Source organism: Schistocerca americana, chromosome X (assembly GCF_021461395.2).
Source record: "Schistocerca americana isolate TAMUIC-IGC-003095 chromosome X, iqSchAmer2.1, whole genome shotgun sequence".
NCBI classification, from domain to species: domain Eukaryota; kingdom Metazoa; phylum Arthropoda; class Insecta; order Orthoptera; family Acrididae; genus Schistocerca; species Schistocerca americana.
The window spans coordinates 251,969,974-252,042,062 of record NC_060130.1 but is presented as its reverse complement, the minus strand read 5'-3'; the positions used below and the strand labels follow the sequence as shown (position 1 = coordinate 252,042,062).

Sequence of the window (72,089 nt, the reverse complement as noted above, 5' to 3'; positions counted from 1 at the left end):
AAATAGGTATTATTAGTTTGATTGAAAAAGAACTCGTAAGCCAGCAGTGTTATGAAAAATTATGTCGTTGGTAAACGAAAGTAAGATCGCAGAAATCAGCCAGCAAGTTTGTGAATATTTTCAGGTTTTTCGGACAGATGACACAATATTAAAGTACTTTTCCGTCTTTACTCCCACGTCTCACGTGTAAGGAGAGAGGGAAGGAGGGAGGGAGGGAGGGAGAGAGAGTAGCTTCGAAAAACCTAGAGGCCTATTTCTGCGCGACAAGGCTCCCGCCCACCGCACGCATCCTGGGCAGTTTTTAGCTTCAAACGACTTGGTGATAAAACACGACCCCACTCCGCCTCACCCTGACACGATATTTTTGTTTTCTTTTTCCCAAATTAGAAATGTTTCCTAAGTGAAATATTTCAACAACATTCAAGACATCTGACGGCGGGACTGGGAGAGGAAACAATTTAAGATTTCCACCGTGACAATGACACTCGTTGTGACCGCCTTAATCTATGTGGTGTAGGATACTCGTGTGCTGCAATATAGAACTTGACCACTTCTGCGTTACGGACGAAGATATTAAGACAGGAGGTTCAAGAAACGTAACCACCGTGAAAGTAGCTTTACGCTTTATCCATCTGGAAATTTTCCGATAAATTCTTGGATGTTGTGAGTGGTTAAATTACTAGCTCTGCAAAAAAATTCTGCCATTCTGGTGTCCAATGATGAGAAGACGAACTAATCCAAAGGAACATCCTTCTACATTCTTATGAGTTCCCCTACTCGAGACAACTCCCTACTGCATTTAGAGTGAGTTTCTGGGGGAGTGGGGATGTAGACGGATTGTGGGTGTCGCTGTCGCACTGTGACTATTTTACAATCCTTTTCACAACCTGCTCTCATTTTGTCCATTCTCTGCTAGGATGGAACCTACTGTCTTCGTTACCCTCTATCTCATCAATCGTTAGTAGTCACCTGAAGATGGCAGCAAGTAATAACACCAAAAATTCGACCAGTACCCACGACTCAACCCGACAAACCACCAAAGAGGAATTTCGACTACAGGGTTGTTTTCGACATAGGTGGATGTGCACTTGGCGACAGTCAGAATCGTCACAGATATGGCGTTTCTTCAAACCGAAGAACGGGTTTCTAGGCACTGAAAAAGTCCATGGATTCTCATTCACCACGTTATAGGGGAGTGCTCCAACGTGAGAATGGTGGGTGGTCTGCTCGCTCTGCACTATGCTGACTTTCCTTCCCAGTAAACTGGCAATGGATTTGTAACACTTCCTGCCGTTTTGTATTCTGTTGTTTAGTCTCATTGATTGACTTCCTTTGTCTTTGGCGAACCAACGCTTACGGAGAAGGGTGTTAGTTGAGACGAGCTACGTTTTTATAATCATGTGCCTCATTTTGAACGCAATTCCCTTCTTTGTGTTCGGATCCCTGTCATTCAGATTAAAAATATTTATTGCGTGGCCTGAAATAAAGCAGTTTATAACAACTACGGGATACACAATTCAACACCCTACCAAGCCCAAAGTCCACTCACTGCTTTGTTTATCACAGAATTTGCTACGTCTTCTTGGTCTACTTGGCGTTGCTGAATTCGTTCGTCTTTATTTGTTACCACGTTTGCTTTTACAGAAATTATATTTCTCTCCCACACTTAGCCAACATCGATCTGGCTGTTCCTGACCTGATATGCAACACTGTAATAAACCGTTTAGCTCACACTGACCAACCTAAATAACCATTTACACAAATTTTCGCCTCAAAGCGCATCTGCCGTCAATGATCGAATCGTAAACGAATCAAATATATGGTTCCCCAACAACATATATCACCGTTTTCTGCACTGATCTACCCGGTGTACGTGTTCTCCGTTTCATTGACAAAGCGAGACCTCATTACATATGGCTCCTGTAATCACTTGTTCCTTCACGTGAAAAATAATTGACTGTTCCAGTCGAGTAAAGGAAGTCGAACGCATGCTGCAGTAACGGGTAGTGCGAAAAACCTAACGTACAATTTAGCGTTTGAGAAGAGAAATATTGAAGAGTTGAGATTACCACCACCACCACATGGGCTAGAAAACTCGTTCGTGAACTACTGAAACATGGGCCAAGAAGCAATGTGCTACGGCGACATTGAACAAACCACAAAGAGGAGGAGTGCTCCAGCACGATAATGCTGGGCCATTTCCTCACTCTGTGACAATAACCTTTTTTCCCAGTAAACCGTGATGAAGACATTGCGTTTCGGTTACTATAGCCTCTGGAGGAAGAGGATGAGGAGAGTAGTGTCTAACGTCCTATCGCCAACGAGGTCATTAGAAACGGAGAACAAGCTTGGATTAGGAAAGGATGGAGAAGTAAAGCGGCCTTGCCCTTTCGAAGAAACCATCCTAGGATTTTTCTTAAACGATTTAGGGAAATCATGGGAAACCTAAATCAGCATGGCGGCAGGCGGATATGAACTCTAATGCGAGTCCGGTCTGCTAACCACTGCTCTGCCCCGCTCGGTGTTGTCTCTCAACATTACTATTAGATCACAATGGTCTCTCAACGGATTTTCTCCCTTGAAACATTTTTTCTATGAATTTACACACCCTGACAGGAGGAAAGACCCAGACATCGCCAACCAACAACGATCAGCCAGAATATTACGACCTAATAGCCGGCATGACCACTTTCGGCAAATAGCAGCGATGCGTCGTGGTATGGAAGAAATGAGGCCTTCGTAGGTCGCTGGAGGGAGTTGGCACCATATCAGCACACGCAAGTGACCTAACTCTAGTAAATTCCGGGGACGGGGGCGACAAGCTCTGACGCCACGTTCAATCACATCCCGGATGTGTTCGATGTAACATGGAGCATTGTCATGATGGAAAAATACCGGTGCTGTCGGGAAACATGATCGTAATGAAGGGGTGTATGTGGTCTGTACCTGTGTAAGATACTGCTTGGCCGTCAAGTGCCTTGCACGAGCTCCACTGGACCTATGGATGCCCACGTGAATGATCCCAGAGTTTAATGAAGCCGCCGCCTGCCTGTCTCCGTCCCGCAGATGCCAAGGAGCTGCTTCCCCTTGAAGCCGAGAATTCGCGCCCTCTTATCGGCATGAGGAGGGTATTAGGGTTCTTTACACCATACAACGCTCTCCTACTGGGCGAACTTACAGTGTCGATGGTCACGTGTCCATTTTAGTCATAGTTGCCGATGTCATGCTGTTAACGTTAGTCCATGAATGTGTCGTCAGCTGCGGAGGACCATCGTCAGCAGTGTTCGGTGTACTGTGTATTCAGACGCAGTTGTACTCTTCCCAGCATTAAAGTCTGATGTTAGTTCTACCACAGTTCGTCGCCTGTCCTGTTTTATTAGTCTGTCCAGCTTGAGACATCCGACATCTGTAACGAGGGGTGGCAGCCCAACGCCAAGACGTCTGGGCGTCGTTTCACGTTGGTTTCGCCATGTCTTGAAGACACTCGCCACAGCACTCCTCAAATACCCGACAAGTCTTTCAGTTTCCAAAATGCTCGTGCCTAGCCTCCAGGTCATACCATTGTGCCCTCGGTCAAATTGACATATATCGCACACTTTTCCCATTCAACACACAGACAGCACGCTCAGTAATACGTCATGCACCATGCAAGTGTCTGACTGGCAGTCATTCCTCGCCAGGTGACGCTGCTATTGCCTGGAGGGATTTATATCGAATATGGGCTGGTGGTCAGAATGTTCTGGCCGACCAGCGTATTCTGCTTGTGTGCGGCAGGTAGCCTGTGAACTGTCTAATATTAAGGACTTTAAATTATTTTAGCGCCCTACCATACCTCCCCTCCCCCTTCCCCCCCCCCCCCCCCTTCCACACCGGCCAGTTCTGAAAAGTTTCCCTATGTTCATGGCTCTCAATTGACTCTAAACAGAGTATCGATAGTCAATAGCACACAATATTTTCAATCGTCCTACGTGGTGTCCACAAACGGATATTTTCCGATTAATCGAAAGAAAGATCCTTTGTGACTGTCGCTCATGTTTCCTCAAGTTTAACTCTCTTAATGATGCGCGGCTGGTCCCGGCGGAGGTTCGAGTCCTCCCTCGGGTATGGGTGTGTGTGTGTATTTATCCTTAGGATAATTTAAGTTAAGTAGTGTGTAAGCTTAGGGACTGATGACCTTATCAGTTAAGTCCCATAAGATTTCACACACATTTGAACATTTGGATTTGACTGTGGATATCGTATCACAGACGAAGTCCCTTTGACTGTTCAGAGATGTCACTAAATCCGCCCAGAGATGTAAACAACCATGCATGAGCAGCGCCTATTAGACGGAGGGGGTCCGACAGCCGATCATTTCCAGTCAATCCACCAGGAAGGAGGTACACGGTTCCTGTTATCTGTAGTTCAACAATGCCTAGACGATCAGTACCGCGGTTCGATCGCTTCCGCATTGTTTCTTTGTGCCAGGAAGGGCTCTCAACAAGCCAAGTATACAGGCATCTCTGAGTGAACGAAAGCGAAGTTGTTCAGACATGTACGAGATACAAAGAGACAGGAACTGTCGATGACATGCCTCGCTCTGGCCGCCCAATGGCTACTACTGCAATAGTATGGCTCGGAGGAACCCTGACAACAACGCCACCCTGTGGAATAATTCTTTTCATGCAGCCACAGCACGTCGTGTTACAGCTCAAACTGTGCACAATAGGCTACATGATGCGCAACTCTACTCCCGACGTCCATAGCGAGGTCCATCTTTGCAATCACGACACTATGCAGCGCAGTAGAGTTGGGCACGATTAATGGACCGCTCAGGATTGGCATCACGTTCTCTTCACCGATGAGGTCGCATGTGCCTTCAACCAGACACTCGTCAGAGTCGTGTTTGGAGGCAACCCGGTCAGGATGAACACCTTAGACTCACTGTCCAACGGGTGCAGCAAGGTGGAGGTTCCCTGCTGTTTTGGGGTGGCATTATGTGGGCGGACGTACGCCTCTGGTGGTCATGGAAGGCGTCGTAACGGCTATACGATACGTGAATGCCATCCTCCGACATATAGTGCAACCATATCGGCAGCGTATTGGTGAGGCATTCGTCTTTATGGGCGACAATTCGCGCCCCCATCGTGCACATCTTGTGAATGACATCCTTCAGGATAACGACATCGCTCGACTAGAGAGGTCAGCATGTTCTCCAGACATGAACCCTATCGGACATGCCTGGGATAGATTGAAAAGGGCTGTTTATTGACGGGGTAACCCACCAACCACTCGGAGGATCTACGCCGAATCGCCATTGAGGAGTGGGACAATCTGGACCAACAGTTCCTTGATGAACTTGTGGATAGTATGCCACGAAGAATACAGGCATGCATCAATGCAAGAGGACGTGCTACTGGGTATTAGAGGTATCGGTGTGTACAGCAATGTGGACCACCACCCCTGAAGGTCTCGCTGTATGATGGTGCAACATGCAATGTGTGGTTTTCATGAGCAATAAAAAGAGCGGAAATGATGTTTGCGTTGATGTCTGTTCAGATTCCGGAACCCTCGGAACCGAGGTGATGCAAAACTTTTTTTGGTGTATGTAGAATGTGTTCGATAAACAAATAACAATTAATCTATTTGTGGATATGAGAGTCGTTGCTTTCAGTATTTTTTATGTAATAAGTAATTAAAACATTGAAACGTCTCTGTGAAGTCGTTTCATAAGGCGCGTATCGAATTCGGCACAATCTATTCATTTTACTACCTGACTTTAGCTCAATTCATGATATCTTCCAGAAAGACTGAGCATTCAAATAAGGCCTATTGAATATTATATGTGTGTTTTAATGTGGGGTTTCGGTTTTGTTTTGTGGGAAACGCTGAGTTGGTCATCGTCTGCTGGGAACAGACGATGTAGCTTCTCGTTCGAAGGAGAGGACAGGATGACCAACTTAGGTTTCCAATACCTGAACAGAGAGGTTTACCCAGCTTAGTCGAAGGCTGTTTTTGTGTGTGAGGTTGGTGACGGAGGGCTACCCCTCTGGTAGCTTCCGCTGCAAGGGGAGCTAGGTAATCTCGTGAGAGAAAGCGGCACTGTTAGGTGAACGCTTGGCGACTACGGATCGTAGCTCTTAAGGGGGGGGGGGGGGGGGGGGTTTCAGGTGATAGGAATCAGGTTGAGTTAGGACTTCGTTATGTTTAACTGGTGAAATAATTAAGAACTTCAGCTTAACTGAAGCGTGTAAAGCGAGTTTCTTAAATGATTTTTAATCATATTTTGTGGAAATTGCTTTTGTGTTTGTGTGTCGATTTTGTGCCACGTGTTTGGTAATCAATGACCCTTCTGGTCCACCACGGCACCGCAATAGGTTTTTTTTAACAGTTTGCTTGTTTAATGAGCTACAATTTCTGCAAGAATATCTGTTCTTTCGTGCGCTTTCTACAAAGCAGCACAACAGTTTGAGTCAGAATGCACCACGTGCTCTAGTTCGGCCGTTTGCAAGCAGCAGACGCAGTTAGTATCGTAAAGAATTATCGCACAGCCTTGTGTATTGGTTAAACCTCTGTCCAGAATAGAGAATGCATAGAAAAGTAATGCAAATCTCACTTATATATTTTTATGGTATTAATGCAAAGGAGATGATTGTATAATTGTCTCCCACCCCCGTCTTGTGTTTCTTCTTGCTGTAGTTAAATTGTGCTCTGTTTCATTCTCACGTAATTCTTACTTAAATATTTCGAGTCAGGCACCAGTTATGTGTAGTTAGGATTGCAACCAAATATTTAGTTACAATAAATAATTTACGTGAAAGATAAATTCTTTGGTGTCGACTTACCCCCTTACTCTGATTTCTATTCCTGAATTAATCAAGTTGCTTCATGGACGACATGGAGTGCTATTTATCTGGCTGCTTAAAGAAATTTGCTTACTTGTAATTAAGTTATTAAAGTAATTAAACTAATAATTTTCCAGATCCGTTTTTTCTTAATGGTTAGGAAGGGCTTGGGCTGGTGGCGAACCTGAATTTCTGAATTTTTATCATTATTTGTGTGAGAGAAGCAGCTAGAAATGCGAGATAACGTATATGGCTCGATGAGCAACGTCATAAACATAGTAATATGTTACAACATATTAATATACTCCGAGATGGCGACTGATAGGTCGGTAACTACGACGCGCTCCGCCTTGAGGAGGAGAGTAGGCGGGTTTGCTCGGTACGCAGCGTGGCCGGAGCCCGGGTTAATTAACTGGCTGCTTGTGTTTCCAGTAAGAGGGCGGACAGCGCATACGTGAGCTAGCAGCTAGTAGCTACCAGCCGGGCGGGGTTTCGCCGCGAAGCACCTGTCGCGCGCCACCCACACCCAGCCGGAACAAACGAGCGGCGCTTCCACCTGTGGCTGCCTCCGACCTCAGCAAATCGTGTAAGTCGTTCAAAGCACAAGAGGCCACCGAGTCTCACATATCGCCGAGCACTTCAACTTTTTCTAGTGGGTTCCTCCTCTGGTTTACTGGTGATCGTTGAGCATACAAGGTCATGCGTTCACCAGCAGACATCTCGCTAACGCTAGGAAGAAAATGTCACTCCTCTTTCTGCCGCAAGTTGGAGGGTAACGCACAGTTAAACCACGTGTAAAGATGAGCATGTCATTCTGATTTTTGTAAGTTATCGATGTGCACGTCATCAGAGGGAGAGGGGGAGAGAGAGAGAGAGAGAGAGAGAGAGAGAGAGAGAGAGAGAGAGAGAGAGAGGTTACGTTGCTCTGAAGCAATCTTTGGTCTTGTTGTGGCACAGTCTTTACCTCTGCATAGTCTGATACATTCTTAGTTGAAGTGTGGTAGGTGATGGATGTATTCAGTAGCGCTGTGTTAATTTGTGATTGTATCTGCTAGATGAAGAAAGATTTGTTATGAAGGACAGCATGGATGAATATGATGTATATTTTAAAAGCGGAAAAGAATATAAATTTTGAATAATTTTTTTTTCTTTACGAGAAGTAACACCGCGAGATAGTTTATCGCAATGATTATTGTCAGTTTGGTCACTTCCTCAGAGCTGAGAGAAAGACACCCCTACGTTTCTGAGTCATGCATTAACAGATCAACTGATTAAGCTGTTTGGTTTTTATAGAAGTTCTATTTTTAACATAGTCCCTTTTTAAATCATTGTTAACTTTGTTAAGCATAGTATTGTCCAGACCAATGTTATGTGTGAAGATTATACGAAGTTTTGCTCTGTCTTTTGGAATACATACGTCAGTCTAAAACCATTGTCTTGGAATATCATTTAATAGGAATCGTTACTCTCCTCGTCATACTGTTTAAAGAAGGTTTATCATTAAGAATTACCACAGTGCAACACTTCGAATATTGCTCGGAAATTTTATTTAAAAATAAAACTCCAGCTTAGGAGCTGCATGATTGCTGTTTACTGTTGTGGTTTTGAAAATCTGAAGCTCTGTCGTCAAGAGGTAAGTTAAGTGGAAATTTTGATTAGGGCCAGATGATTGTTTTACTTCCGTTGCGCATTTAATATAAAGGCAAGTTGTATTCAGACCAGTTACAGTTCAATTCAGATCAGGTTCTGTTTAGTCAAACGTTGGCATAAGAGTTTAAGTTGGCTAACAGTTTGTGGTTGCACAGTTTTGGGAATATGTACACTTTTTGTAGAGTGCGAGGTAAACTTGGGCTAAATTTCATACAGAAACACTTACTGAGGAACTTGTACACTTTTAACACGTAATTAATTCTTGCATTTTCATTCTAGAGCGGAGTGGACGGACAGATTTCTGCAGATGGTGATTCTGAAATCATGGAGAAATTTGGAAATTGAGAAGAAATAAAAACCTTGGCGATGATGCTGTAATTCTGTCAGGGACGACAAATAATTTGGAAGATTAGTTAAACTGAATGGGTCGTCAAAAAAAATAAAACAAAGGTAATGGAATGTGGTCGGATTAAATCAGGTAATAAGGAGGGAAATAGATTATGAAATCAGACACTAAAAGTAGGAGATGAGTTCTGCTATTTGGGCATCAAAATCATTGATGATGATGAAGATAAAGATGATGTGAGAAGTTGAGAAAGTAAAAGTATAAAAGGCAGACTGGCAATAGCTAGAAAAGAATTTATGAAAAAGAGGTATTCGTATACATCGAATATAAGCTTTAGCATTATGAAGCCTTTTTCTGATGGTATTTTTCTGGAGTGTAGCCTTGTACACAAGTGAAATGTGAACAATAAGCAGCTCAGACACAAAGAGACTATCATCTTTGGAAATGACAGACGCAGGTTGTCTGTAACCTGTTTGTTTTAGTAACGGAAGGAACACCAGATTTTTTAATACAATAAGAAGCTTCAACTGGATGGTGATAGCAGTATTCACGCAGAGACGAACAAGCTTACTCAGGAGAGAATAGCTTCGGGAACTGTATCAAACCAGTCTTTAGACTGAAGAACACAACAGCAAACGCTGATTCTAAAGTATAATTTTAAACCTTGAATCTGCAATGAAAGTACATGACAGTCTACACTAATGTGAGTAACAGGGGAAAATCTTCGCACGCTGTGGTTTTCCAACATCCAGTCCTCGAGAGGCACTTTCTTGATTAATTTAACACCTATGACACACACGAGATCTTCAGGCCTTTGCAGTACACTAGAACACATTACAGCTACTAACGTAATCCCTCTGAATGATTAAGTGCATTTCAGGTTATCCAGTCCACATACTCAGCAGAGAAACCAGTCCAAGACAAGCTGCTACACCCACAACGTCTACAGGAGGATGGTAGCTTCCGTTGAGTATTATAGCATGAGGGAATTCGGGCAACGAAGTGCCAGTTGTAGGAGCCAAGTTAACCTGCACGATATTAACTATGCCCCTGTTAATCCAAAATGCCATGTATTGTTGAGTGAAAGCGTGCTTTGGAGTATAGAATGCTGAAACCAGCTACAGTCGTAGTACTCAACGACTCGGCCACAGTGCAATTGTTTCCACCCACTGAGGAGCAAAGAACATGTCTCGGAACTGGGTGCTGTACCTAGGCGCACATATCCATGCATTTTTGTATAGACAACAGGGCAATGATTAGTTCAGTAGGTTATCTGCCACAATTTTAGTAAAATGTACATGGTGCAATAAGCGCCAGTTGACTCTAAATGAAGAAAAAAATGTTCAAATTTGTGAGAGTTCTTAAGGGCTGCTGAGGCCATCGGTCCCTAGACTTGCACACTACATAAACTAACTTAGCCTAACGTATCCTAACCACAACACACGCACGCCCATGCCCGAGGGAGGATTCGAACCTCCGCCGGGAGGGGCCGCACAGTCAGTGACATGGTGCCTCTAACCGCACGGCCACTCCGCGCGGCGAATAAAGAAAAGTGTGAGGTCATCCATACGAGTTGTAAAAGGAATCCGTCAAATTTCGGTAACGCCATTAATCACACATATCTAAAGGATGTCAATTCAGGTAAATACCTATGGATTACAACTACGAAAAACTTAAACTGGTACGATCAAACAGATAATGTTGCGGGGAAGGCAAACCAAAGACGGCGTTTTATTGGCAGAATACTTAGAAGCTGTAACAGGCTTTCTGAATAGATTGCGTACACCATTCTTGTGCTGCCTCCTCCGCTAGAAGACTGTTGAACAGTATGGGATCCTTACCAGACGGTATTGACGGAAACCATCGAAAAGTCCAAAGAATAGCAGTTCATCTTGTATTATCGCGAAGTGGAGATTGTGTCACGTATATGATAGGTGAGATGGTGTGTTAGTTATTAAGACAAAAGCGTTTTTCGTTGCAGTGAGATCTTTGCACGAAATTCCAATCACCTACTTTTTCCTCTGAATACGAAAATATTTTACTGACGCCATCGTACATAGGAAAAAATGATCATAATAATAAAATAAGAGAAATCGGAGCTCCTTTTTGTTCAGGAGTGGAACGGTAGACAAGTAGTCTCAATGTGGTTCGATTAACTCACTGCCAGGCAATTAAGTGTAAACTGCAGACTATTCATGTAGATGTACACTTCCTTACAACTAAAGTCTCGCTACTTGAGCCACTGTACAAAGAAAACGATTTACCGTATAGCTAGCCAACTGCATAGGAAGCGTGTTCAGACAGTGCACTGCAGGATATCGTTCTTAGTGGTGTTAGTGCCATGGCTTGCCGTTAGGTACGGCGACGTAGAGACGAACGCAAGCATCAGTACATCACAGTTGCAGATAGGCAACATGGGTCTGGACAAGGTGAGTAGGGCTTTACTCGAAAAGGTGTGTTATCAAAACAACTGCTGTAACAGGTCTTCTAAAGATATTCCCTACACCACGCTTGTGCATCCACCGCTGCAGTACTGCTGTGCGGTTTAGGATCCTTACCAGAAGGGATTGACGGAAGACATAAAAAATGTCCAAAGACGGGCAGCGAGTATGGAAGCATTAAAGGAGTGCGGAAAGGTCCTCTTTCTGCACCGTGATTGGAGAACATGATTCGGAAGTTCGAATTAACAGGCGATTTGGGAGCTGCTTCTGGGTAAGGCTGACTATCAATTACACCACAAATTTTTGAAGAAGTTACTGTAGACACATCTGAGAATGCTGGGTGCAATGTACGACCTACAAGCAGTGCTCGAACTGTGTCACGACAGCTGAATATTCCTTGGTCCACCGGTGGGAAAGAGCTGCGAACAACTGCGGAATGGCATCGCTAGTTTGGTTCTAGGCTGTCGAGGAAGCAGGTGGTTGTCACACTGAGCAACGTTTGTAACCTGGAACGTAAACATGGCACGCAGTTAACAAAAGTTCACCCTTTAATGTCGAAATTAAAATGTGCTTCTTTCGGTGGATTAATCACTATTTCTCTTTCACATGCCATTATAAATTTTCCACACAGTTTCGTTGTCCTTCGTTTTTCATGAGGTCCCTCTCAAGTAAGAAAATTTAATTATAACCACCCTCTAGATGTAGAGGCTCTGTAAAATGTCTATTCCTAAGAAGCTATGGACGAAATCTGAAACGGTTGTCACGGTGATTATCTATGCCAGTACTCTTCGCAAGTGATTAGCAGTTCTCCATTACATCTACATACATCTACATCTGCATCTACATACATACATACTCCGCAATCCACCATACGATGCGTGGCGGAGGGTACCTCGTACCACATCTAGCATCTTCTCTCCCTGTTCCACTCCCAAACAGAACGAGGGAAAAATGACTGCCTATATACCCCTGTACGAGCCCTAATCTCTCTTATCTTTGTGGTCTCTCAGCGAAATGTAAGTTGGCGGCAGTAAAATTGTACTGCAGTCAGCCTCAAATGCTGGTTCTCTAAATTTCCTCAGTAGCAATTCACGAAAATAACGCCTCCTTTCCTCCAGAGACTCCCACCCGAGTTCCTGAAGCATTTCCATAACACTTGCGTGATGATTAAACCTACCAGTAACAAATCTAGCAGCCCGCCTCTAAATTGCTTCTATGTCCTCCATCAATCCGACCCGATAGGGATCCCAAACGCTCGAGCAGAACTCAAGAATAGGTCGTATTAGTGTTTTATAAGCGGTCTCCTTTTACAGATGAACCACATCTTCCCAAAATTCTACCAATGAACCGAAGACGACTATCCGCCTTTCCCACAACTGCCATTACATGCTTGTCCCACTTCATATCGCTCTGCAAAGTTACTCCCAAATATTTAATCGACGTGACTGTGTCAAGAGCTACACTACTAATGGAGTATTCAAACATTACGGGATTCTTTTTCCTATTCATCTGCATTAATTTACATTTATCTATATTTAGAGTTAGCTGCCATTCATTACACTAATCACAAATCCTGTCCACCTCATCTTGTATCCTCGTACAGTCACTCAACGACGACACCTTCCCGTACACCACAGCATCATTAGCAAACAGCCGCACATTGCTATCCACCCTATCCAAAAGATCATTTATGTAAATAGAAAACAACAGCGGACCTACCACACCTAATTATATTGCTAGCTTTTTAATTTGAAGTATCAAGAAGGATAGAAAACAATCAAATTTCAAAATGTAGGTGGTATACAGGCTAGTAGGAAAATAAAGAATTAAATCTGTAGGGGATTTGTGGCATACAGTGCTACTGTCTCTGACAATAACAATGGGTAAAACCCGGCTGGGAATCGCGTTCAGCTGCGCTGGAGTGACACATGCGGTTACGTCGCTGCACGCTGTTTTCAGTTCTACAAAACTGGCTCTGAGCACTATGGGCCTTTACATCTGAGGTCATCAGTCCCCTAGAACTTAGAGCTACTTAACCCTAACTAACCTAAGGACAGCACACACATCCGTGCCCGAGGCAGGATTAGAATCTGCGGCCGTAGCGGTCGCGCGGTTCCAGACTGAAGCGCCTAGAACCGCTCGGCCACATCGGCCGGCTTCAGTTCTACGTCAGAGCGTATCAGTTGTAGCAGCTCATGAGTAGTGGCATACCAGACTGTCGGCGACCTATTGCCACAGGTTTTCAGTGGATAAGAGACCTATAAACGTGCGGTCCAGAGCAACTATTGAACACATTCTGTATCCGGGAAGATCATGACAGCATGGGAAGCTGGCTGTATTGCGTTATCTTGTTGAAAGGTAACACAGTGGAGACTTGTAAGATATACTGATGAGGCAAAACATTATGACCGTCTGCTTAATAGTGTGTTGTCTATCTTTGGAACGAAATACATCACTGATTCTGCGTATCAGGGATCTGAAAGTTTGTGGAGGTATGTCGCGTTAGATGTATACGCATAGGTCATGTAAATAACGAGCCGCTGATAGGTGTACGCGGTGATGGCGCCCGACAGCGACCCAGGTGGGTTCCATCGGATTTACATCAGGCGAATTTGGTCGCCGACACGTCAATTGAGTGCATTATAATTATCCCCAAATCACTGCAGCAGGCATCTGGCTCTGAGACACAACAGTAATACCGCTGAAAAATGACATCTCCATCGGGGAAGATATTAAGGACGAGGGATGCAGGTGCTCGCAGCTGTCAGCAGCGCGTCTTCGCTTACTACCACAGGTGCCACGCAAGCGCAGCAGAATGCCTCCCATAGCATAATACTGCTCTCAACAGCCTACGTCCGTGGCTCGGTGCACGTTTCGAGCTTGCGTTCACCTTGATGATGGCGTTCGTAGAAACCACCGTCGACCTAGTGTAGCACAAACGTGATTCACCTGAAGAGCCGACACATTTCCACTGATCGACGGTCGAATCGTCATGGTCCCGCGTCTACTGAAATCGTAATGTACGACGTCGTTTGGTCAACATGGGAACACGAAGGGTTGGTCTGCTGCGGAACTCCATGTTCAACAACATGCGATGAACGGTGTGCAGTGAAACACTTGTGCATGCACCAGTTTTGCGCTCTCTCGGCAGAGATGCCACGGATAACCATCTACCCTATCTTACAGAGCAGACAAGCCTCCGAACCCCACATTCTGTGGAGAACCGTGGAGTCCAACCACTTAGCGCCTAGTGGTAATTTCACAGTCCTTCTACCTCTTTCCCTAGATGCTCAAGACAGCAAGACGTGAACATTCAGCCAGCATCACTGTTTTCGGTAGACTGGTTCACAGGCTGTGCGTAATAAATATCTGCCCTTTGTCAAAATCGCTTATTTCAAAGGATTTCCCAACTTACAGCCCATATCTTCGCTAGGGTAATTTCCTGTCCACGTCTGCTCCGTTTACATACTTTCGTTACTATGTCATGTGCCCGCAATACCACCAAGCGGCCTCCTACGCTGCAGTGGGCAGTGGTCATCATGTTTTGACCTATCAGTGTAGGATACAGCAGACTGCATTAATAAGTCAGAAACGTAACGGCTGCTGTCAAAATTAGCGGCTATGCAAGTAAGAGGTGATCATGTTCTGTATCCAATGGCACCTCATACCATTGCATCAAGGACGAGAACTCCACACACAAATGCGTTCATCGTGATACTGCGTTCAGAAACAGGAGTTGTCTGCAAAGACGTCATGATGCCACTCCCGTGGCCAGTGTAGGCATTGAGCCCACCAATGCTGGTGTGCCTCTTCTGCCGTGTCAAGGGAAACTGCGATCATGGTCGTCGTGGTAAGAGTATCTGTTGCTCCAGGCGTTGCCGCACTGCCCGTGTCTATACTTGCCTTGCTGCAAAATGGCACTGAGCACCATGGGACTCAACTGCTGTGGTCATAAGTCCCCTAGAACTTAGAACTACTTAAACCTAACTAACCTAAGGACATCACACACAGCCATGCCCGAGGCAGGATTCGAACCTGCGACCGTAGCGATCGTGCGGTTCCAGACTGTAGCGCCTTTAACCGCTCGGCCACTCCGGCCGGCGCCTTGCTGCAAACAGACCTATTTCAAAAATGGTTCAAATGGCTCTGAGAACTATGGGACTTAACATCTGAGGTCATCAGTCCCCCTAGAACTTAGAATTACTTCAGCTAACTAACCTAAGGACATCGCATACATCCATGCCCGAGGCAGGATTCGAACCTGCGACCGTAGCGAACGCGCGGTTCCAGACTGTAGCGCCTAGAACCGCTCGGCCAACCTCTGCCGGCCAGACCTGTTTCCTGAGTGAAGGCGCGTGACGTGCTGTAGCATCACGCACCACCGAGCGGCCTCCAAAGGTGATTCCGTGATGATATTACAAACTTTCAGGAATGATGGAGAATGGTATATGCATCAGTACGAGACTCTCGTTCGGAAACGACGGATTCCAAAGCTATAAGCGAAATTATTCTAATACGTCTCACAATGCAATTCAGTTCATGTACTGTTACTGTTGTTACTAAGATTGCAGGGTAGGCAACCCCGACGAGCGCTTACGTGTGGAGGTTGGGGTAATAATTCATCTAATCCAATGAAGAAGGCGTACTGTGTACTAACAGGAGCAGTCCTAGTGTACAATGTCTGTAGTGTAGCAGACTGCAATCCGTGCTTACAAGTTTAAGGACTAACGTCAATCAGCCCTAACCAAATGGAGTTGTACGCAGCGACGAAATTGCAGATATGATTTTCGTGTATGGGCAAGCAAATGGAAGCACCAGAGAAGAGGAAGGTTCAAAATGGTTCAAATGACTGAACACTATGGGACTTAACATCAGAGGTCATTAGTCCCCTAGAACTTAGAACTACTTTAACCTAACTAACCTAAGGACAGCACACACATCCATGCCCGAGGCAGAATTCGAACCTGTCACCGTAGCGGTCGCGCGGTTCCAGACTGAAGCGCCTACAACCGCTCGGCCACACCGGCAGGCGAAGAGGAAGGGTTCTACAGAACTAGGTATCCGCGTAGAGGACATTCGACTAGCACCATACTTCCAAGACTGTTACAACAATGAAGTCAAACTAGGAAATAGGTGTACAGCGCAACGATTGCTGAGACCACAAACTACACCGATTCCCAACTTGGAAGATGCAGTGCTTGTTGGAGCGGATGGGGCGTCTGCAATCAGCACTCTGTCAGCTTCACGCGAAATGAATATTTCGTAGCGAGTATAACGGGAAATGCAGCTACACCCCTATCATCCCTAGAAAGTGAATTCTTTGTCTCCTGATAGCTTCGGACCTCTTGCCGTGTCTATTCATTGGTTTTTGCAAAGTCTTACAGTCGATCCTCATTTTCCTGACTATGTGCTTTTCAGGGATAAAGTCTGTTTTACCACAGACGGAATCCCAAATAGTGATACAGACATGTTTGGGTCGATGAGGAACGTCAGGCTACAGTTACAGCGAGCCATCAACACAGATTAGCAGTCAACGTGTGGGAAGGCAGTCAATGTTTACGTACTAGGGCCGTTTCTTCTTCCTCCCCGCTTAAATGCACTGTTGTATACAGTGTTTATCAGATACATGCTACCTTGGCTCCTGGAACGTTATCAACTTGTTATTCGTCAACGGATGGGGTTCCAACATGATGGAGCCCCACTTCACTTTGGACTCAGGGTTCACGAACACCTGATCACACATTCTCTGGAACATGTGAAGGCAGAGGTGTCCTTGTTTCGTGGCCAGCACGTTCATCTAATCTCACCCCACTTGATTTCTTCTTGTGAGGTCATGTGAAGAATCTTTTGTACGACATGCCTGCCGAGAGTGTAAAGGATCACTTGGCAATAATTCTCGCTGCCCACGACACTGTTCAAACGACGCCAGGGATAATACCAGGGTACCACAGAACTTCGTGCAACGATGCCTTGCCAACATTTACGCTGGGTGACAACTTTCAAAACAAGTGTCGTAAATGCAGCACATTGTGAACCTTGTGTATGTAAATGGGATCCACTACTTCTGTTCTGTAGACTTCGGACTTTCGGTCTCTACGTGTGCTGTTACTAGCGTAATAACAGCAGAAACTCTCCTAGGGTATTAAAAAGTATTCAGCGGGAATTCTGTACATCATGACCAGGGTTCGGAGGCTGGTACTCTTAGCCTAAGCACTGTACGAGGCTAAGGCTGAAGTTGACTGCACTGATCATCCAGAAGATGATAACGACCAACCTACTGCCTATATAAACCAGCCCAAGCATTAGCAGCGTCACCTGGCGAGGAATGACTGTTAGTCACACACACGTACGGTGCATGTAATATCAGTAAGCGTGCTGGCCATGTGTAGAATGGGGAAGTCGCACGATCTATGTCAGTTTGACGGAGGGCAGATTGTGATGTCCCGGAGGCACGAGCATTTCAGAAACTACGAGACATGTGGGATTTTCGAGTAGTACTGTGGCGAGTGTCTTCAATACGTGGCGAAACCAACGTGAAACAACGTCCAGACGTCGTAGGGTTGGGCGGTCACCCCTCATTACACATGCCGGACGTCTTAGGATGGGCAGACTGGTAAAACAAGACGGGGGGCGAACTGTGGCGGAACTAACATCAGACTTTAATGCTAGACAGAGTACAAGTGTGCCTGAACACACAGCGCAGCGAACATACCTAACGACAGTCCTCTGCAGCCGACTACCCATACATGGGCCAGTGTTAACACCACGACGTCGGCAACTACTGAAATTGGCACGTGACCATCGCCGCTGGACATTGATGCAGGGCAGAGCGTTGCAAGGTATGATGAATCCCAATACCTTCTTCATCATGCCAATGAGAGGACGTGAATCCGTCGTCGTCCAAGGGAATAGCTCCTTGACACTTTACCCAGGACAGAGACAAGCTGGCGGTGGCTCCATTGTACTCGGGGGAACATCCACGTGAGCATCCATGGCTCCATTGGAGCTCGTGCAAGGCACCGTGATGGCCAAGGGGTACCGTACACTGGTTGCAGACCACGTACACTCCTTGAGGGCGATCATGTTTCCCGACGGCTGTGTCACTTTCCGACAAGACAATACGTATGTCACAAGGCCGGGAGTGTGATGCAGTGGTTCGAGGAACACGGTGGCGAGTTCCAATTTATGTGCTGGACGTCCAACTCACCATATCTGAACCCGATCGAACACATCTGGGATGTGATTCAACGAGGCATCAGAGCTCATAGCCCCTCCCACGAATTTAGGAGAGTTAGGTGATTTTTGTGTGCAGATGTGGTACCATCACCCTCCAGCGATTTACTAGGACCTTACTGCTTCCATGTCAGTACACGTTGCCGCCATTACCCGCGCCATAGGTGGACGTACCGGCTGTTTGGTAGTAAGTCATAATGTTCTGGCTGATCAGTGCAGATATTCGCTTTTACGAGGGCGTGCTGGAAAGTAATGCTGCCGAATTATTTATATAGAAACTCTCAAAGTTTTTAAGTAAATCAAACTTTACTAACATTCTCCATCTTTATTCCTTATGTCTAAATATCTGCAGACCTTTGCCGCTAGAGGGTTCCGAATTGTAGCGTGTAACATGGCGGTGTTTTACGTAACTATATTGTCGAGTGAGAAACAGGATGCAGTAATCGAGTTTCGAATTAGAAGAGTTCGTGCTCGTATGGAGCACTCTCTCCTTCAGCATGCATACCTCAGACAACACACGAGCGTTCGACATCTGCAACAATCGGAAGCTTTAGGTTCACTGTAGTTGATCGTCCTCTATACAGTCCCGACTTCGCCCCAGCCGATTTGCACCTGTTTCCAAAACTTAAGGAACGCCCATAAGTTCTTCAGTTTGATAGCTATGATGCGGTGCAAGCAGAGATGAAGTTGTGTCTCCGTCAACAAAGTGAAGGTGATGGCATCACAAAGTTTCTTATTGGGAGAAATGTGTTCGTCGTCAGTGTGACTATGTCGAGAAATAAATATGCAGATATGGAGACTAAAGACGTAGAATGTTTATGAAGTTTGCTTTATTTAAAATGTTTAAAGAATTCTAAGACATTACTTTCCAGCAGGCCCTCGTACCTTTTGACTCTATCATTTCCGGACTAGGATCCCGTAACTCAGATTGATACAAATACTGTTCGCCATCATCACTGAAAGTTGTAGCATCATGAAGGAATGACTTTGTATATCTATCCTCTCGCACGCTAGTAGCGTGGGGTGGTTAAGATACTGTATGACGTTAAAAATTGCGAACACTGGTGATGTTTTGAATTTTGGTTCTCCCAGTATCTGTGCGACTGAGCCTTTGAAGAGGACTACCAGTAAGAGCTCTGAGCACTATGGGACTTTACATCGGAGGTCATCAGTCCCCTAGACCTTAGAACTACTTAAACCTAACTAACATAAAGACATCACACACATCCATGCCCGAGGCAGGATTCGAACCTGTGACCGTAGCGGTCGCGCGGTTCCAGACTGAAGCGCCTAGAACCGCTCGGCCACACCAGTAATAGCATGGGTAAGCTGTAGAGGGATTACATAGTAAAAGCGTTGAAACCAGAAATAATTTTGTAGGAGCTGAGAGATTGTGCTGAAAATGTCGAAATACTATGCAAGTCTGCAGGCTTTCGTGGCCGTTGTTACTGAAGTTAAAATCTTCTGGGTTTTAGGCTGCGTCATGTTTCTTCTAAAATGTTCGACGTTTCGAACCCTCTGCTGGGATCTTCCTCAGTATCTTCTGGTGTCCACTACTGCTAGAACACTGTCAGAGAAGAGTGTCGCGTCCACTTATAAAGGGGGAGTTTTCTGGCGTTCGTGCTGGAGAAGTGATAGTACTGGTTAAAATTCATATGGCTACCATTGGTGGGCCATAGTCATACGCTAATATTCCCGCTCTGATGCAGAAGAAGGGGCGTTGGTAGCTCATCTCCTGCGGATACCATTGGCGGTCCATCGTCATTGGATAGAAAGGCACTATTCCACACTATGATGGAGAAGGGTTATTGGTTTATTCCTGAGGAATATCCCAGCAGAGGGTTCGAATCGTGAAACATTTTAGAAGAAACATGACGCGGCCTAATAACCCAGAAGATTTTAACTTCGTGTCGAAATACTGATCGCACACCAATCTCATTCTAAAAATGTAAGTGCTACGTAGTTATAACCGCTCCATACCACATGCTACAATCTCCAGACTTGTGCTGTTCCAATGTTTAATTGAGAAGAATTTGAAATCAGTGGTAAGTTCCTATGGGACCAAACTGCTAAGGTAATCGGTCGCTAGGCTTACATACTACTTCATCTAACTTTAACACATACCCATGCCCGAGGGAGGGCTCGAACCTCCTACAGGAGGAGCCGTGCGAACCGTGTGAAGGCGCCTCAGACCGCACGACAACCCCGCGCGGCGTTTAATTGAGAATTAGACCTAATAAACTATAAACTATGTTAGTTCAGCTACTGTAAAATTGAACTATATCCTAGACACGAAACTTTTTCAGAATGAAACTATCGTATGGTTTTATTGAGTTGGAGGCCTAGTTTGGCGTTGTTTGGCCACCATTTAAGAGTTTGGTGATTGAGAACAATGCGCACACACCCAGCCATCTGTCGATCCGGCTGGGAACAAAACCGAGGGCCCTGCGATCTAGAGGCAGCAACGCTAACCAGTAGACCACGATCTTCTGACTACTTTTACGGTGATTTGTAAACATTATTGACTGAGAGTCAGGGATAAGGCGGTGTGTGATCGAACCCTAGAAATCGGTAAATGAGGTAGATTTCCAAAATATCGGTTGCACATTTTGTATGTTTCCTTTATTATATTTAATGAAGAGACGTGAAGAGTCCTGAGTAGAAACTAGAGAAAAAGGAGTAAGATAACGATTGTGATAGTGTTGATTGTGACGAATTAGCTGTTTATATCCCTTCCAAAGGTGAGACTGTTGTCACAGATGTAGGAACTATACATTCAGTAACGACCTGCCGTCATTACCAACTGACAAGAGCTGATGGGTAAGTACCGGGTGATCAAAAAGTCAGTATAAATTTGAAAACTTAATAAACCAAGGAATAATGTAGATCGAGAGGTAAAAATTGACACACATGCTTGGAATGACATGGGGTTTTGTTAGAACCATCCCATATTGCTAGCCGCGTGAAAGATCTCTTGCGCGCGTCGTTTGGTGATGATCGTGTGCTCAGCCGCCACTTTTCGTCATGCTTGGCCTCCCAGGTCCCCAGACCTCAGTCCGTGCGATTATTGGCTTTGGGGTTACCCCATCATAACTCCAGACATGCTTTACAGTGCTGTTCACAACATTATTCCTCGACTACAGCTATTGTTGAGGAATGATGGTGGACATATTGAGCATTTCCTGTAAAGAACATCATCTTTGCTTTGTCTTACTTTGTTATGCTAGTTACTGCTATTCTGATCAGATGAAGCGCCATCTGTCGGACATTTTTTGAACTTTTGTATTTTTTTGGTTCTAATAAAACCCCATTTCATACCAAGCATGTGTGTCAATTTGTACCTTTCTATCTACATTATTCCGTGATTTATTCAGTTTTCAAATTTATACTGACTTTTTGATCACCCGGTATATCAGCCAAATACCATTAGGATGACCGATGTGGTGATCGCTCAGAGCGTTTCCGGAGATGTGACTGTTAGAGGAGGAGACAGAAGACAATGTTAGTGCATTCATAAAACGTCAACAACCACTTGTGTAACAGAGATTTTTAAATTAAGGTGTCCATCCTATCTGACCTTCCCCCAATATCTTACAAAACGCTGCTCTCTGGCAATACACTGGTGTGCAAAACTGAAGGACGAAAGTAACTTTTCGCCTGATGTGCCGCTCCCGAATAATGTAGCTCGTGGCACTTGGACCATAGACAGAATTAATAGTATAGCACAGGAGGTAACTGAAAGAAATACACAATGAGACGAACTGAAATGACATTTTTATTCGAAGACAATAATTATATTGAAGTCACCACGATTTATGACTGTGCACAGCCCCCCCTCTTCCGCCCCCGCCACCCTACCCCTGGACGTTACAAAATGTGGGAATGGTTTTTAGTATGGTGTGTAATCATCATGGACGGCAGTGCATGCTATGAGAGTTGCTCCTACGCTAGACACAAGTTTGGTGGGGAGCTGTTGTGGTAGGGCGTTCCATTGCTCCACCAGCGCAGTCGCCGACTGCTGAACGGCCGTCGGTGCATGTGTACATCTGAAATACGTCTACCAAACTCATCCTACACGTGTTATACGGGATTTAAGCCGGGGGAACAGGCAGGACAGTCCATTGGCCAAATACCTGTCCCCGTTCCAAGACCACCTCTAGCTGATCATTTCGATGCGGTCGCGCACTGGCATCCACAAAAATGAGGTCAGGACCGAATGTACTCCTGAAAACACGCACATGAGGAAGCAGTACAGCGTCACAATAGCGTTGACCGGTAAGGGTATCGTTTCAAAAATTTTTATGTCAGAAGGCCCATGCAACGTTATGCCTCCCTACACCACTGGGCTATCAAAACTATCGCGTTCGATAATGTTCCTGGATGCATCACGTACCTTGAAATGGAGAGAGGTGGGTACAGTTTGACATAGGTCCCGACGTGGCACATCAGAAGTGTCTTATATCTAATTGTTTGTCTCGACGTACTGTACACCACTGAAGGACATAGTGATAGACATCCCTGGGGTTGTGAAGCAGCTGAACGGGTTGAAAATAAATAAATCGCCAGGTCCTGATGGGATTTCAATTCGGTTTTACATAGAGTACTCTACTGCATTGGCTCCTTACTTAGCTCGCATTTATCGCGAATCTCTTGCCCAACGTAAAGTTCCGAGCGACTAGAAAGAAGCTCAGGTGACGCCTGTATATAAGAAGGGTAGAAGGACGGATCCTCAAAATTACAGACCTATATCCTTAACATTGGATTGTTGCAGGATTCTCGAACATATTCTCAGTTCGAATATAATGAATTTCCTTGAGACAGATAAGTTGCTGTCCATGCATCAGCACGGCTTTAGAAAGGATCGCTCCTGCGAAACGCAACTCGCCCTTTTTTCACATGATAGCTTGCGAACCATGGATGAAGGGTATCAGACAGATGCCATAATCCTTGACTTCCGGAAAGCGTTTGACTCGGTGCCCCACTGCAGACTCCTAACTAAGGTGCGAGTATATGGGATTGGTTCCCAAGTATGTGAGTGGCTCGAAGACTTCTTAAATAATAGAACCCAGTACGTTGTCTTCGATGGTGAGTGTTCATCGGAGGTGAGGGTATCATCTGGAATGCCCCAGGGAAGTGTGGTAGGTCCGCTGTTTTTAGTCTACATAAATGATCTTTTCGATAGGGTGGATAGCAATGTGCGGCTGTTCGCTGATGATGCTGTGGTGTACGGGAAGGTGTCGTCGTTGAGTGACTGTATGAGGATACAAGATGACTTGGACAGGATTTGTGATTGGTGTAAAGAATGGCAGCTAACTCTAAATATAGATAAATGTAAATTAATGCAGATGAATAGGAAAAAGAATCCCGTAATGTTTGAATACTCCATTAGTAGTGTAGCTCTTGACACAGTCACGTCGATTAAATATTTGGGAGTAACTTTGCAGAGCGATATGAAGTGGGACAAGCATGTAATGGCAGTTGTGGGGAATGCGGATGTCGTCTTCGGTTCATTGGTAGAATTTTGGGAAGATGTGGTTCATCTGTAAAGGAGACCGCTTACAAAACACTAATACGACCTATTTTTGAGTACTGTTCGAGCGTTTGGTATCCCTATCAGGTCGGATTGAGGGAGGACATAGAAGCAATTCAGAGGCGGGCTGCTAGATTTGTTACTGGTAGGTTTGACCATCACACGAATGTTACGAAAATGCTTTAGGAACTCGGGTGGGAGTCTCTAGAGGAAAGGAGGTGTTGTTTTCGTGAATCGCTACTGAGGAAATTTAGAGAACCAGTATTTGAGGCTGACTGCAGTACAGTTTTACTGCCGCCAACTTATATTTCGTGGAAACACCACAAAGATAAGATAAGATAAGAGAGATTAGGTCTTTTACAGAGGCATACAGGCAGTCACTTTTCCCTCGTTCTGTTTGGGAGTGGAACAGGGAGAGAAGATGCTAGTTGTGGTACGAGGTACCCTCCGCCACGCACCGTATGGTGGAATGCGGAGTATGTACGTAGATGTATACACTTATCGCTTACAGCTTGTATATACTGCCAAGCAAAAGGAAACTGAAGCACCCAGGAAACACAGTCGGCTGTTATACACGTACATAACATCGGTGGGTATATAAATGATTATAATTGCAATTTTCCTGGCAGAGCGGTTAAGTGATATTAACAGTCCTGGTTGAGTACAAGGTGCTACAATAAAGTAATGAGACTGATTTTCTTTGCAAGACGTGGCAACCCTGCAGGCTTGTGTAGGCACAATATCTCTGACTTTGGTCTATAAGCTGCTTCTAGTGCAAGCGGCACATCTATGCAACTCCTCAGTCGTGAGTTGTGCTGTAATAAGTTAACACATGTTTGTGTCTCTCGTCACGGAAATGGAACCGCATAAAATTGCGCAACGGTACGCCATTTCTTTTTGTGTTAAATTGGGTGAAAACATGACGAAAACTTACAGTAAGCTTCAGAAGGCTTTTGGAGAGGAGGCTATGTCAAGAGCTCAAGTTTACCGTTGGCATAAAAATTTTAGTGAAGGTAGAACGAATGTTGAAGATGAAGACCGCATTGGACGACCATCAACCTCACAGATGGATGTCAGCTTGGTCAGGGTGCGTAAACTCGAACGATCTGATCGAAGATTATCCGTGAAAATAATTGCAGAAGAACTGAACATCAATAGAGAAACGGTTAGTCTAATAATAACTGAAGTACTTGGTATGAGAAAGATTTGTGCAAAAATGGTCCCCAAAAATCTCACACCACAACAGCGAGAAACACGGAAAAATGTAGCAGCCGATCTGTTAGAGCAAACGGAAATCAATCCAGAATTGTTGAGCCTTGTTATGACTGGTGACGAAAGTTGGTTTTTTCAGTACGATCCAGAAACATAACGCCAAAGTTCGCAATGGTGCTCAAAGGGATCACCCAGACCAAAATAAGTTCGCATGTCAAAGTCAAAAGTAAAATTCATGCTTGTGTGCTTCTTTGATTCCAAGGGAATTGTTCATAAAGAGTGGGTGCCTCCTGGACAAACAGTTAACCAATATTACTACAAAGAAATATAGAGAGACTTCGTAAGAGAGTTCTTCGTGTCGTGCCAACACTGCTGATAATTGGATTCTGCATCACGATAATGCGCCATCCCATACTGCTCTGTCAGTACAGCAATCGTGAACCTCAAAACAAATTTCAGTGCTACCATGACCACCTTATTCACCAGATATCGCTCCGAGCGACTTCTTTCTGTTTCTAAGAGTCAAAACGGCGGTCAAGGGACACCATTTTCAAACAACACAACATGTCCAAAAAGCTGCGGCGAGGGTCTTGGAGGATATTACAACAGATGAGCTCCAGAAATGTTACCCTCAATGGCAGAAGGGCTGGAAAAAGTGTGTGCAATCAGAAAGGAACTTCTTTGAAAGAGACAACGCTAAACTTGACTAAAACGGTAGGTAACATTTTTTTTTTCACATCAGCCTCATTACTTTATTGTCGCACCTCGTACATAAGAGGTGTAAACGGAATCACTGTGAAGGATACTGAGAAACCGCGTACTCTTGTGAGGCACAGAAATCAGCCCCTGGCACAATTTGAAAGGGCCCCATTGTGGGTCCCTCTTTCGTCGGTTATCGATTTGTGCAGTATCCAGATTTGTGGGGCATTCAAATGTGACACAGGTTCTATGATGGACTGCAAGGGATCGTGAGGTCAGACTTTCTCGTCTTTTACGTTCCCGTCAGCCACGATTGACCTCCACGAGAGAGGATCACTGAATTGTGTACCAAGCATTTTGTAATCCCTTCGTATCTATTCCTGCCAGCTGCGAACAAGTAATGGACCCCCTTCAACATGCTGTGTCATCCCGCTCATAGATCGTAGATACACTACTGGCCATTAAAATTGCTACACCAAGAAGAAATGCAGATGATAAACGGGTATTCATTGGACAAATATATTTTACTAGAACTGACATGTGATTACATTTTCACGCAATTTGGGTGTATAGATCTTGAGAAATCAGTACCCAGAACAACCACCTCTGGCCGTAATAACGGCCTTGATACGCCTGGGCATTGAGTCAAATAGAGCTTGGACGGCGTGTACAGGTACAGCTCCCCATGCAGCTTCAACACGATACCACAGTTCATCAAGAGCAGTTCAAATGGCTCTGAGCACTATGGGACTCAACTGCTGTGGTCGTAAGTCCCCTAGAACTTAGAACTACTTAAACCTAACTAACCTAAGGACATCACACACATCCATGCCCGAGGCAGGATTCGAACCTGCGACCGTAGCGGTCACGCGGCTCCAGACTGAAGCGCCTAGAACCGCACAGCCACACCGGCCGGCTGTGTGTGTTTATCCTTAGGATAATTTAGGTTAAGTAGTGTGTAAGCTTAGGGACTGATGACCTTAGCAGTGAAGTCCCATAAGATTTCACACACATTTGAACATTTTTTGAACCACTGACCAGACGATTTCAGTTGGTGAGAGATCTGGAGAATGTGCTGGCCAGGGCAGCAGTCAAACATTTTCTGTATCCACAAAGGCCCGTACAGGACCTGCCACATGGGGTCGTGCATTATCCTGCTCAAATGTAGGGTTTCGCAGGGATCGAATGAAGGGTAGAGCCACGGGTCGTAACACATCTGGAATGTAACGTGCACTGTTCGAAGTGCCGTCAAAGTGAACAAGAGGTGACGGAGACGTGTAACCAATGGCACCCCATACCATCACGCCGGGTGATACGCCAGTATGGCGATGACTAATACACGCTTCCAATGTGCGATCGCCGCAATGTCGCGCAACACGGATGCGACCATCATGATGCTGTAAACAGAACCTGGATACATTCGAAAAAATGACGTTTTGTCATTCGTGCACCCAGGTTCGTCGTTGAGTACACCATCGCAGGCCCTCCTGTCTGTGATGCAGAGTCAAGGGTAACCGCAACAATGGTCTCCGAGGTGATAGTCCATGCTGCTGCAAACGTCGTCGAACTGTTCGTGCAGATGGCTGTTGTCTTGCAAACGTCCCCATCTGTTGACTCAGGGATCGAGACTGCTGACATCATCAGTCCCCTTGAAGTTAGAACTACTTAAACCCAGCTAACCTGAGGGGATCACACACATCCATGCCCGAGGCAGGTTTCGAACCTGCGACCGTAGTGGTCGCGCGGTTCCAGACTGTAGCACCTAGAACCGCTCGGCCACTCCGGCCGGCTATTCTGCTAACAGTCATTGGATCTCGACCTGCGCGAGCAGATATGTCGCGATACGATAAACCGCATTCGCGATAGGCCACAATCCGACCTTTATCAAAGTCGCATACATGATGGTACGCATTTCTCCTCGTTACACGAGGCATCACAACAATGTTTTATCAGGCAACGCAGGTCAATGCTGTTTGTGAATGAGAAATCGGTTGGAAACTTTCCTCATGTCAGCACGTTGTAGGTGCCGCCACCGGTGCCAAACTTGTGTGAATGCTCTGAAAAGCTAATAATTTGCATATGACAGGATCTTCTTCCTGTCGGTTAAATTTCGCGTCTGTAGAACGTCATCTTCGTGGTGTAGCAGTTTTAATGGCCAGTAGTGTAACAGGAAGCGGGCTGGGGAATTACCATCCCGTACTTAGGCTGTCATTAACATCACAACATAAACGGCTGGATTTGTGGTAATGCCGTCATCGGGAATCACGGACTGATGCCGTGAACAACAACAGCTGATGAATGGCGTCGCAATGTGTTCAAGAGATGAATCGCAATTCTGCACCCGTTTGTGGATACAGTGATGACATTGGGACAGGTCCCACTCTCCCAATTCTTTGGAGAGGCCCAGCAGTGTTATTCCCAGCGCCACGGTATGATGGTAAGTTTCTATGGGACCAAACTGCTGAGGTCATCAGCCCCTAGGCTAACATACTACTTAATCTAACTTAAACTAACTTTATATATATATATATACGCCCGAGGCAGGACTCGAACCACCGGCGGGGGAAGCCGCGCGAACCGTGGCACGGCGCCGAGACCGCGCAGGTACACTGCGAGGCTGCCACGGTATGGGGTGCCATCGGCTATAACTTCAGCTTATGGCTTGTATAGACTAGAGGAACTACGATAGATCAACGATACATCACGAACCTCTGCATCATCATGTGTTAACCTCTTATGCGACAGTGTAACTGTGTTATTTTTCAATAGTACAATATTTGTCCACACATAGCACGTTGTGTATCAAGGACCATTTACTTCGTTCTTGGGCCAGCTGGTTTCGGGATAGGAGACAACGACTTCCGAACCGAATCAGTACAAGTATGCAGGCCGCAGAGGGTGCAACGTCACGTTGGTAAGTGGACTCATACTGCCCAGGATCCCGCGTCCGGCCATCCTGATTTAGGTTTTCCGTGATTTCCCTAAATCACTCCAGGGAAATGCCGGGATGGTTCCTCTGAAAGGGCACGGCCGACTTCCTTCCCCATCCTTCCCTAATCCGATGAGACCGATGACCACGCTGACTGGTCTCCTTCCCCAAACCAACCATACTGCCCAGGTCTTTATAAATCTGACGCGATTTTGGAATAACTGAAATAACATCAGGTACCCTATTAAACCGTGAAGTTTCATTTTCTTTACTCCTCCCCTTCTGGTTGGTTCACTTATTTCGTCAGGCAGAATAGAACTTAAAAGAACAAAGTGCAACGCGTTTTGTTTTCAGCCATGGACTATAAGAGGACACATTAGTGGCTCATATATGAGGCTCGACTACAGTTACAGAATAGCTGAAATGTATCGTATTCGTGTCAACAACAAACTGTTTAGCATCGGTTGAGCCGTACAAATATGAAACCTAATAAAATATTTAGCACGCCTTCGATAGCCCAAATATATGAACACAAGCACGAAACTCATGCTCCTGAATATTTTAACGCTAAAATGAATTAATGAAAATCGTCTATACAGCCGAACGAGCACTATTTATCTAGTGACAGGTAATAAAATGCGCTTGCACAACATGCGAGAGGTCTCGCGTTCATCATTCCCCACAGCCACTGTCTTCGTTAATACAGTTTGAGAAAACAGCTACAAATTTATTTGACTGCTTACATATATAAGATTTACAGAAGTACAAAACTAAATTGAAGGTTAAATATACAATACACTAGCGAGCCTGGCTATGGTTCGAAATTGCTAATTACGTATAGGAAATGTATGCACGTCCAATCCTTCTTCTCCTTCATCTCTCTGTCCATGAGTACCTGCGGGGATAGTAGCGTTAATGATAGTATCTCACATCGTTTTAATATGCGAAAGGGTAGGATTAAAAATTTAGCCCAAAATACAGCTTTACAGTTTTCTGTTAAACGGACTGCCAGGAAGAAATAAAACACTACGTGGCTGTCATACGATTTTTGTGTAAAATTATACAGAAGGGAAAAGAACATGTACGGTAGAAATGATTTGTCTATTGGTTTTAATGCCTTGCTAAAGCAGTTAAGACCGACTGCAAGAAATATAGCGACACCGCACATTGTAATACCGCAGCATAGCATTTTCTACACTGAAGCGCCAAAGAAACTGGTATAGGCAGGCGTACAAAAATACAGAGATATGTAAACGGGCAGAATATGGCGCTGTGGTCGGCAACGTCTGTACTGTATAAGTAAACAAGTGTCCGGCGCAGTTGTTAGATCGGTTACTGCTGTTACAATGGCAGGTTATCAAGATTCAACTATCTGAACGTGAGGTTACAGTCAGAGCACAAGCAATGGGACACAGCATCTCCGAGTTAGAGATGAAGTGGGGATTTTCCCGAACGACCATTTCACGAGTGTATCGTGAATATCAGGAAACCGATAAAACATCAAATCTCCGACATCGCTGCGACCGGAAAGAGATCCTGCAAGAACAGGACAAACGACGACTGAAGAGAATCAGTCAACGGATGGAAGGTTTTTTTTTTTTTTTTTTTTTTTTTTTTTTTGGTGGGGTTTAAGGGCGCTCAACTACTGAGGTCATTAGCGCCGAGTCACAGTTATTAGAGCACATGGAATCTAGTAAAACTCAAGTGGAGGGGGGACACCAGAAAGGCTTGACAAAGATGCAGATAAAATAAGTAAAATAAGTAAAATTGTTAGATGTCTTCGGACAAGCCAGTCAAAGTTATAAAACGCAGAACACGAGCAGCTGCTCGAGCGTCATCAACTTAAATATCCGGTAAAGTAGATGGCAGGGACAGGACAACACGAGATTGACTAAAGCGGGGACACGACAATAAAACATGGCGCACTGTTAATGCCTGACCACAAGGGCACTGCGGGGCTGGGTCACCGGAGAGCAGGTAGCGGTGGCTAAACCGACAATGCCCAATCCGCAACCTGGTCAGAAGGACCTCCTCTCGCCGAGATGGTCGGGAGGAGGTTGTCCAAGCAGTTGGGAGCAGTTTTACTGCCCGGAGCTTGTTTCCTTGGAGGGATGACCAAGCATCCCACCACAACGACACAGGCCTCTTACAAACATCCCCACGAACGTCAGATGACGGGACAAAATGGGAGGCTGGCCGAGGCAGGAGGACTGCAGCCTTGGCTGCAGCATCCGTAGCCTCATTCCCAGGCACTCCTACATGTCCGGGAACCCACAGAAAGCTGAGAGGAGAACCATTATCAGCGAAAGAATGGAGGAACTGCTGTATCCGTTGAACCAAGGGATGGACCGGGTAGGGAGCTCCAAGGCTCTGAAGAGCACTGAGTGAGTCAGAGCAGAGTACATACGATGAATGGCGGTGGCGGCGGGCATACTGAACGGCCAGATGGAGAGCAAAAAGCTCGGCCGTAAAGCTCGAACATTGGTCGAGGAGCCGGTATTTAAAGGTGGTGGCCCCGACGACAAAGGCACAGCCAACACCATCGTTAGTTTTGGAGCCATCAGTGTAAATAAAGGTGTGACCGGCACGTCGAGCACGAAGTTCGACAACCGTGAGCAATACACTGCAGCCGGAGTACCCTCCTTCGGAAGTGAGCTGAAGTCGAGATAAATATGAACCGGAGCCTGGAGCCCAGGTGGTGTCGGGCTCTCACCCTCTCTGAAGGTGGTAGGGAGGGCTAAATCCAATTGTCGAAGCAGGCGACGGAAGTGGACTCCGGGGGGCAGCAGGGCAGACACATAAAACCCGTACTGACGGTAGAGAGAATCGGCGAAGAAGGACTGGTAAGAGGGGTGGTTGGGCATAGACAACAGCTGGCAGGCATACCGACACAGCAGTACGTCGCACCGGTAGGCCAATGGTAATTCGGCAGCTTCAGCATAAAGACTCTCGACAGGAGTAGTGTAGAAGGCTCCGGTCGCAAGACGTAACCCCCCGATGGTGGATGGAGTTGAGACGGTGTAAGAGGGATGGCCGAGCAGACGAGTAGACGAAGCTCCCATAATCCAGCTTCGATCGGACTATGGACTCGGAAGCAGGGGTCCGGAACATTTCCCCGATGGACGCCTGAGAAGAGGATCGCTTCTCAGGCAGTGGGGGGGAGGACGAGGAGGAAGGGTGGCCTCTGGGGCAGAGGGGGTGGGGGCCACGGGGGAGGAGGATTTGGAAGGGAGGGATTTGGGAGGCGGAGGCAGAGACCCCGGATGGGGGGAGGTGGTGGAGGGGGGACAGGATAGGGGTGAGGATACAGCGGAAGGGGTGGACGCAACTGAGGCAAACGAAGTGGTCAACGGCATGGGATGGAGGCAGTCATACTTCTTCGTGGCCTCAGAATAAGAGAGACGATCCAAAGTTTTGAATTCTTGTGTCTTCTTCCCCTTCTGATATGCGGGGCAGTCTGAGGATCTAGGCAAGTGGATGCCAGGACAATTAACGTACTGAGGTGGTGGGGTGCATGTATGTTCCTCACGAAGAGGACGTCCACAATCGCCACAAAGGGGCTCAGCCTCACACCGTGATGACATGTGCCCAAAGCGCAAACACCGAAAACAGCGCATAGGAGGCGGGACGTAAGGTCGCACATCGCACCGGTAGCACATCACCTTTACCTTCTCCGGGAGAACGTCCCACTCGAAGGCAAGATAAAGGCCCCGGTGTCGATGTGACGGTCTTTGGGGCCGCGCTGGACTCGCCGGACGAAATGCACGCCTCGGCGCTCCAGGTTGGCCCTGAGCTCCTCATCACATTGCAGCAGGAGGTCCCGATGAAAAATAACCCCCTGCGTCCTATTTAGTGCCAGATGCGGGCCAATGGACACTGGGATGTTCCCTAGGCGGTTGCACGCCTGGAGCGCCACCGACTGTGTGGCGGAGGTGGTCTTTATAAGAACGGACCCCGAACGCATCTTACTGAGAGCCTCAATTTCCCCGAAGATGTCCTCAATGTGCTGAACAAAGAACATGGGCTTGGAGGTGGCGAACGTCCCCCCATCGGTTCGAGAACAGACCAAATAGCGGGAGAAGTACTTCGCCCCAAGCCGGCGGGCCTGTCCCTCCTCCCAAGGAGTGGCCAAGGGGGAAAGGGCAGGAGAACCAGAACCAGAGACAGTACCTTTCCTTTTGGAAGACTCGGCCGCAGAGCGACCTGATACGTGTTGACGTTTCATCTGCGAAACGTCCACCCCGGTACTACCCACTCCGACTAGGGGCTCTCCCCACGGGCGCCACCCAGCCTCAGCAAGGGCCACCTGGCAGGATGACCGTTGCCGGGAGTCCTGATGCCCCAAGGAGACGGGCATCTACTCCTTGGCCGACGTGGGGAGGGTGCAGCTCAGGTATCGGCAGGACGATCCCTGTGTTGTCAGGGGGCTACAACCTAGAGGGTACATGACGACCCCACCACAACGGGCTGGCTACCGTGCTGGATTTCTGGTGCCATGGAAAGTCCATCATGATCGTAGGTGCAGATGGGGACGCACTATGGGCGTAACTTGTACAACCCATCAGGCGTTTAGGCCCAATTTGAGGAATAGTGGGTACGGTTACAACGCTGGTACAATGCTGAGTGCCAAGGTCTTAGTGCACTGAGGACCTGTGGTACAGCACGTAAGGCGTCCTTCCCCAAAAGGCTCGTACTTCTGTAGAATTTTGAAAAATGGAGGTCAAACCCCAAGGGGGACCATCACATGGAAGGCTGACACGGTTGAAACTCCTTTTAGTCGCCTCTTACGACAGGCAGGAATACCTCGGGCCTATTCTTACCCCGGACCCGCAGGGGGATGGATGGAAGTGCAACCCTTCCCCAAATTGCTGCAGATTTCAATGCTGGGCCATCAACAAGTGTCAGCTTCCGAACCATCCAACGAAGCATCATCGATATGGGCTTTCGGAGCCGAATGCCCACTCGTGTACCCTTGATGACTGTACGACTGAGAGCATTACGCGTCTACTAAGCCCATCAACACCGACATTGGACTTTTGATGATTGGGAATATGTTGGCTGGTTGGACGAGTCTCGTTTCAGATTTTATCGAGCAGATGGACGTGTACGGGTATTGAGACAACCCCATGAATCCATGGACCCTGCATGTCAGCAGGGGATTGTTTAAGCTGGTAGAGGGTCCGCAATGGCAAGCGGCGTGTGCATTTGGAGTGATATGGAACGTCCGATAGTCTAGATCGATTCTGACAGGTGGCGCGTAATTAAGCATCCTGTCCGATTACCTGCATTCATTCACGTCCATTGTGCATTCCGACGGACATTGGCAATTCTAGCAGGACATTGCGACACCGTACACGTCCAGCATTGCTAGATTGGCTCCAGGAATACTCTTCTGTGTTTAAACACTTCCGCTGACCATGAAACTCCCCAGACATGAATATTATTGCGCATATCTGGGATATCTTGTAACGTGCTGTTCAGAAGTCATCTGTACACCCTCGTACTCTTAAGGATGTATGGACAGCCCTGCAGGGTTCATGCTGTCAGTTCCCTCCAGAACTACTTTAGACATTAGTCGAGACCATGCCACGTGGTGATGCGGTACTTTTGGATGCAGCACGGGGGCCTTACTCGATCAGATCACTTCCCACAATTCTTGCAGATCACGTACACGGCTTCCTATGTTCATGTGTCCCGACGGCAATGACATTTTTCAACAAGATAACGCGCCATGCCACAAGGGCAGGGGTGTGATAGAGCGGTTCGAAGAACGCAATGGCAAGTTCCAGTTGATGTGCTGGCCCACCCACTCGCGATATTTGAACCTGACCGAACATATCTGAGATGTGATAGAATTTGGCATCAAAGCTCATTGCACCCCCTCCCCAGAATTTATGGGAGTTAGGTGACTTGTGTGTGCGAATGTGGTGCCAACTCCCTCCAGCGACCAACCAAGGCCTAATTGCTTCCATGCTAGGATGCATTATCGGTATTATCACTGCCAGAGGTAAACATACCGGCCTTTAGGTAGGTGGTCATGAAGGTTCGGCTGACCAGTGTATAACATTACGTCAGTCGTTCAATTATACAGAGCAATGGCTGACTAATACGTCATTTTTTAATATCTGGACAGCAGTACTGGCGTCCCGACGCTCCTTGCCGGTCTGAGTGCTGTCGACCTGTTTTCGCCGCCCACGATATATTTGACGGGTACTTTATTTTCCCCAGCGCTGCCGGACACTGCATGGTGTCGCAGTATTTTTGCAACATGTTTCAACACAAATGAAACGCTCCTACTTTTAACTTCGTCCTGTCGCTCAGAAACGTTTTTCAACACATTTTCCTATCTTTATTGTTTGTGAGAGGAGCAGAAATGCCGTACTAATGGTCGTCATAGGCAAATCGTTACAACCATTCGTATTTATTGCGAGTTGAACTCTGCTGGATACACTTTTAATCAGGTGTATGAATGTCTGTGTAGAAACGGCAACCCATTCTTCCTAAGAGCTGAAACCCATGCTGGATGCTAATGTTTGGGGTCGAGATTCTGGGCAGGGCAGACCACTTCAAGAATGTTACTGTCCACTGAACAATTGCCTTACATATGCTGCTCTATGACATCGTGCTGTGTCATCCTTACACACACAGTTATGTTCTCTGAACTGTTCCTATAGTACACAATGCTGTAAAATGTGTTCATATCCTTATTCTTAAGCACAATAAATGGGCCACAACCTCTCCATAAGGCAACGGCCTTGCCGCAGTGGATGCACTGGTTCCCGTGAGATCACCGAAGTTAAGCGCTGTCGGGCGTTGTCGGCACTTGGATGGGTGACCATCCAGGCCGCCATGCGCTGTTGCCATTTTTCGGGGTGTGCTCAGCCTCTTGATGCCAATTGAGAATCTACTCGATCAAATAGGAGCGGCTTCGGTGAAGAATACCATCATAACGACCGGGAGAGCGGTGTACTAACCCCACGCCCCTCCTACACGCATCCTCCATGAGGATGACACGGCGGTCGGATGGTCCCGGTAGGCCACTCGTGGCCTGAAGACGGCCATCCCTATACCGTAACGCCACGTCCTCTGTACTTAACTGGATTGCAGTTAACATTCCCCACCCATTTGGCAAACCCAGACTCTTCCATCGGATTGCCTCAGGCTATATCGTGATACATCAGTCCAGATCATTCGACTCCAGTGATCAACTTCCAGTAGCACTTCGGATCTCACGAGTGATTCCTTCTGCTGATTTCGTGCCATTTTAGACAACCAACTTTCGCAGTTATTGATGGTCCCTTTTCCGTCAGTACACGACGTCTGTCTGGTCTCGGTTTAGCTATGGTTGTTCCTCGGCGTTTTCACTTCACAGCCCGATCGCCAACAGTCTATTCAGGGAATTTCAGAAGCGTTTAAATGTCTTACGTGGATTTGTTACTCAGGTGTTATCGAACGATTACTCCACGTTCGAAGTCTCTAAGCTTTCTTGACCGATCCATTCTGCAGTTTCTGTTTCTCTACTGACGAAACATTAATGGCTGCCTCCTTTTGTACTGTGTGATGCGCCTCTCGTGAACTGTAGCGGTCAATTTCGCCTATCATACGGGCGTCAAGATACTTTTGATCCGACAGTGAACATCTACCCTCACGGGAGAAGAATGTAGCATCACCTCTGACCTGTATACAAGTGACATTGTTATTCACAAAAAGACGGTATTGTTTCATCGATACATGGAAAATATTCACAGTTAGAGAAAACCGGTTAATCCTTCTCCGAAGATAGTTTGAACATACGCGTTCAAATCTCTTATCAGTAGTTTGGAAACAGCATGGGGTTAGAGCTGTCTTAGCCAACCCCACAGATGTTCCACCAGGCACAAATAGGTGAGATCTTCCGGGTTATACTCTAGTGGCCATTAAAATTGCTACACAAAGAAGAAATGCAGATGATAAACGGGTATTCATTGGACAAATATGTTATACTAAAACTGACATGTGATTACATTTTCACGCAATTTGCGTGCATAGATCCTGAGAAATCAGTACCCAGGATAACCACCTCTGGCCGTAAAAAACGGCTTTGATACGCCTGGGTATTGAGTCAAACAGAGCTTGGATGGCGTGTACAAGTACAGCTGCCCATGCAGCTTCAAACCGATACCACAGTACATCAAGAGTAGTGACTGGCGTATTGTGACGAGCCAATTGCTCGGCCGCCATTGACCAGACGTTTTCAATTGGTGATAGATCTGGAGAATCTGCTGGCCAGGGCAGCAGTCGAACATTTTCTGTATCCAGAAAGGCCCGTACAGGACCTGCAACATGCGGTCGTGCATTATCCTGCTCAAATGTAGGGTTTCGCAGGGATCGAATGAAGGGTAGAGCCACGGGTCGTAACACATCTGAAATGTAACGTCCACTGTTCAAAGTGCCGTCAATGCGAACAAGGGGTGACCGAGACGTGTAACCAATGGCACCCCATACCATCAACGCCGGTTCATACGCCAGTATGGCGATGGCTATACACGCTTCCAATGTGCGTTCACCGCGATGTCGCCAAACACGGATTCGACCAACATGATGCTGTAAACAGAACCTGGATTCATCCGAAAAAATGACGTTTTGCTATTCGTGCATCCAGGTTCGTCGTCGAGTACACCATCGCAGGCGCTCCTGTCTGTGATGCAGCGTCAAGGGTAATCGCAGCCATGGTCTCCGAGCTGATAGTCCATGCTGCTGCAAACGTCGTCGAAATGTTCGTGCAGATGGTTGTTGTCTTGCAACCGTTCCCATCTGCTGACGCAAGGATCGAGACGTGGCTGCACGATCCGTTACAGCCATGCGGATAAGATGCCTGTCATCTCGTCTGCTAGTGATACGAGGCCGTTGGGATCCAGCACGGTGTTCCGAATTACCCTCCTGAACCCACCGATTCCATATTCTGCTAACAGTCATTGGATCTCGACCAACGCGAGCAGCAATGTTGCCATACGATAAACCGCATCGCGACAGTCTACAATCCGACCTTTATCAAAGTCGGAAACGTCGTGGTGCGCATTTGTCCTCCTTACACGAGGCATCACAGCAACGTTGCACCAGGCAACGCCGGTCAACTGCCGTTTATGTATGAGAAATCGGCTGGAAACTTTCCTCGTGTCAGCACGTTGTAGGTGTCGCCACCGGCGCCAACCTTGTGTGAATGCTCTGTAAAGCTAATCATTTGCATATCACAGCATCTTCTTCCTATCGGTTAAATTTCGCGTCTGTAGCTTGTCATCTTCGTGGTGTAGCATTTGTAATGGCCACTAGTGTACCATCGGTCCACAATAAAACCCTGCAAGAGGACACTAGTTGTGAGGTGAAAGACCGTGCGAGAGCCTTATATAGTGGTGCGTAAAACAAAAATAATTGAGAAATCTGCGAAAAATCGTTCTGATGTCAGGGGGTCTTTAATCATTGCAGTAGGTGACCTAACTTAACATCACCAATCCAGGCAAAGAACTGCTGTGATGGTATATAATGTGGGTCATAATTTAACATTTAACACGAAACGTTGCAATCGTGTATTTTTTACACCACTGTTCCCCATACCCAGTACTTTACGCACAGAAGGATGTACGAGCTCGTTGCTGTTTCTGCACTGTGGTCCACTATTTCGTGTTGATAACAGACGATGACTTAGTTGAATTGGCACTTCGCTGCTCGCGGAAAACTCACTGTCTGCTGTACTGATCATACTTGGAAAAGAGGAAATATCGAGACATACGAGGGCTGTTCGGAAAGTAAGTTACGATCGGTCGCGAAATGGAAGCTACTGTTAAAATCAATAATATTCTGTTTGCAATAGTTAGCTACAGCCTCCAGCCACTTCTACACATAGACACAGCTCCGATTTAGACATCTGCCGTAGCGTTGTACCAACTTTCTGGTACCCTCTTCATATAAGGCAGCCGCCTGTGCTTTCCGCCAATTCTCTGCGCTGATTTGTCTGTGCCAAAGGTGGTCTTCATAGCCAGCATTTAATGTGACCAGAGATGAAACACAGTGAGTGCCTACTACGGGCCGTATTGTGGGTGATCAAACACTTCCCATCAAAAACGTTGCAGGAGCGTCCTCATTGCCCCTGCAGAGTGAAGCCTGGAACTTTCAAGAAGATGGAACCGTATGACAGCTATGTCATGTGGGCTGCATGAAATCAGGAGAAATCTCTCACCAGGCTCTCATACCTGGCGGGAGACACTACTTTCTAGGCTTTTTTACGTGCTCACCGTGAGCTCAGAACTGAGCAGAGCGACGTGAAGCGATCGACGGACATACTAGAGACGCTATACAACACATGTGAGCGAAGGTTCGTCCGATTTTCACAGTGCTTCCATTTCGTGACTAATTGGAATTTATTTTCCAAAGAGCCCTCGTGTTTTAGTGGCTCAAATGGTTCAAATGGCTCTGAGCACTATGGGACTCAACATCTGAGGTCATCAGTCCCCTAGAATTTAGATATACTCGTTCTGACCTAAGGAAATCACACACATCCATGCCCGAGGCAGGATTCGAACCTGCGACCGTAGCGGTCGCGCTGTTCCAGACTGAAGCACCTAGAACCGCTCGGCCACACCGGCCCTCATTAACTCCAGCAACCATCGAGTCGTCATCACAACTGAATACTTGATCTTGCTAGCATTTTCGTGAATTAGAATAATAGCGTGTGTCCTTTTTATTCTATTTTATGGTGGTGGTGTGTTTTACGTCTGAACATATTCCGCTTGTTTCTTGACTTAAGAAACTGTGTGACTCTTGGCGCACCAAGCTATCACGCTTTATTGCATTATCTCGTATCGGGAGGACGCATCACTAATGGACTCTACTGACAGTTTTTTACTATGTATATCACTGAAGCTGAAATTCGACATTAACATAATTATTGGTGGGAAGCACGTGAACTACTTAATGTTTCACATGAACCGTTTTTCTTCTTTAGTGGCGAGTGTACACTCTAGTTGATTATCAGTAATAATGCTACTGTGTGCAGTTCAGCAGAGATTTCGGCAATACATTCTGGAATATTGTTGTTTACAACCGTTTTGAAAAGATAAACTAATTTTTCTACTCATAACCCAAAGCAAATCTTTCACATTCTTCTGTATATGCACACCATGACGGGAAGCTAACTCTGCGTTCTGAAGGGCGGAATGGTATCGTACTATGTCCTCACGGAGAAGTTACTAGGTGAGATACTCTCCATTTGCTTACTTCCATAGAAAATCTTTCGTCATAGCGTATCATTATGCAGCGTAGATAATTATGACCTTCATCCCTGAAGGTCTGTAATTTTCACATGTATCTAGTTTTCACGTATGTGTGGTTTTAAAGCAATGAGCTCATTGAAGCTGCCGTGAGCAATTAAATATGACGGCACAGTAAAATTTTGGTTTGTAACAGCGGGTACGTTCAGTGCAGAAAATTGACTCGAGTTGGAAACACATGGTTTTGCTTCGTGAACATTTCTTGTTCATCGTTTCGCCTCCTCTTGTGTGCAACCTCCAACTTCTGGCAGTAACGCAGACCGGCGAACGCATCTGCAGAAAGCATACCGATAAATCGTTGAATATTCTGAAAGTATATAGATCGATTCGTGGCACCACTAACGTGTGATTAAGTTGACCACTGCGTATGAGTGGTGCTCCATAAGATCATGCACTACAACAAAATTAGGTGTAAATGACTGCGCAAGGATGGCTGATGTCTCTCATAACTCAGCTAAATCCTAATAACTCCTGTCTGATCAGATAACTGCTGATACGCACCGGAATCTAGAATTTGAACTTGGGAGACTTAATCTTCCAATTTGATCTCTATAATGAACCTACGTTTTTAATGGTGGTAGCGCTGAAGTTAATATTACGAACCAGATATAGAAATTAGGAAAAAAATCACAAAGTGGTAATAACTTGAGAGAGCATAAAAATTGCATGAAAGTGAAAAGCAGTCGTTGATCACTAATTACCCACATTAAAACAATCGCTACCATTATTTTTCATCACCCTTATGCGACAGACAACTGCATATTTCAAAGTAGGCGTTCAGTTGATAGTGTTAGAGTCACAAAATGAAAGCTGACTAACCAACTTGATCGAATGGCGTGGAGGCACTACTTGCCGAAGGAACAGCAATGAAGAGCGACTTACAAACTGATTGCAACACACACTGAAACGAAGACGGCCAGGTAGTTAACTTCCCTTTGGGCCTCTATATGAGTCCAGAGAATAAGGGAAATTAGAGCTAATACAGGGGCTTAACGAGAATCATTCTTCCCACGCGCCATTAGCGAGTGGAACAGGGAAGGGGGGGATCTGTTTGTGGTACCAGAAGTATCCTCCGCCACACACCGTCAGGTGGCTTGCAGAGTACTGACGTAGATGTGGATGTAGCATCTTATTCTGGTTCGTGCTCACGCATCCGGTGACTAAGCATAGTGAAGATACTACGAGTAGGCTTTAGCAACGCGATGTATCTCCACATGTGGTCTGCTCGCCTTTCGTGTTGTTGCAATTAAAGAACCACATAGCCAAAAAATAATTGTTGCATTAGATAGTAAAGATGCCAAAATTACATCCTCATGATAGAAAGATTATTGTGGTGTGGCTAAAGCGGCACTGTAGAATTAAAGGAAATTAAGTGTCCTACGTTCTTATACTGGAGACAGTTTGTATTACATTAAGGAAATCTGACCAGATCCTGCAGCATATGAAGAACTTTCCTGTCAAAAATTTATACTTTATTTTTAATCACGGAAGGATTATGCAGCACCTCCGTTGACTGCAATCGCCAGAGTATTCACTATGCAAGCTCCACATGTAGGAGCATACCGGTCATACCACAATCGGCAGCCATCTGCCATCCCAGAGAGTAAGAGGTTTATTGCAGTGTCTTCTGTAGTGTGGGCAAAAATTAGCTGTTATCGCGAAGAAAAATGACATGAAGATTCACAAACGTAGCGTATGGTCAAATATGTGTGTGTGTGTGTGTGTGTGTGTGTGTGTGTGTGTGTGTGTTTCAGCCAGGACAGATGATAATTTGCTGTTCACGACATCTCCGAACAGTCGCTTAAATCTGAAAACTGTTCTGTAGTTTGTAAAATTTGCACTGCCATGAAAAGCGGTAACAAGTTATAAAAAGCAACAGCTCTCTCTGTTAGCTGACACACTTCATGCGTCCCCTCACTTTCGTTTTTCTTCCATACGATTAGCGAAAAGCCCTGTCTTTTCCGAATTATTATTCCGGCGCGTTCAGTAATGTTATTAGATGTATTTGGAGTTACTAGAATCTGACATATCTAACCTTGATATTCGTAGAAAACACACACATCAAAAAACGTTTTGCATCACCCCAGTTCTCAGATCTCCAGAAGATAAACGTTGACTGTGGATATTGTATCACAGACACAATTCCTTTGACTGTTCAGAGATGTCACTAAACCGACCCAAAGATGTAAACAACCATGCATGTTCAGCCATATTAGACGGAGGGGGTCCGACAGCCGATCAGTTCCAGTCATTCCACCAAGAATAAAGTACACGGTTCGTGTTGTCTGTAGTTCAACCATGTCTAGACGGTCAATACCGCGGTTCGATCGCGTCCGCATTGTTACTTTGCACCAGGAAGGGCTCTCAACAAGCGAAGTGTCCAGGCGTTGGGAGTGAACCAAAGCGATGTTGTTCGGACATGGAGGAGATACAGAGAGACAGGAACTGTCGATGACATGCCTCGCTCAGGCCGCCCGAGGGCTATTCCTGCTCGGATGACTGCTACCTACGGATTATGGCTCGGAGGAACCCTGACAGCAACGCTACCATGTTGAATAATGCTTTTCGCGCAGCCACAAGAGATCGTGTTACGACTAAATATGTTCACAATAGGCTGCATGATGCACAACTTCACTTCCGACGTCCATGGCGAGGTTGATCTTTGCAACCACGATACCATGCAGCGCGGTAGAGATGGGCCCAACAACATTCCGAATGGATCGTTCAGGATTGACATGTTCTCTTCACCAATGAGTGTCGTTTATGATTTCAACCGGACAATCGTCGGAGACGTGTTTGGAGGCAACCCGATCTGGCTGAATGCCTTAGTCACACTGTCTAGCGAGCGCAGCAAGGTGGAGGTTCCCTGCTGTTTGGGGTGGCAGTATGTGGGGCCGACGTATGCCGCTGGTGATTATGGAAGGCACCGTAACGGATGTACGATACGCGAATTCCATTCTCGGACCGATAGTGCAACCAGATCGGCAGCATATTGGCAAGGGTTTCGTCTTCATGGACGAAAAATCACGCCCCCATCGTGCACATCTTGTGAACGACTTCCTTCAGGATAATGACATCGCTCGACAAGAGTGGCCAGCATGTTCTCCAGACATGAATCGTATCGAACATGCCTGCGATAGATTGAAAATCGCTGTTTATAGACGACGTGACCCACCAACCACTCTACGCCGAATCGCCGTTGAGTAGTGGGACAATCTGGACCAACAGTGCCTTGATGAACTTGTGGATAGTATGCCACGACGAATGCATCAGTGCAAGAGGACGTGCTACTGGGTATTAGAGGTACCGGTGTGTACAGCAATGTGGACTACCACCTCTGAAGGTTTCGCTGTATGGTGGTACAACATGCAATGCGTGATTTTCATGAGCAGTAAGAAGGACGAAAATGATACTTACTTCGATCTCTATTCCAATTTTCTGTACAGGTCCCGAATTATCGAAACCGAGGTGATGCAAAACTTTTTTTCATGTGTGTATTTTCACAGTGCGACGTTGTGCAATGGTTACCACACTAGGCCAATATTTCCGAGGTTATCGGTTCAAATACGCTGTCTAGTTATCTATATAAAGTTTTCCATATTTTCCCTAAATCTCTTACAGCAAATGCCTGATACTACCTTCGAGAAGACACGGTCAGTTATTTACCCATTATCCCCACAACCCCTCCTCGTGCACTGCCTCTAATGACTTCATAGTCGACCGAATATTAATTCCGTATCTCCCTTCACTTCTTCCTTCGAGACATTTCCTCATCCTGACAATGTAACTTTAATGAAATCTGTTAACCGAAACTCTCACAGAAAATCTTCTGCATAATAAGAGTGGTACCTTCGAAAGCAGAGACTATGCTTATACCTTTCGGGGAAAAAAAATGGAAAATTGTGCCTGCTACGTCGTATCACTTGTATATTAGATGCGTGGCTGAATCATAAATATTCATACTGTTGCTCGTGTAGAAAAACGTTTCGCAATGGAGCCGGAGATGTACAGATATAAATGGCAATACTTTCACTGAAATGAATATTCTTTTGGTGATATACAAATAACTTTCCACCGTCCACAAGGTTCCTCTGCTTCTCATTAAAATAACTTTTCGACCACCTTTACGAAACACAGATAACTTCATGGTAATTCCGCTACCTGGGCTTTCAAAAAAATGGTTCAAATGGCTCTGAGCACTATGCGACTTAACTTCTGAGGTCATCAGTCGCCTAGAACTTAGAACTAATTAAACGTAACTAACCTAAGGACATCACACACATCCATCCCCGAGGCAGGATTCGAACCTGCGACCGGAGCGGGCGCTCGGTTCCAGACTGTAGCGCCTAGAACCGCACGGCCACTCTGGCCGGCTGTGGCTTTCAATATTAACAGTCTAGCAATACCTTAGATTTTAGGGGAGAATAGAATGTAAGGTAACAAATAACGACTGGTTTCCTAGTTGGAATTATTGCACGTTTTAAAAATTTGGATTTAAAGTATACTCCTCCATGTAACAAAATATTTCCTCCTCTCGTTCACCGACATATGTTTGTAAATATGTTTGGTATCACATGTGAATGTCCAGTTATTTATCCCTGCCGTTATATTCTTCATTCAAAATTCTCTTCCTTTATTTGTATCGAGTACCACATTCGTTGTTACTTGATATTAAACGAAATGCTGACAATAAGTTTGTAAGTGCTGATTTTGGTTTCTTGCATTGCTAGGACAGGTGATAGCTATAATTTAGCCCCCTCTGCTGGAGAATAAGAGAAGGGATTCTACGTTTTTCTTTTTTCACCTCATTACGCCACATTTATTTTTATTTACTTACTTCTCTTGTACGCTTCTGAGCTGGTAGCCGCTTTAGCAACTTGCTTGTTCGACCTCTCAGAGATACAAGAAACTTTTCTATCGGTACCTCCTGTAACGTGTGCGTATAACGTGTGGTTAGTGATTCTGTGGTCGATTGGGAAGGAAGAGGGTTGCACCCTGATCCAGAACGTAGCCTGCTCCGCAGGAATAGGTTAGCGCTTGTGTTGTCGCTAACAAAGGAAAAGGTTTGCGCGCTGATCCAGCACGTTGCCTCCACCTCACGAATAGAAGAAGGGGCCCATTATTCCGACTTATTGATCACCTTCGCATTAACACGCACCGTCATTCTTAAGACACTTCGCTTATGTAAACTGTGCGCTTAACTTTTTCCAAAGTCACATTGTCAGAAACGTCCCATCAGCATCTCTTCTACATCTAGTGATCAAAGAATCGCCATTGAAACTTCTTATCCTCAGATTAAGTCGGTTGAATGGTTGATTTGGGGAATGGAACCAAACAGCGAGGTCATCGACCCCTCGGATTAGGGAAGGAAGTCGGCCGTGCCCTTTCAAATGAACCATCCAGGAATTTTCCTGATATGATTTACGGAAATCACGGGCAACCTAAGTCAGACTGGTCGGACGCGGGTTTGAAACGTCGTCCTCCCGAATGCGAGTCCAGTATGCTAACCACTATACCACCTCGCTCGACCACATTAAGTAGCTCAATTTCGTAATTTTGTCTAACACTGGGTGAACTCTAACTCCCGTGCAAAATTTCATAGTTTGTTTAGGAATATTTTCTGACTCTTTTTGTATGTTGTATCCGTGGTCTCCGGTTGTATGTGGCAGATTAATAATGATATTATGGCTTATTTCGTTTGTTTACCCAATGAGGTTTACGTGTAAGTACATCCACAACAGCGATTTTTTTTAGCCTGTAATGTGCAATGACCTAATCGTACAACAAGAAACATATTAATGTAAGAACAGATGTTAATGCACCGTGACGTGGTTTGCCGTCGCTCCGGGAACAGCTCTCAAAGTCGTCGTGCCGTTCATCCATTGCATCCAGTGAACCACTTCATGAGTTACATTTCGCCTAATTCATCTGTAAACCTACCCACAAAGCTGTGTAGCGCTGCTAACGTACAACTAATACTACCGAAAAAGAAATCCGACGGAGAACCGAGTAGTTACTGACAGCAGGTTTAAGGGCGAGGAGAAAAGAGGGCACTACTGCTCTCAATAAGTACCGTGATTGAATGGAACTAGATTCTTCCCAAACAGACACAGCGCGTATTGACGAAATTACCGTTGTTGTGCAGATATTTTCTGTGCAGTACACGTACAAAGATAAAAGGGATAAGGAATCAAATCAAATGCTATTACTTTTTTAATGAACCACCGGAGACCAAGGGTCCCTATCCCAAAATACTCAGAAAATATCCCTGAAGAACATCAAAAATTTTGTATGTAGAGTTGGCTTTAAGCGTACATACTCGTATGCATCAAACAAAGTGCTTTCAGGAAAGACAGAGTAGCCTGTTAACGATAATTAATTGCTAGAGACCTGGCCATATGTGAGTTCAATATATCGCAAAAAGAAGAGGTCGATGACAGCTAGAGATGCAACATGTGCTGGGATTGGGTAAGAATTGGGAAGGAAGCTGGTTGTGTCCTTTCCAAAGGAACCAGCCAGTCATTTGTCTTTAGTGATTTAGGGGAAACCATGGATAATATTAATCTGTGTGACATGATGGGAATTTCAACTGCTGTCCTCCTAGAAACGGGTTCGGTGCGTTAACCACTGTATCACATCCTCCGATGTATATGATAATACACCAATCGACGTCTAGATCGACTGTACATGACGACTATAAAACTCACGATTTAATATCTTAACGGATTGTTTTTAGTACTCGTGTGAATGACTTCGCACATATCATTATTTATATTCAATTGCCATTTTCCGCGCCATACAGTTTAGTGTTTAAAGCATTTTGCAATTCGTTTTGATCTTCTGATGACTTCACTAGAACGTAAATGAGAGCATCATCTGAAACAATCTGGGAGGGCTTTGCTCAGATTGTCTCCAAACTCTTTTATATAAATTATCAACAGCAGAGGATCAATTACTATTGGGGAACGCCAGATATCACTTCCGTTTAACTCGATGACTTTCTTTCAGTTACTATGAACTGTGATCTTCGTGGCAGGAAATCAAGAAGCTAGTCGCACAACTGAGACGATGCTCCACAGGCACGCAATTTCATGGCTGGCTCTGAGCACTATGGGACTTAACATCTGTGGTCATCCGTCCCCTAGAACTTATAACTACTTAAACCTAACTAACCTAAGGACATCACACACATCCATGCCCGAGGCAGGATTCGAACCTGCGACCGTAGCAGTCCCGCGGTTCCGGAGTGAGCGCCTAGAACCGCTAGACCACCGCAGCCGGCACGCAATTTCATAATCGGTGGCTTGTAAATAAGTAAATAAAATCAGTAATGTTTTGTGGCCACACCGAATATTAAAGTAAGACACTTTGTTATCAGCGTCACAGTATCACATTTCTGAGACACAGAAAGAGGGTACTAATAACAGCTTACCTTCACGTATGTCACTTGCCACTTGCCTGCACATCGCCGAAGATAGGAAAATATTTAGTTGTAGCCGAGTACTCGGCATTTACCAGGTATGTATTTATTCCAGTTTTCTATTAGTCCATATTCTCCTTCATCCTCTCTCTGCGAATCTCCTCTACCCTCTGCCTATATCCACTTCCTCCAGTCCAATTTCCCCCCCCCCCCCCACCCGCACAATCTGTCCATCTCTTCCTCTCCTCTCCCTGTCTTGTCTTCCTCTTCTCCCCCCTTCCCTCTGTCCATTGCCCCCTAGTCTACTCCCTGTCTACATCTAACCCCCCCCCCCCCCCAGTATCAGTGTCGATCTCCTCCTTCCCTTACTCTCTGCACGTTATCAAGCTCATTCCAGTAGGAGGCTGATGTTCTTATCCAACAGTATTTCTTTCCAGATCGTAACTAATATGTGTACGACATTTCTTTAAAATCCTTCCAGCGTTTAGGATGAACTTTTTACCCGTGATTTAGCCTGCTTTCACATGTACTTAACAAATTCCACACGTATCTGTATACGTATTTCACCTGTATCTCTAGAGAATTTCGCCCTGAAGTTTCATTTTCACGCAGGTCAGTGTTTATGACGTTATCTCCTCAGCTACAAGCTGCAGAATGATATAATTTTGCAGGCACATCCAGTGGTGTATGTGGCTACTGCGTGCGAAACGTGTTGTGGATATAATTAGTATCAAAGAAGTAATAAGTTAAACGTCTCGCATGATGTGGCAGTTTTTCATGCATCTCAGTGCTTATGACGTCATATCTTGACAATTTTGCTGATACATTCAGTGATATATGTGCATACTCTCTGCAAAATGTGTAGGCAGTTTTACCGCATGAACATCTAAAACACAGAAAGCGATAAGCTTTTTTTCAGGTTTTCAGCGAGAAAACTTATGTGTGAAGGTTGTTGCAAGCCAATAATTGATCTCATTCTAAAATACTGGATGACTACAGTATGGGAAATGCCGCGCCGTGGACTACACTGCATTTTTCCACCCACATCTTAGGTAAGCGGTTCTTCTCCCACAACGATTCTTTCCAGGCAGTAAGTGATATGTGTGCCAAGTCTGGCTGAAATCGATCCGCTGGTTTATGAGGAGATGTGGGACATACACACATACATACTCATTTATTTACATCAGTTTTTATAATACGTATGAATTATACCTAAAGAGATTCTAGTCACCACCGATCGCCACATCTCTCTTCCGTTTTTATATCATCTGAATTAAGCAACTTTAAGAACCAAGAACAGGCTAAAAGTATATTTTTCAAGACGTAAAAGTTATCCTTTCGAAGAATTTATTAGAAACAAATACCGCCAATATAGCAGCTCACGACAACAGCCTTCCAGGTAACTTCGAAGAAATTATGAAAGAAAGGCGCCGTTGGTTTCTGAAACAGGCTCTTCTCCTGTTACACGGTAATGCTGAGGCTCATTTTAGCCGAAGAACGGCAGATGCGCCACGCTCATGTGACTATCAAATTTTACAACAGCCTCCGCCTTCTCCCGTCCTACCCCCATCAGCGTGTTTCGTTTCAGCGGTGGCGTGGTCCAATTTGCGACGGCAGTATTATTATGAAAGTAGGCCATTTACGTTGCTGAAACACAGTTCCCTCATCAACAATGCAGCTCTTACAAAGACAGTATTGGAACACGAAAGACACGCAGAAACAAATTCGTCGCTTTGTAGGCCGACTTGATTAGGTGATATTTTATGAACTATATTGGAATAGATTTTCGATTTTCCATGGTTACACATTTGTTCAAATGTAGGCGAGTGGTTAGTGGCGTACCGGGATTCGATGCCCGGTACTGATAGGGTTTGTTTTGTGGTGTGGCTGGACAGGATGTATTAACAAGGAACCCTTTGAGTGCGAGGTCGCAAGTTCAGTCTCTAGTAAGGCTAATCTGAAAGTTTGTGTTAACTGCTATGACAGGAAAAATATTAACTGTTAATGACACACCATGTGCATCAGGAGGGCGAAACCAAGCGAGTGCCTGGTAGGTGCAGAGATCAACCTTCTATGGGATGTATGCACTGCACTTCACAAAATGGTCATTGTCGACATTCAAGAAATGTTGAAAACAAACCATTAGCATGCACCAAGACCTCCGAATGAAAAACAGAGTGCCACAGTAATCAGAAGGTTTCGCACCATCAAGAGCGAAGGCGAATTCTTTCGGAGCTACAAACCGTGTACGAAGTTGAGCTAGGTGCACACTCTCAAAGAACGCAGTAGAATCACATCGCTGCAGCCCGGTGCTGAACATGGATGGAATGTGATGGCATGCTACCAAATGCGGAACAGTCTGCCGTGAACCTTACCGTGAAACTGGCTATCCTTTAAGGTGTAGCAGAAGATAGTGCGATGATTTGTTTCATAGGCACGGAAAAAACGAACATCCAGAGGCTGAATTCGTCAAGTACTTCCACATGGTATGAATTGCTATGTCACATTTTCTGGGAGGGATGGTTGCCTCTAAAACAGGATGATTTTTACACGTAGACCAAAAATCTATTAAAAGCGAGTTATTTCGACCAGGTATTGGCCAAAGGCAGTGTTCTTACCATAGCTGCAGTTCTGTTACGCCCGTTTTCCCACTGTTGCTTGCTGTGTCGCAAATATACGCTACTGCCTTGCAAGATTACGCATAAGAGGAAGAATCATAGACGACAGAGTACATCTAATTTCTCGCAGTACAATAAATAACTTTCCAGCCAAATTGCTATCCAAATTAACAGTCTGCCTAATTGTATACGAATGCGTTACGGCATTGGTATTAGTTGATGTTGGTACAACTCTCTTGATACCTCTAATTTCCATGTTTCCTTTCGCATATATTTCCTCTTAAAATCCGGATTGGTCGGAGTTGGAAACAAATTCCTTACTGAACGATGGAATAATTTTGTTTATTTCTTCTACAAATTTTCGGGCCGATACCGCAGTTTTCTGTGGCTCACCAAGTTGACTATTTGAAATTTCGTTACTTTACGTCTTCCAGTGCCGTAGCACTGTTTGAAATTGTACAACCATCCATTGCTCCCCTTGAAATCACTGGAATCTACACTGAAGCACCAAAGAAACTGGTATACGCGTGCGTATTCAAATATAGAGATATGTAAAGAGGAGAATACGACGCTGCGTTCGGCAACGCCTATATAAGACAACAAGTGTCTGGCGCAGTTGTTAGATCGGTTACTCCTGCTACAATGGCAGGTTATCATGATCAAAGTGAGTTTGAACTTGGTGTTATAGTCAGCGCATGAGCGAAGGGACACTATCTCCGAGGCAGCGGTGTAATGGGTATTTTCCTGTACGACCGTTTCACGAGTGAACTGCCAACATCAGCAATCCGGTAAAACATCAAATCTCAGAAATTGCTGCGGTCGGAGGAAAATCCCGCAAGAACGGGACCAACGACGACTGAAGAGAATCGTTCGACATCACAGAAGTGCAACCCTTCCGCAAATTGCTGCAGATATCAGTGCTGAGCGATCAACAAGTGTCAGCGTACGAACCATCCAACGATACGTAATCGATTTGGGTTTTCGGCTCCGACGGCCGACTCATGTTACCTCGATGACTGCAGGCACAAAGCTTTACGCCTCGCCTGGGCCCATCAACACCGTCATTGGACTGTTGATGACTGGAAACATGTAGGCTGGTAGGACGAGTCTCGCTTCAAATTACATCGAACGGACGGACGTGTACGGGTATGGAGACAACCTCATGAACCCATGGACCCTGCATGGCAGGAGGGGACTGTTAAAGCTGGTGTATGTTGGGGTGTGCAATTGAAGTGATATGGGACCCCTGATACGTCTAGGTACGACTCTGAAACGTGACTCGTACGTAAGCATCCTGTCTGGTCACCTGCATCCATTCGTGTCCATTGTGCACTACGAGTAACTTGGGCAATTCCAGCAGAACAATGCGACACCCTACACGTCCAGAATTCTTACACAGTGACCCCAGGAACACTCTTCTGAGCTTAAACACTCGCCACCAAACTCTCCAGACATGAACATTATTGAGCATATCTGGGATGTCTTGCAAAGTGCTGTTCGGAAGGTATCTCCACCCCCCCTCGTACTTTTAAGAATTTATGGACATAGCTGCAGGATTCATGGTGCCAATTCCCTCCAGAAATACTTCAGACATTAGTCGAGACCATGCCACGTCGTGTTGCGGCACTTTTTGGTGCTCACGGGGGCCCTACACGATATTAGGCAGGTGTTACAGTGTCTTCGGCTTTTCAGTGTATGTAGTAAGTCGCTATCATGCACAACTTGTAAACTGTATCGGGCATCTTGAAACGCGCCAATACCAGTTTTCGTAACAAGTCCGCCTTGTCCTCCCTTGAATAACGGTCGTTTTCCGTATGCACTACACGGTCATATTACTGCGGACTTCTAAATATGGTCATAATTTTTTTCTATGCTGCGGATGACCTTCCACGTACTTAATTATGTTCAGTATTCAGTGCTTGGACAACGATTGCCCCTTACTACGTTTCGCTGGGAACAGGATCTGTGGCTCACTGTCTCACAAGGATGATGAACTGCTTGTCTCGATATCTGTTTCAGCATCACTTTCACCTGTTACGTACTTATCGTCATCATTGTACTCCTCATGCACATTGTCCACACACTGGAGCGTATACGACACCACACATTCCACCAACTCATCTTGCAGAAACGCCAGTATCTCATCTATCACTTCTTTCTCACTCTGCGACATTCCTTGAGTCCCTTTCTGACCAAGTATCAACTGCGGCAATTGTTTTCGATACAATGCAATTTTTGTTTTGTTTACGGTTCAAATGGCTCTAAGCACTATGTGACTTAACATCTAAGGTCATCAGTTCCTAGACTTAAAACTACTTAAACCCAACTAACCTAAGGACATTACACACACACACACACACACACACACACACACACACACACACACACATATCCATACCCAAGGCAGGATTCGAACCTGCGACCGTAGCAGCAGTGCGGTTCCGGACTCAAGGGCCTAGAACCGCTAGTCCACAGCGGCCGGCTGCTTTGTTTATCATTGCCACTGTTCTGCTTTGTGTCAACACCACTAACACTGTAGCACTGTTGTTAGTTATTCATCTGCTAAGCAGTTGAACTATGCTCCTTAGCCTTATTCTGTGTGCACCATCGGATGACTCCAGTCACGTCTACTGTTTCCATTAGCAGCCAATATTGTAGTTACATGGTAGACAATATGTGGGGCGTCGCATTCCATAAATATTATTGGCCTTCTGCGACCCCGGACTCAAGGTGTTCATTGTAAGACTTAAAACGGGGCTACAGTTTAAAACGGTTCAGTCGGAACTATCCTGACCACCTTCTTACAGGGTGGTCAGTTTTACTCTTTCGTCACGCAATGCTACAATAACTTCCGCAATTAACTTTGTGATTTTATTGTACTGACGATAACCGAGCGAACTGACGCAGTGGTTAACATAGATATAGAGAATATATTATTAACGTTTTAATAAGGCAACCAGTAAAGTATTTTCATAAGCGAGTGTGAATTACTAATAGAGCCTAATATGATCTATTAGTTTGTACTCCTTATGCATTCTGATGATGACTGCCGAACTGTTAGCCCGCATCTCGTGGTCGTGCGGTAGCGTTCTCGCTTCCCACGCCCGGGTTCCCGGGTTCGATTCCCGGCGGGGTCAGGGATTTTCTCTGCCTCGTGATGGCTGGGTGTTGTGTGATGTCCTTAGGTTAGTTAGGTTTAAGTAGTTCTAAGTTCTAGGGGACTGATGACCATAGATGTTAAGTCCCATAGTGCTCAGAGCCATTTTTTGCCGAACTGTTATTTACTGCTAGCCGTTATTGCGTACTTACAGAGAACGTTATGCCGCAGTTTTTATTTCCTTTCTGTACGGAGTATATCTGAACCCCAGTTACTACGAAATGTATGCTATGTCTCACATTATTCGTCGTAAGCAGCAGAATTAATGGCGTATTGCCTATTCGCGCTCAGACTAGCGTGCATGGTGCTGGCACTCTTAGATCCCGTAATGGTTGGAAGAGCGTATCTAAAAGTGGAAAACAGTGTACTCCTTTTTAACATAAATTAAAGCTAGTAATGCCGTATGCCTGATCGATAGGGGAGCATACTGGGTCTGCATACGTTAAGACTATAGATGGGGTTTGGGCCGCTGAACATATAGACTATCAGGGAATATGTTCTAGAATGTCCAAACAAAGACACTGTGGAACAACATTAAATGCTCGATAGCCCATAGGAAAGGAAAAATTAGACCTGTCCCGGAAGAGATTCATTCTATGTAATATATACGTATAGAACAATCTACCTAACTTGGTCAACATGATGCGACATCCATGACAGGCACAGGGATAAACCTCAAAATATGATCGTGTTACCACATCTGCGCTATTAATAATTAGAGTGACAAACACTAGAATTGTCAGTTTCATTTACGGACTCATGTCACCTTCGTGAAATTTATTATTGATTAAAATGTATATTACTAGCTAATCAGAACGTAATACTCACTATGATCTGTCTTCATATTATTCATCCGTTCTCTCTCTCGTAGTATTTTTTTTTTTTTTGTTTTTGTTTAATGTGTGGTAAAACTTTTGGTCCTATGTTTAAGAAGTGCAAGATGTCTGTAGCTGGTTATAATACCCCCGGGATCCGGAAAATTAAAAAAAAAGTTGTTAAATGGTTAGCCTTATCTCGAGTTTTCTTTCCGCCTGTTTCGTTTCTTAGTTAACGGTATGAATTAGTTTACGTATCTTCTGGAATTCTTGAGAGTATGAACTTGGTACGTAGCACTTAACTGTGCAAATATCGCTATCATGTCGGTTAAATTTTTGAACGCTCCTCGTAAAGAAACTGTTCTGATAGTTTACTGTACGGTACGGTAACACGTTGTTGCTTTACTCTGTTCTGAAAGTGTTCTTTATCTGTTCCTCTGCACATGCTAGTGGACTACCGTTTTAAGAGTTAAAGCCTGCGAGCACAAAGAGCATTTCACAGTGTTGCCCACGGCGAGTACTATCATTCAGTGCAAATTTTTTCTTTAAAATTCGCAGTTATTTCGAACCATAAGCAAATCACAAAATTAGCACGATTAATAAATTATACGAATTATTATGTAACATCTTAAGACTGATCGAGCGAGGCGCCGCAGTGGTTAAGGATCCGAGCTAGTGACTGGCACTAACTGGTTTCCAATCCCCCCCCCAGCCATTGGATTTGGTTTCAGTGTCTTTATCTTAGATAATCTAGGGGGCGGAGCCCTTGTAAAGAAAGGCATTTCCTAACCTATACGAGTCAAACGCGAGCTTGAATTCCGTCTCTAACGATCACGTCGTGGAAAGAACGTACAATTCATTTTTTTATTTTCTTTAACAAAGAAACAATTTGAACTTAAGGCGATACCGTTAATAAGTTACAGGAATGAAATTTTTACGGAATCAAGGCCATACCGATCCTCTTCTGTGGCAGCAGAAGTTGTTGACCAAAAGGCAAGGAAAAAAAGCAGAATCTAGGCTACTGAAATGGAACTTCATCAAAGAGTTCGAGAATGCACCAGACCAGGTTGCACCAGAAAGGAAATTTATTTTCTGAAAAAAATAAAACTGAATATTATAGACTGCACTTGTAGCCGGACAATAGAGAAATGGAAGACAACTGCCTGTCAAATTAATTCTAGCGCGCCACAAAAAAAATGGTTCAAATGGCTCTGAGCACTATGGGACTTAACTTCTGTGGTCATCAGTCCCCTAGAACTTAGAACTACTTAAACCTAACTAACCTAAGGACATCACACACATCCATGCCCGAGGCAGGATTCGAACCTGCGACCGTAGCAGTCGCGCGGTTCCGGACTGAGCGCCTTAACCGCGAGACCACCGCGGCCGGCTAGCGTGCCACACTGAGGGAAGGAAAATAGAGTGGCGACAAAAACAAGTAAGAATAATGAAGGTGAACAAACACTAGAGTTTTATGCCATGGAGTAATGACGATAAAAGAGGAAGTATGTGAAATAATGGACTGAATTTGAATCAAAAAATTCGTTGATAAGTTGATAATTTTAGTAATCAACCAGTGAAGTATTGTAATAAACAAATGTGAACAACCAACTGAACTCAAAATGATGTTTTAGTCTGTATTCCGTACGCACTGTAATAACTCATTGATGGTCCTATAGAATTAAACATTGTGTAGAATGGAATCAGTAAAGTTCCTGGTCAATAATATTTCCGGCATGATTTTATATGCGCTCCACGTCTGTCTTCATCTGGTGCGAAAACGACATAGACAATGGCCTGGTCGTATTTTAGTACCGCTCTTCCTTAGCGGCCGACGTTTCTCGTCGCTATACTAAAATGGTCAAACTATTTATACATCGAGATTAATTAAAACGAGAGCTTTAAGGTAAATTTATTCAAAATATTCAGTTATGTGACTTATTTTATTTAATGGAATAAAACAATAATGATAAAAATTTCCAGTTAGCTTTCCATACCCAACAACGGAGTGCCCATTCTTTGACGATAGTCTTCGTTTTACCGCATTGTTAATTTGCGAATGATGCGGTGATGTTTGTGGTAGTATTTTCTGCAACAGGTATAGCAAGGTTAGCGCGAAACAATGAAAAAGAATTTCAAACAAACATTATGTTGGGGTGTAGTCAGCTGGTGCACCCAGTACGAACATGGTAATTTTTATCGGTGTATCTAAGGGCACAATGTCGAAGGTTCTTACAGAGGAATTAATCAGCACGAGACAGTACCATCCAAGAGGACAATTCATAAAACACTTTAAGCTGAGACTGGTCGCTGTAAATGAGTAGAAGTGTTGCGACGCTGTGTCGGACTTACTCAGCATAGGATACGATAGGTGGGGGTAAAGCCACGCAAAATTCAGTTTTTCTCATGTTGTGGTCAGTGAGGGACAGATTTTTTCGCGATTTCAAATTAAAGTCATAGGATGGGTTGTTAACTATAACCCATCCAAATTTCAGCTCTGTCTGATTATCAATTACAGAGAAATTTACAATTTAGCTAGAACAAAAAGTGCGAGACTTACTCCACAAAATGGGATAAACACTACAATGCGGGTCGTTGCCCCGTTTGAGATAAACATGGATACAAATGGATGACTGCATAATAGAAAAATTTTAATCAACTCCTTGTAGCTGTGGTATATTGCAGCCAAGTTACCCAAAAGAATATAGACCTGGAATGTTCGCAAATTTGAACATAACGCCTAAAAATACACGCACATAACTAATACTCTTTCTCTACGAAGGGAGGGTTAGTAGAGTAACTTGAAAGAGTTCAGTTACTGGGTGGTTGTTGGTTGTTTTTTGGGGAAGGAGACCAGACAGCGTGGTCATCGGTCTCATCGGATTAGGAAAGGAAGTCGGCCGTGCCCTTTCAGAGGAACCATCCCGGCATTTGCCTGGAGCGATTTAGGGAAATCACGGAAAACCTAAATCAGGATGGCCGGACGCGGGATTGAACCGTCGTCCTCCCGAATGCGAGTCCAGTGTCTCACCACTGCGCCACCTCGCTCGGTAGTTACTGGGGCTAAGCTATCTAGATACCTACTAAATAGTGCACTTTCTTCCTTGTTGTTGTTTTTCTTCTGCTTCTTCCGATACATTTTTTCACTGGTGTCATGAAAAACCTTTATTTTACACAGCAGAATTATATATACACGTGAGATACTCATTTAGTGTGTGCTGAATGTCATCTTTCGCGGGTGTTATCACTGAAGAATTGTCGTCGCACTGTTTGAGTTGGAGGGATTTACCCAAAAGCACTGCAAGGATTTGACACATTTAGCCATTTTCTGCCAAATGCGCCAGCGTTGATTTTCGGAACCAACAGGAACATTTACTTCCACGCTAATGTGAAGCTTACAAGCAGTAGTGTCAAAGAGTAATTGTTGATCCTTCTTTTCACACGCTAAATTATACAATGTTCAAGTAGAACACAATAAAAGTTACATTAAGCAGAAAAAAAGATACTTACCTCATTTTCTCACCTTTCGATCGACCTGCCGGGACGAACTTCTTTTGATATAGTAAGACAAACCTGCCACCTGGTGGTCAATTGCTGAATCGATGGCAGTCAGTTCGAAAACTCTGTGCGAATTTTTACCTGACGCGGGCCTTAACCCTCACCCATATTAATTGAAAACAGCAGTATGAGTACTGGAGACTCTTCAGGGAAATTACTACCTGGAAAGAGTCTTGTCAACTCTACTTCAATGACAAAACGCCTTAGTACTGCCCGTATTCAGAGCCACGGTGTACACAAAATCGAAGATGAAATACTCATGAATGGAGAAAATGGTTGTACAGCCTGGTGAACCCAGCTTCGCTTGGCGAAAGTAGGACGGGTTTTCCGAGGTGTATTCACAGTAACAGATCAGATTTTAGGAGTACAGATGGAGATACAGTGGTGGTCACCACAGCTTTCTATTCTAAAGTGACAAATTACTGACATCGAGCGTGTAAAAATGTTAGGTCAGATGTAGCCATTGAAGCAGATGTTGACAGCAGCCCGTCGTAACAATGCTACAATACTAAACTCCGGTGCTGTTTAGCTCAGTGTGTCATATTCAGTAAGCAAATTTCATCCTTCTAAGAGACAGTGTTTATCGTTTTCTCTATAGGCGTGATTCATTTATTGAGCGACAGACTACCGATAATAGAGCTGAAATTTTAAATGGTTCAAATGGCTCTGAGCACTATGGGACTTAACATCTGAGGTCATCAGTCCCCTACTTCAACCTAACTAACCTAAGGACATCACATATGTCCATGTCCGGACCAGTATTCGAACCTGCGACCGTAGCGGTCGCGAGGTTCCAGACTGAAGCGCCTAGAACCGCTCGGCCAGTGTCCGGAGCTGAAATTTCTTGATAAATAAACAAAGGATACAAGACTTTAATAAAATGGAATTTTACTGCTAGGATAGTTTCTTTTTTTACTGACAGGTGGAAGTGTATTGCGTAGTGGTTCACGTCTGCTCGCTGTTTTCCACAATCATACTTCTGTTAAGAATAACGTACTCCTCCTCTGCTCATTACTCACCTGTTTTCCATTTTCACCAGCTAGAAAATCTTTTTCAGTACAATTGGCAACAGTAAATATCAAAAACAATATTTTTTTCCTTATTACAAAATGTTGTCACGCCGCTCTGTATATACTCGTGGAAAACCATTTTGGTACTAGTATTGGTTTGTTAACTTTCACTTGTCCAATTACTTTCGTATCTTGCTGTACTTAAGAATGCTATTGAATTCCTCTTGATACCATTAAGGTTTCACACACTTCTTCCTCCAGATTGGCTCTGGTGGAAAGACAAGTGCTGCCGCCATCATCTTGAAGGAACCGCGTAAAAAAGTTTTCGATCATTTGCAAACATCTGTGGACTAAATGGATGAAGAGAATGAAGGGATTAGCTTCATGAATCTAAATACAATGCCAGAAAAAATTAGTACTTTATGGACCACTCTGCAGGAGGTGGAAATAAGGAAAGCGCTTGAGAACGCCACATCTAAACAGCTCAATTTTCCTTATGACAAGCATAGTTTGCATCTTTTGTCATAGGCGTCAACCTTATTACTCTTTTCATCACAGGAAATCGCTACGTACTGCCAACAGTGTTATGGAAGTGAAAGTAAAACTGGATCCTCTGTGCAGTTCAGCATATTCCAGTATCGTAAACAGGACAATGTTTCTTGTGGACACTTAATGTAATTCGAAGGCTCATTCCAAGCATAGATCATAAGCGCATTGCCCAACCACACAGAAAAGTGAGCCAAAACATTATGACCACCTCTTTAGTAGCGTGTTGGTCCACTTTTCAAACGCAGTACAGGAGCGATCCTGTTTGGCATGGATTCTAGAAGTCCTTGATAGGTTTCCAGAAGTATGTAGCACCAGATGTCTATTCACAGGTCACTAATTCCCGGAAATTACGGCCCGGTGATTTGTGGGCAAGCAGCTGACGCCCGATTTGTGTTACAATGGGTACAGATCAGCGGAATTCGCTGGCTGAGACATGAATTTTACTTCACTATCATGCTCCTCAAACCGTTGGAACACTATTCTGCCGTTGTGTCGTGGAGAGTTTTCCTGGTAGAAGTTGTCATCGCAATCACAGAAGACCCGAACCATGAAAGGATGCAGGTGATCCGCAGTAATGTTCACGTAGTTCATTGCTGTCATGATTTCGTCCAGTACTACCATAGGTCCCATACAAACCCAACTCAATTTATCCCATAGCGTAATTCTGCTCTCACCTGCCTGCATCTGTGGCGCGGAGCACGTTTCAGGCAACCATTCGCCTGGATGACGGCGTGTAAGGACCCAACCATTGACCTGGCGTAACAAGAAATGCGATTATTTCTGCAGGCGACATGTTTCTATTGATCCACGGTTAAAACTCAGTGATGCTGTGCCCACTGCAAACGCAAATGACGATGTCGTTTGCTCAACACAGGAGCACGTAGGAGTTGTGTGATGTGGAGCTCCATATTTAAAAATGGTCTTTGAACGGTGTGCTCCCAGATACTTGTGCCTACACCAGCACTGTAGTCTGTCGTCAGATCCGCCACAGATCGCTGCCCATCCTGGATTACACAGTGGGGGATCCACCGACCTCTACGTTTTATGATGAGACGTGGACGTCCAGTAGCATACGGGCTATGCGTTATTCCACCATCCTTCCATAGGTGCCCACGGCAATGACACGCAAATAGCCGACAAACTTCATTGTTTCAGAGATTCTCATTTCCAGCCGCAGCGCGACAACAATGTGCCCTTTGTCAAAATCGCTAATAACTGCGGATTTCAGCATTTGCGACCCGTATATTCGCTAGCTGCCCATTCGTCTCTCTTCCATTTACAAGGAGACAATTACTGAACTATATGAAAGAAAATCGTCGTAACTTCTGAACAGTCAGCGTTAGGACGTTCAGATTGCATGCCGCGGGGCATGATGGGAATTAGCATGCACATACACACGCACCTTGTCGTTGTCAGCCATTTGCACGTGAAAATGTCAAGATAAAGCGTGCCTGAGCATGTAGCGCTTCTGAAGACCTATGTGAGAAATATCAGCCCACCTACGGCTCAAAGGAAATTTCCGATCGAGTTCAAGCTGAAGACAACCGATCCAAGTGTGCTAACAATCAAAAATTTGATTCGTAAGTTTGAGAGAACGGGTAGTGTTCGTGGTGGCAATGTTGGTCACCCAAAAAGGGTGAAAACGCCTGAAAACATCGAGAAGACACGCGCTGTGTTTCAAACCAGACCCAGGAAATCGATCAGACGAGTTGTACAAATGGTGGGAACCAACTGGGAGACTGTGACAAATTTTTGTTGAAGACCTGTTTCTCTTCCGATACAAAAAACAAATCTGTCAGCCATTAAGCCCAGAGCCATGGAACAGCGGTTGTGCTTCGCCAGCACTACTGTCCACAGAACTGATGAACAGGACTTTGATGTGAATGTGGTTTAGTTTAGTGACTAAGCCCACTTGCATTTGGACGGGCTCGTCAGTAAGCGAAAGTGGCGTATTTGGGGGACTAAGAATCCGAATTTCGAGATCGAGAGGTCTCTTCACCCTCAACGGGCGACTATGTGATGCGCATTTTTCAGTCACGAAATAATCGGTGCGGTATTCCTTGATGGCACGGTGACTACCGAACTTTACATGAAGGTTTTGGAAGATGATTTCATCCCTATCATACAAAGTGATAATGATGTCGACAGGGTGTGGTTCATACAAGACGGATCTCGACCTCATCGAAGCAGAAGAGTGATGTCCCGGAGGGGCACTTCTGGGACCGCATTCTGCGTCTGGGGTACCCAGAGGCCTCTGGCATGGGCCTCGATTGGCTACCATATTCTCTGGATCTGAACACATGCAACTCTTTTTGTTGGGCTGTATTAAAGACACGGTGTACAGCAATAACCCCAAAACCATTGGTGAGCTGGAAACAGCATTCAGGAGGTCATCGTCAGCATCGATAAATCCGAATATCTGTAGCGACGTTTACATGTTGAATAAAGTGTGTGCATGCCGTAGTTAGTAACTATTTTATTTTTTTCATATAGTTCAAAAATTGTCACCCTCTACATTCTTTCCTTACTGCGTGCAGTGCCAACAACACCACCAGGAGGCATTCAGCCTTGCGGTGGGCAGCGTGTGTGTGTGTGTGTGTGTGTGTGTGTGTGTGTGTGTGTGTGTGTGTGTGTGTGTGTGTGTGTTCCTAAGGGGGCAAACTGCTGAGGTCATCGGTTCCTAGACTTACACTCTACTTAAACTAACTTATGCTAACAAGGGAACCTCCCCATCGCACCCCCTCAGATTTAGTTATAAGTTGCCACAGTGGATAGACCCTGAAAAACTAAACATAGATCAATCGAGAAAACCGGAAGAAGTTGTGTGGAACTATGAAAAAATAAGCAAAATATACAAACTGATTAGTCCATGTGTAAGATATGCTCCATCAAGGAGAGACAGAACTGAGGAGCGCCGTGGTCCCGTGGTTAGCGTGATCAGCTATGGGACGGGAGGTCCTTGGTTCAAGGCTTCCTTCGAGCGAAAATTTTAATTTTTTATTTTCAGACAATTATCGAAGTTCAGGCACTCACACATAAATCAACTTCGCTCTCCAAAATTCCAGGGCATATTCAGATTTGCTTGGACATATGCAGGATTTGGCGGTCTACACACGGAAAAATTTGAAAAAGTTAAAAAGATATGTTTTGACAGAGCACAGGGAAAAGTGTGCGACTGTGAGACTTTTGGATTCATTTGTTGCAGTTTATGTGACAAACTCTGATGTTTTCATCACTTTTTGGGAGTAATTATCACCTCCAAAAGAAACCCTATATCGGGCAACGTAGATGAATCTTTTTACCCATTCGCCAAGTGTACAAGTTAGGTGGGTCGACAACATATTCCTGTCATGTGATGCACATGCCGTCACCAGTGTCGTATAGAATATAGCAGACGTGTTTTCCTGTGGAGGAATCGGTTGACCTATGACCTTGCGATCAAATGTTTTCGGTTCCCATTGGAGAGCCGCGTCCATTCGTCTACTAATCGCACGGTTTTGCGATGCGGTCGCAAAACACATACACTAAACTTATTACAGTGAACAGAGACGTCAATGAACGAACGGACAGATCACAACTTTGCAAAGAAAAATTTTTCGCTAGAGGGGAGACTTGAACCGTGGACCTCTCGTTCCGTAGCTGCTCACGCGAACGACGGGACCACGGTGTTCCTCAATCGTGTCCCTCCTTGATGGAGTATATCTTGCACATGGACTAATCAGTTTGTATATTTTGCTTATTTTTTTTTATAGTTCCACACAACTTCTTCCTGTTTTCTCGATTGATCTGTGTTCAGTTTTTCAAGGCCTATCCACTGTGCCAACTTATAACTAAATCTGAGGGGGGTGCGATGGGGAGGTTCCCTTGTAAGAACAACACACACACCCATGCCCGAGGGAGAACTCGAACCTCCGGCGGGAGGGGTCGCACAATCCGGGACATGGCGCCTCAAACCGCACGGCCAATCCTAGCGCCACCACGTGTGCACAGTCGCACTAACCGCAGTTGTGGCCCCTTCGCTAGTGATTGAATGTTAAGTTACGACCGAATCAGTGAGGTAGTTTGTGAACAGATGACATCATGTAATATCAGGTGATCTTACCACATGAGCACTCAATGTTGTTAGCGTACCACACAGGGAAACTGCGTGCGGAACATGGATATTAGTGCAACACTAAAACAATTGGTTTTATTTCCCTTGTAACACAGACCGGGACCATTCCCATACATGTGTTTCTCTGTAAAACTTTATATACGACGTACTTTAACTTCAATAGCTGCGTAATAGGAATTTTTGACTATGGGTAAGAACACAGTCAAGAGCATAAATTTAAGGACAGAATTGGAAGTATAGTTAAAAATAATCCGCGGGCTCTCCACAGCCACTGCGTTTCTAAGAAGTGTGCAAAGCCAGTTGTAGTGGTCATACTCATATCATTAAGTAATGTATCTCCAACAAGTTCTTATGTTTTGCGGTTATACTTACACAACACTGCTGTGGTTTCTGATAGAACTGCTTACTTCCCTCACCATTAAATCGACCTGGACTTACCTTCCTCTGAGAATTTAAGGGCTGGCCGCTGTGGCCGAGCGGTTCTAGGCGCTTCAGTCTGGAACCGCGCGACCGCTACGGTCGCAGGTTCGAATCCTGCCTCGGGCATGGATGTGTGTGATGTCCTTAGGTTAGTTAGGTTTAAGTAGTTCTAAGTTCTAGGGGACTGATGACCTCATATGTTAAGTCCCATAGTGCTCAGGGCCAGAATTTAAGGCCGCAAGTTGAATGAAACACTATTGTAGTACCCCACATAGCTACAGCTGATTATGTTCTATATGAAATACAAAAAAATCTTGTATTTTCCGATCTTGTATGGCACAATCGCACGAGTACTTCGTAATGCCGAAATGGATTTTGACCAGCTACTGGTCCATTTCAGCCTGTCAACACGTAAAGACAAAAGAAAAGGAATCATTATTGAATTTATTAAAATGTCTGACGCCCACTTGCATTATTCGATCGGTGTGCACCGTTCTCTCCAGTCCAGCACGCTACTGGCAAATGCCTTAACAGGTACGCGTCACGACAAATGCAGAGCCATCCCATTCATTTTTGCCAACGAACATACATAATATGCAACTAATTATTTTGCCTTCTTTACTAGATGGACTCGACAATTTTCTCATTTAATGTGATTTGGTTGGCAGGAGAGGAACACCGTGTTACTAGGAGGAGGCCGAAAGGCACGCGTTTTAGCTCACGCAGGCTGGCGTGAGGTCTGGAACAGGACAAGGGAATTAGAATTTAGAGAAACGGACGTAGCTGGTGGAATACTTAACTTTAATCCGTTAATGAAGAACGTCGGTCTTGACGGTACATGAATCAATATCAATAGTAACTGATAATGGCGCCTTGCTAGGTCGTAGCAAATGACGTAGCTGAAGGCTATGTTAAACTATCGTCTCGGCAAATGAGAGCGTATTTTGTCAGTGAATCATCGCTAGCAAAGTCGGTGGGGCGAGTGCTAGGAAGTCTCTCTAGACCTGCCGTGTGGCGGCGCTCGGTCTGCAATCACTGATAGTGGCGACACGCGGGTCCGATGTATACTAACGGACCGCGGCCGATTTAAAGGCTAACATCTAGCAAGTGTGGTGTCTGGCGGTGACACCACATAATCTACCCATATCACATCTGCCTATGAAACATTCCCTCAACCCCACCATCCATCCGTGCATCTCTTTTTACAAATAGAGATAATTAATTTTTTTTAAATTTATAAAGTTTTTAAAGATCGTCTAAATATACATTCACATTACTCTAATGAATACAGCTATAAAATCTGACTAAGTAGTTATTCCTTCTGCGAACATAGAAATAGAAGAAAGGATTTTACTTTTCCTGCTGTTGCCTTCAAATGCGTTGACAACGGAAAGGAGACATTACGTAACCGCTTGTACCGTGTGGTTTTAGATATAGCTTTATTCTTATTTATCATTACAAGCCATATTTTATAAATTCTACAATGATTCTTTGTCTGCTCGCTGTTTGTCGAACCATCGTAAGAAGTTTGCAGAGTAAAGTCTGGAAAGAAACCCAGCTGAAATTTCATAAACGATATGGAAGTGAATCCTGGACAATAACAAGACACCAAGAAAGTAGAATAGCGGCTATAGAAATGAGATTCCCAAGAACAATGGAAGGCTGTGCAAGGGAAGATAGAAACAGAATTAAGATGTATGGAAATATTTAGGAATATATAACCTAAACGAGAAAATAAATAAAAATATGAGTCAATGGAAGGAGCATTTATGGCAAAATGGCTCTGAGCACTATGGGACTTAACATCTGAGGTCATCAGTCCCCTAGAACTACTTAAACCTAACTAACCTAAGGACATCACACACATCCATGCCAGAAGCAGGATTCGAACCTGCGACCGTAGCAGTCGCGCGGTTCCAGACTGAAGCGCCTAGAACCGTTCGGACACACCGGCCGGCTGAAGGATCATGTAGCCCGTATGGATGGAGAAAGACTACGGTAAACACGCTCACTTACAAATGCAATGGAAGAAGAAACGTAGCAAGACCGTATAAGTAACAGAGTATCGTAAAAGGCTATTTGCCTAATACATGAAGTGAAGAAGAGGAAGAAGAAGAAGACGACGAAGAAGAAGAGAAGTACATCATATATCAACCGCTTAATTCGCATGGACACTACGTCAATTTTTTCGAGAAAATATATTCAGCGACTCTTTGCAAGTTTCTTATACTAAGCTCTCCATGCAGAATGGTGTTCTTGCAAAGTATTTCATGAAGCGAAAGCATTAAAGCTTCCAGTGCATCGATCTTTGAGAACGAAAGGAAAAATTTTCTGATACCGTGTCGCCTGCAGAAGATAGTTCGATGTCTATAAGCAGCTCAGAATCCACTATTGTGCTACACTCCCTCTGCGGGAAAAGCGTGAGCCCCGTTCTCGGAAACGACAAACGAGGTCACGCAGCAGAGAAGAAAGAGCCTCCTCTAACTGCTGCCAACTCGGTGCCAGCCAAGTGTTTTGCAAGATTGCTGTACTCTGTTTCCCCTCTCGCACTCTACCGAACAAAATCTAAAGCTCAAGTCCAGAGGAATGCTACATAAGAAAAATTGTACACATTTGCAGTTTGACCACACCATCGAGTCACACGCAGAATATATATACATTTCACGAAATCACTATGAACCGTATACAGGAGGCTATTTTTAAAAAACATGTATTAAGACTTCTTTGTCTTTCATCCACGATTGCAGCATGCTAGGAGGATTTGCTTGTACGTGCGTATGCCAACTGTTGTTAGTTGGATATAATTTTTGCGATCTGTGCAGAATGGTTACATGCAGTTGGTGAATATTCCTAAGCTTAGCTCTTAAATTCGAGTCTTTGAATTCTGAATCCAGGTTTAAGCGGCGTATTTCTTTATTGTTTGCCAGTTGAGTCGCCCACTACTTCTGTTACACACTCTCATTGTCATCCCCTCCTTCGTATATGCTCGTCGTCCTCCCTGAAGTTTCTCCTACACCCGTGTGTGATATTTTAGTATGAGACCAGTAAAATTACGTATAATTTCAATTATATATATATGAGTTTAAATTTCCTCGTAAGTAACCGCATCATCTGCGACGAATCTAACATTGCAAATAGTAGTACTTAGACACTTTTTTATTTCTAACTAGCAATATTCTACTTGCGTAGAATTACTAGGCCCACTGCTCAACACGTTTGTCTCATGTTGGAGCCGACTAGGGTTCAAATCTCCATCCAAGAATTCTGACGTAGGTTTTATGTGGCTCCGTATATGGTGGAACAGTTTTTAAGGGGGGAAAAAGACACTGTTGATGCACTATCCCCCCCCCCCCCCCCCATTCTTTCCTTACACGAGTGTATGCACGGCTCCTTACGACCTCTTCGCCTACGAGAAGTTGAGCGCTAGTTTTCGTTCATTTCTTTATTCAGCTTGTACAATCGTCACTCATTCCATTAAACTGAATGGAGTGCTTCAGACAGAATTTGAGAGCTATCGTAGCCCCAGTTGAATACTATGAGGTTGACGAGATTCATATTACACATTAGCGACACGTCCACTCTGAACTGTGCATGATTTTCAAGAGAGAAAAGAATCTGGCTGCTGGTAATAAAGGTGAGAAAAATACCAAACATTGTGCAATTCATGAAATCAAGTATTTTATTGAATGATTGAAGATATGCATGCGGAAACAGGGAAGTTGGTTGGTTGATGTAGGGGAGGGTACCAAACAGCGAGGTCATCAAATGGTTGAAATGGCTCTAAGCACTATGGGACTTAACATCGGAGGTCATCAGTTGCCTGGACATAGAACTACTTAAACCTAACCAACCTAAGGACATCACACACTTCCATGCCCGAGGCAGGATTGTAACCTGCGACCGTAGCAGCAGCGCGGTTCCGGACTGAAGCGCCTAGAACCGCTCGGTCACAAAGGCCGGCAAGTGAGGTCATCCGGATTACGGAAGGGTGAGGAAGGAAGTCAGCCGTGACGTTTCAAAGGAACCATCCCGGCATTTGCTTGGAGTGGTTTAGGGAAATCACGGAAAACCTAAATCAGGACGGCCGGACGCGGCTTTGAACCGTCGTCCTCCCGAATGTTAGTCCAGTGAGTTAACCACTGCGCCACCTCACTCGAAAGTCAATGAATGCATAGTAAAAATGGTTCAAATGGCTGTGAGCACTGTGGGACTTAACATCTGAGATCATCAGTTCTCTAGAACTGAGAACTACTTAAACCTAACTAACCTAAAGACAGCACACACATCCATGACCGACGCAGGATTCGAACCTGAGACCGTAGCAGTCGCGCGGTTCCGGACAGAAGCGCCTAGCACTGCTAGACCACAGTGGCCGGCTGAATGCATGGTAATAACAATGCTAGCGATAAGAAATGGACCGTACGCATAGCTCCATTAGAGTGTAGGTTACATATTTACTGAATACTATAAGACAACAGTTGTTTCTAAAAAACACGTTAAGAAACCGCACGAGGCATATGTAATCTCGTTTTAATGCACGGTTTCCCGCGTGTACAAAAAATGCGTTTGTAGATGGTCGGCCTCTCAGCTGTACAAGATTTATTGCGCCACAGCAACATATTAGTGTAGTTTGTCGTCGACGTAGCTGTTCTCAGACAAACTACAAACTTGATTGTTGTTCTAAAATTATTTAGGATCTTCGCGACCAACTCTCATTCTCGTTGCTGTTCAGTTAATCAAACACTGAACATAACAGTACTTTCTTCAGCTGAGAAAATGATAACTTGTTACACTAATATCTGCTTCAGTTATCATCAGCCTGCCTCTGAATAAAATCTCATGTCGCCCATGCTTGAGGAAGTGCATTGCACTGTCTTCCTTAAAGCGCTGTTGTTCTCTGGTAGCATCATCTGTACCCTTTTTTCATATTCTCTGGTAATAACTGTGCAGCCGGCCGGAGTGGCCGTGCGGTTCTAGGCGCTACAGTTTGGAACCGAGCAGCCGCTACGGTCGCAGGTTCGAATCCTGCCACGGGCATGGATGTGTGTGATGTCCTTAGGTTAGTTAGGTTTAATTAGTTCCAAGTTCTAGGCGACTGATGACCTCAGAAGTTTAGTCGCATAGTGCTCAGAGCCATTTGAACCCAATAACAACTGTGCCTTTTTTCATACTTTGGTAAGTATGGTCCAATCGACAGCGAAATGGTATAATAGGAAGGTAGTATCTCTGGACTAGATAAAAGAACCATTGCACTCGAAATGGCAACCGCGATAAAGCTATATTAAAGTATCAGAGGTGGCATTTGAAGCCGGTTCCGGCAATATTAGCGAATGAGTCTTATTTCTTGCTGAGCGTGGTCAGTGAACAGAGTCCCACTCACTAGCTGTTTACAGGAACGTTCTAAAGCAACAGTATGTGAGCCGCTGTTTCGCGGTGCAGTGTCCAAACACTGCGGTACCACTTCAGAGGAAACACGCCCTGTTGTCGAGTTCAGACGTATTGACGCTGCTAACTGCTCCGTGGTTTCGGAATACAGTTACGCTTTCCCAAAGAAACGGTCGTCGGAGAAGATTTTATGTTTTAATAACTGTACTGCGTGCCTACCAATGAAAAGCATATATCGAATTAAATACATTACCATTAATTGTAAAATATATTGGATGTGAACCACAAGTGGTTATGAAAAGATGGTGTATTAGGGTCCAACGTCTGCCAGGGCTGTTGTCATTGACGAAGCACAAGTTCGCGTGGAGAAGGCTATGGAAGGAAATTTGCTGTGTTTATCAGAAAGGAAGGACTCCAACCTTTGCTCGAAGTTATTTAGCAGAACTACGGAAAACCTACATCTTGAAAGCCGGACGGGAATTTGAACCTCCGCCTTCCCGAACCCGAAGCCTTTGTCTTACTCCTCCGCCATCTAGCTCCGTCAAATGTGATAGAATGGATCATAACCAAGACAGCTGACCATTGCTGCGGCTCTTTAGTCGAAAATATTATGATTCCAGGTTATCGGAAAGGAAAGTGCTGCTTGGATAACATTTTCTCATTAAAAGAGTAATAGAAAAAAGAAAAGGATGCAATTTAAAAACCTACATAGTCTTTATAGACTGTAGTAAAATTTCTGGCAATGGGCACCTATGGAATGATAGGGAAATAAGTAGAATACCACTACATTTTGCCAGAGTTATCTGAAGCGTATATACAACAACATAGCTAAAATCTGGAAATATTTCCCAAGGAAATATTAATAAAGCTATCAGACAAGGGTATTTACTTTATTTTCATTTATACTTATAAGACGGTGTGATGGAAAGGAAACAATGGATCACCAGATTTAATATAGAGGAGAGTTTCGAAGGAAGAAATGTTTTTAAAACTCATGTTTGCTGACGAACAGAGTCTAGTTGCGTGTAACTAAGGTTACTTACAGAGAGCGCTGTATGATCTATGTGAAGTGGCAAAGATAGACAATTTAGCATGCTGATAAATGAAACGAAGTCCATGGTATTCCGAGGCTCACAACCTTTAAGATAAAAATTTATGTTAGAAAAAAACTGTAGAAAACATTAACACCTTCAGTTTCTTGGGCTGTGACGAATCATATCTAGGCGAAGTGGACACAGAAAAAAATTGAGGGTTTCCGTGTGATGTATGGTAAGATTAAAAGGACGATCAGGTGAAAAGAACGGACACAATACCAAAATGTATGAAGTTATGGGAACTCCCTGTGGACTTTATGGAACTGGAAACTGGGCTGTGTGTTCTATAACGCACAATAAATTCTAAGAAACCGAGATGATATTTTTGTGAATTTACAAGTTAATTGAAAAGTCTAAGGAATACTGAAAAGAATGGATAGAACAAATATAAAGAGTGGGCGATGAACGTATTCCAAAAGAACTGCTATAATACGTCCCTAACGGAAGATGGAACATTGGAAGACCTACGGGAAGATGATTGGATCCAAATATTGCAGCTGACCAAATGGTCCAACGCATCAGGGAGAAGATTATGATGGCTCCTGTATTACCACACATCAGACTCTCGTCTGGTACTTTCTTAATTAAGAACGTAAGTTCAAGATGGAGTAGCATATCGGCGTTGAACAGATGTAACATCACTGATGTGGGAAATTAATTGGAAATTTGTGGTAAGGTTCAAATGGCTCTAGGCGCTATGGCCGGCCGGAGTGGTAGAGGGGTTCTAGGCGCTACAGTCTGGAACCACGCGACCGCTACGGTCGCAGGTTCGAATCCTGCCTCGGGCATGGATGTGTGGGATGTCCTTAAGTTAGTTAGGACTAAGTAGTTCTAAGTTCTAGGGGGACTGATGACCTGAGAAGTTGAGTCCCATAGTGCTCAGAGACATCTGAACTATTTTTAAGCGCTATGGGACTTAACATCTGAGGTCATCAGTCCCCTCGACTTAGAACTACTTAAACTTAACTAACCTAAGGACGTCACACCCCTCAATGCCCGAGGCAGGATTCGAACCTGCGACCGTAGCAGCAACGCGGTTCCGAACTGAAGCGCCTAGGAACGCTCGTCCACAGCGGCCGGCTTGTGGTAAGGACTATGAGACCAAACTGCTGAGGTCATCGGTCCTCAGGCTTACGAACTACTTAATCTAACTTAAACTAACTTATCCTAAGGACAACACACACACACACACACACACACACACACACACACACACACACACACACCCATGCCCGAGGGAGGACTCGAACCTCCGACGGGGGCAGCCGCGCGAACCGTAGCAAGACGCCCAAGACCGAACTGCTACCTCGCGCGATATGGGAAACTAGTTTTAATTTTAATATGTGTTAATCAGCTTAATAAGTCACAGCTGCAAAATACTAACACGAATTCTTTACAGACGAATGGAAAAACTAGTAGAAGCCAACCTCGGGGAAGATCAGTTTGGATTCCGTAGAAACACTGGAACACGTGAGGCAATACTGACCTTACGACTTATCTTAGAAGAAAGATTAAGGAAAGGCAAACCTACGTTTCTAGCATTTGTAGACTTAGAGAAAGCTTTTGACAATGTTGACTGGAATACTCTCTTTCAAATTCTAAAGGTGGTAGGGGTAAAATACAGGGAGCGATAGGCTATTTACAATTTGTACAGAAACCAGATGGCAGTTATAAGAGTCGAGTGACATGAAAGGGAAGCAGTGGTTGGGAAGGGAGTAAGACAGGGTTGTAGCCTCTCCCCGATGTTGTTCAATCTGTATATTGAGCAAGCAGTAAAGGAAA

General features: G+C 44.9%; 1 pseudogene; it reads left to right on the top strand.

Annotated features, from left to right (window-relative positions):
- Positions 1-35,609: 35,609 nt before the first annotated feature.
- Positions 35,610-35,727, top strand: LOC124556898 (annotated as a pseudogene).
- The last annotated feature ends 36,362 nt before the right edge of the window (positions 35,728-72,089 follow it).